The sequence below is a fragment of the Ovis canadensis genome, chromosome 12 (assembly GCF_042477335.2).
Source record: "Ovis canadensis isolate MfBH-ARS-UI-01 breed Bighorn chromosome 12, ARS-UI_OviCan_v2, whole genome shotgun sequence".
Taxonomy (NCBI): Eukaryota; Metazoa; Chordata; class Mammalia; order Artiodactyla; family Bovidae; genus Ovis; species Ovis canadensis.
Genome location: NC_091256.1, coordinates 88,234,754 through 88,306,842, shown reverse-complemented (window position 1 = coordinate 88,306,842; position 72,089 = coordinate 88,234,754). Strand labels below are relative to the sequence as shown.

General features: G+C 43.4%; 2 protein-coding genes across 2 annotated transcripts; both read left to right on the top strand.

Annotated features, from left to right (window-relative positions):
- The first annotated feature begins 28,540 nt into the window (after positions 1-28,540).
- On the top strand, positions 28,541-37,244 carry LOC138415785 (histone-lysine N-methyltransferase SETMAR-like). Its single transcript, XM_069544342.1, has 2 exons — positions 28,541-29,312; positions 36,170-37,244. Exons 1-2 carry the CDS (start codon positions 29,279-29,281, stop codon positions 36,496-36,498), a joined length of 363 nt encoding a protein of 120 aa, XP_069400443.1. The 5' UTR covers positions 28,541-29,278; the 3' UTR covers positions 36,499-37,244.
- On the top strand, positions 37,122-59,541 carry ATP6V1G3 (ATPase H+ transporting V1 subunit G3). The gene is made up of 3 exons (XM_069544343.1): positions 37,122-38,233; positions 50,552-50,652; positions 59,328-59,541. Exons 1-3 carry the CDS (start codon positions 38,152-38,154, stop codon positions 59,499-59,501), a joined length of 357 nt encoding a protein of 118 aa, XP_069400444.1. The 5' UTR covers positions 37,122-38,151; the 3' UTR covers positions 59,502-59,541.
- Positions 59,542-72,089: the final 12,548 nt, after the last annotated feature.

Below are 72,089 nucleotides of genomic sequence, written 5' to 3'. Positions count from 1 at the left end.
TAGTTTGGTACGGGTGGGTCTTTGGCAAGTTCCCTTCTCCAATCACATGAAATTGTTGAGAAGATTTAATAGACTGAGTGGTAAGTGCTCAATAAATGAAGACTGTTATATTTTTATGTTAAAGTGTGGTTGGTGGTGATGCAGGGGGCGGGGGGTGGTTCATAGCTCTGGTCGGATGCTAAAAGAGTCCCATGACTCAGAAAGGCAACAAGTCCTCTGATAACTGAAGCTGTGGAAACAGGTGAAAAGGCTAAGAGACAGTACGGAACCCTGGGGGGACATCTGAGCTTAACCGACAAGATGATTGAGAAGCAATACAGAGGGGAGGTGAAAGCAGGAAAAGCCAGAGTCACAGAAGCTAAAAGAGAAAATAATTTTTTAAAAAAGTGTTATCAAATACTGCAGCCCTGTGAAAGCAGCTCAGCTGTAAGACAGATCCACTGGACTTGATGAGTTTGTGTTGCCTTTTTTTTTTTTTTTTTTGAGATATAACTGACATAGAACATTCTATTTCTTTCAGGTGTACAATGTAATAATTTGATTGTCCATACTATGAAATGATTATCACAGTAAGTCTAGTTAGCGTTGACTCTTTTTTCTTGTTGTTTTGTTGCTTTGCAAGGTCATGTTAGTTTCTGCTGTGTGGCAGAATCTGCTGCTTGGTCATGTACATCCTCGTCGTCGCCACAGAGCCGAGCGGAGCTCTCTCTGCCATGCAGTGCGTTCTCACGGATACCTGCTTCACGCGCAGCACCGACAGCGAGCATCTGTCGACCCCAGTCTCCCGACCCATCTCACCCCTCCTCCCTCTGGGGCCCACCCATTTGTCCTCCACCTCCGGCTCTCTATTTCTGCTTTGCCAGTGGGTTCAGCTGTACCATTTTTCTAGATTCAGCATATATGCGTTGATGTACGATACTCGTTATCCTCTTTCTAACTTACTAACATTGACCTGTGAGAGAGCTGTTCCACCAGAGAGGCGGGAAAGCAGGCAGGTGGGAAAGGGGTTGTGAATGAATGCTTTGGAACTGTTGGCAGTTCATCCAGACAACTTTTTCAAGAACTTTAGAAATGAATTTAAACCAAAAAAAAAAAAAAAGGAGAAGAAGAAGGCTGTGACTGTAGGCGTTAGTAGGTCAGAGAGTTTCTCCCACACTGCTGGTCTAGGGCAAGAGTCGCCTTAGAGGGTGGGTATGTTGATGGGCGTGGCTATATTCTATTAAAAGTTTATTCCCGAAGACAGGCAATAGTAGTAGGCAGTATCTGATTCTGCCAGAGAGGATGAATTGGAGATAATAAGACAAAAACTGGGGTCTGATGTTTCAGGAAGATGGTTAGAAAAACTGAGCAGGTAAAGAATGCAGAGACTTGAAGGAAGCCCTTAGCACAGGCAACAGAGAGGAGGGAACCAAGTCTAAACAGATGTAGGAGATGAAAGCCACGGGTCTTGGCAGCCGACTGGATGGAGGCACAGATGAGGATGAAGGCCTGAAGCCTGGGTCTGGCTTGGGGGACAGTTGTTCCCGCTGACTAATGGGAAACCTCGCAGACACAGTCACAGCTGCAGAGAATGCAGTACTTAGGAAACCTCTGTGTTCTGGCCACAAACCACAGTGCTGACCAGAATTCTCACCTCCATCCAGGACTAGCTACACAATTTCCGGGACTCACTGCCAAGTAAGTGAACATGTGGGACTTCTTGTTCAAAATTGTTAAACATCTCAACAATACCCCAGAGCATTCAACCAAGGGGCCATTCTAAGTGCTGGACAAGGTGCGACCACACAGGTCAGAAGACCGTAAATCTGACTGTACCTCCACCTCCAGCCTGGCAGCTGGCAGGGGCAGGTTAGCTACTGGACTTCCGGAAGCTGGCTACATTTACACAAAATGGAACCTCTTTTGCTTCTTTTTTTTTTTTTTTTTTTTGACTAATGGTTTTCAACAGTGCTTTACCATATCAATAACCTAAGGAACTTCTTTTTACTGGGGTCCTAACTTTTTAGCATGCCTCAACAGCCCATTTTTCTCAGTCTCCCAATCTGTTACATAGAATAAATAGCTGTCCTTCTAAGATGTTTTCACTTTAACAGAGCTTTTTTTTTTTTTTTCTTTCCTCCAACTCACAGCTCAGACGACTGCAGTGTGTCAGGGTACATTCTCCAGGACGACTAGAAAAGCCCCTGGAAGGTGAGTTTCTCCAGTGCCTCAAGTTGACAAGTGCATTTTGGGAGCTGGTTTGAAAGTGAACACAAGTTCCAAAGCTTCAGGACCTGTGGATGCCTTAGCTGGCTAACCTGCTAAGAGAATTTTGTGTGGTCAGTGGGGGAGGTTTTCCTCTGACCAGGAGTCCAGAGCCACATCCTGTCTGTCCAGCTCACCACAGTTGTTTTCTGACCTTAATCGACTCACTTAACTTCACTTAATACCTCTGCCTCTGGTGACATAGGGCGTCTGGATCTTCAAGATCCAAAATTCACTTTTCTATTAATTTTGCTGTCATTCCACAAAGCTCCCTAGGCCCTAGCATGTCAGGATATTCAATAATGAACATTTCATAACAAAGAACAAATTAAAATTTCATCTTCATCAACTGCAGTGATTACATACACATATTTTTTGGATTTAGATTTTCATATATTTTTTAGTCATGACAACTATTATAACCAAATATCCGAACTGCTCTATCATAAAGGTTTTTGACAATTGTGAAGCATTTCCATATTTTTCATGTATGAAAATGTTCTTATACATCTCCTTTGTGAAACCAAAACAGCTTTGATATTTAACTTTACATATTAATAAGATTTCAGAGAAATTAAAATATTTTGGCTCATTCACAAATAAAATGTATTCTAAATTATTATTCACTTGCTCTTTACCTCAACTTTTTATTTTTTAATGTTTATTTGATTACATTTGAAAATGTATGTAGCTTATAAATAAATAACATTTAGAAATCAGAGGTAAATGCTGAAAATTTTCTATTGACTGCTGTGTTCTAAACTATATATATTGTGGTCTGCATAATTACCTATCATTGATAGTTGGGAGATATTCCAAAACTGGGTTGGTACTTTGTTCTAAATGAGCTCTAAGTTGTTCTTTTTTTTTCCCTTTATCTCTGAGTTTATTATTTTTAACAATTCATTGTTATCCCAGGTTATCCCAAGGAAATAAAGTTACTCTTTCTTTTAGAGAGGTAGGCGGTCTTCTGGTTTTGCAAAAAAAGAGTTTAATTTAGAGACCCAGGCCAGAACTAGTCTTAAACTGCTTTGTGCTTCAAAATTTAGTGAAATGTGGGTAACTCTTTATCTTTTCTTATAAAACATAGTTTAACAGAGCAATTTAATATTTAATTTAATCACTTCTAAGGCATTTCCCAGGTAGCTCAATGGGTAAAGAATCAGCCTGCAATGAGGCAGACCCAGGTTCGATCCCTGGGTTGGGAAGATCCCCTGGAGAAGGGCATGGCAACCCACTCCAGTATTCTTGCCTGGAGAATTCCATGGACAGAGGAGCCTGGCAGGCTACAGTCCATGGAGTCACAAAGAGTCAGACACAGCTTAGCAACTAGACACTTTCTACACTCCATCTGACAAGCTTATCTTTGAAGGTTCAGCTGACTTACAGCCTCTTTAGTGAAAACATTCGTGGTTAATCTGGAATATTTATGCACAACTATGCCACAGACTGTTATCCACAGGTTTAAAATCTTGTCTTCTCTGCTGGAATATGAGTTCTACACACAGTTTTGTTTTGTTTTTTAATTCACCTCCTCATGCCCAGTGCTTAGAACAGATCAGCTCGTTGTTGATAAATGTCTGAAAAATTCCAGAATGAATGAAAGAAAGAAAGGAAGAAAGAAGGAAGAGAAGAAAGAAAGAAGAAGGAAGGAAGGAAGGGAAAGCTTGATTAAATGAATGGATAAATACATGAACAAACGGTATTTAAAGGAGAAGTTGCTATTAGAGCTATTGGAAGAGAGCAACAGATTTCCCATTCAGTGTTCTCTGTTAGACAATCAGTAGACTCAGCCCTGGGCACTGGATGGAGAGGAAACTCAAACGTTTGTAGCTGGAGCCAAATGCAGCCGGTAGCAAAAAAAAAAAAAAAAAAAAAACAGTTAGCACTAAACCAGAGCTGGGCAGATACTTGAAACAGAGCTTCCAATTCAAAGAGCATAAACCTGAAGTCGGAATCCAAGTGAAACTCAAAGGAAGGAAGGAAGAAATGTAGAGCAATGGAAAGAGACGGAGGAACCAAGAGAAATCCCAAAGGAGAGGGAGCATCATGACCAGCATCCTTTATGTGCTCGTGATGTTGGACACGGCCGCAGCGACTTAGCGCACAGCACCACGTCCTCGGCATCCGCAGTGACTCAGAGTCGGACCCTGGAAGAGGCCGCCCGAGCTCCTGCGTTCTTTCTACTGCCCACCAGATGCCTTTCTCTGCTGCTGACACTTCTCTCATTTGCAAACCAGGGATGACAGGCTAGCTCCCTTGAAGGGCTGATGTGAGAAATTAACTAAAACGTGTCTGTAAAGCATCTAGCATCATTCCAACATATAATCAGTGATAAATGTTAGCTACTGTTATTAGGAGGCCCTGATTCACTTGGACAGATAACGTAAAGTAAGAGAATAAAACATCTATATGGGTCTTGGTGTCTCAGGCTGTAAAGAATCTGCCTGCAACATGGGAAACCCAAGTTTGATCCCTGGGTCGGGAAGATGCCCTGGAGAAGGGAATGGCAACCCACTCCAGGTATTCTTGCCTGGAGAATTCCATGGGCAAAGGCTACAATCGATGGGGTCTCAAAGAGTCGGACATGACTGAGAAACTAAGGCTTCCATGGGTGTTGGATGAGGTGACAGTATTTTTTTAAGCTTTTCATTTTATGTTGGAATATAGCTGATTAACAATGTGACAGGTGCACAGCAGAGAGGCTCAGCCACACACACACAGGTATCCACTCTCTCCCAAACTCCCCTCCCACCCAGGCTGCCAGATAACAGTGAGCAGAGTTCCCTCGCCATACAGTAGGACCTTGTAGGGTGACAGTATTTATCAGTTGCTTAGACCAGACCTCGTTATGCATGTCGTCTTGGTAACTAACATGTTCTTTCGCTAGCATAGATTGTCTCAGAACATAGTTAGCATATCCAAATCAGAAATAATTTTTGAAACACGAAATAAAAGATGCAAATTATAAAGAAAAATATGCTAAATCACACTGGGTCAACATTTTAAATTTCTGAACAGAAGACAAAAAAATGAAAAACTACGCTAGTAATCAAGAAAATACAGATAAAATACAATGGTGATTTTGCTTCTATAATAAGACAGAGGGGGTTATAGTGCAAAGCTCCCACAGGGACCAGGTAGAAAAGTCGGACACATTGTAAAGAGTTTAAATTAGACACAGTGGGAGGAGAGAGGGATAAATTAAGAGGTTGGGATTAACATATAAGCACTACTATATATAAAATAGATAATCAACAAGGATCTACTATATAGCACAGGAAAGTATACTCAATATTTAGTAATAATTTATCAGGGAAAGTAATCTGAAAATATGTATATATATAACTGAATCACTTTGTTGTACACTTGGAACTAATACAACATTGTAAATCAATTATACTTCAACTAAAAAAAAATTTAAAATCAGACCGGAGCTTCCTTGGTGATCTAGTGATTAAGACTCCGTACTCTCACCTCGGGGAGAGCTGGCTCAATCCCTGGCTGGGGAACTAAGATCTCAAGGCTGCCTGGTGCAGCCAAGAACTTTTTAAAAATTAGACAAAGTATGTCCTATTACAATGACAAGCTATAAATTAGTAGCAGAAAGATAACTAGAGAATACCTAGATGTTGAGAAATTAGACAATATTTTTCTAAATAACCGATGGCTCAAATAATTAAATAAAGTGTAGATGATATCAATGAGAATTAAAACATGGCTTATCAAAGCACTGAGAAATGTATAGCATTGATGAAAATATTAGAAAAGGAAAAAGTACATATAGTGAATGATTTTTATTGATCTAAGTACCCATTTTTTAGACACTTGAAAAAGAGCAAATTAAACCCAAAAAAAGTGAAAGAAAGGAAACACATATAAAAGCAAAAAGAAATGAAAGACAAACTATAGAACAAGTTAACAAGACCAAATGCCGTGGTCTTTAAATAGACTTATAAAAGTCATAAATCCGTGCTGACTGGCATTTTTTTCTGGTATTTTTTTAACAAAGATGAAAATAACTAATACCAGGAATAAAAATGAAGTCATCACTACAGATATTTATTCCAGATAGGCATTTACCCTTCAAGACCAAAGGAATTCACATTAATGGAATAAAGGAAAAACAATTATGTGATCGTTTCAATAAAAACAGAACAGGCATTTGATAGAGTTCAACATCTATTCAAAATTACTTTTCTAAACTAGGAATAAAAGGAAATTTCATTAAACATATTTTTTAAAAAAACAGCCAGCTTTATTTTCATGGAGAAATATTAAAAGCTTTCCTCCTTGGATCTTGAAGGAGGCAATGATGTTAAATCATTTTCTTAAACCAGAGTAGAAAAATCAGAATCACATTTAGGTTAAAATGCGATATGGATGGACCTAGAGATTGTCATACTGAGTGAAGTAAATCAGCGAAGACAAATCCCAAATGATATCATTTATACGTGGAATCTTTAAAAATGGTGGAAATGAACCTATTTACAAAATAGAAACAGACCCATAGGCATAGAAAACAAACCTTCAACCAGGAGAAGGGAGGTGGAGGAATGAATTGGGAGCTTGGGATACACATTACTGTAACTAATAAGGACCCACTATATAGCGCAAGGAACTCCACTCAGTACCCTGTAATGGTCTATATGGGAAACGAATCTAAAAAAGAGGGGATGTACGTGAATGTATAACTGATTCGCTTTGCTTACACCTGAAACACACCAATAAAAATAAATTCTAAAAATGGAAGCTAAAAATAACCCATCTTAAAAAAATTCAACTTATTCTTGAAAGAAAGTAGTCATTTTTTAAAATGCATGTCGATCCCTAGCATCTGAAGCGTCCTTTTTCTGGGAGGAGGAGGTGGGAGGAAGGGAGAAAAAGAAGATCACTGGCTCTCTCTCAACCAGTTTTCTTTTTTTTTTTTTTCTTTTTTCTTTTTTAATATGAAAAGGCATTTAAAAGACAGAAAATTGTAAGCAGTTCCAGAGGCTCACGTTAACACGTAGGTGCTACTGGTGTGAAAGAAAGGAGGATGTGGCAGAAAGCCAGACAAGCTGGGTGATTCATGGAGGTGCAGGGGAGAGGCGGGCAGGGCTGGGAAATGAAACACTTGCAGCCTCAGGAGTCCGGTTCTGAAAGTCCCTGTATTTTACATTTTGCTTCTGTTTTATTTTCTATTATGGTGTCATAAATGCTCCTAAATCCTGCTACAAATTGGATCATTTGCTTTTCACTGAGTCAGAAGCAGCTATTATCTCTTTCGACTAGGATGAGAAAGTATCTAACTGCAGAAATAAAATGGATTGAAATAAGTCGATGGGGGCTTCCCTGGCAGTCCAGTGGTTGGGACTTGGCCCTCCAACGAGGGCTTGGGAGGTGGTGGTGTTGCCGAGTTAGAGGTGTGTGCAGGTTCAATCCTTGGTCAGGGAACTAAGATCCCACATGCATCATGGCCAAAAAAAATAGAACGTGAACAACTCAATAAAGGCTTTAAAAAAAATGGTCCGCATCAAAAAAAATCTTTAAAAAGAATAAAATAAAATAATGGATAGTCCTGATTTCTTACAAAATCCTCCCAAAATTAAAGCCAACATTTCTCCCTGTTACCACTGTCACAAGAGGACAGTCAGCTGCAGCCTGGATTTAATAGAAATATATGAACGTAAATAAAAATAACTCAAGGCAGTAGGAAAAGCCCAACACTCAATGCCAAATTTAAATTTGCTATTTTGAGTTATCATGACCTGTCTTACAATGATCATTCATAAACTTTCTTATTCCAACTAAATGTAATATTTGGGCTTCAAGTAAGTGAGATGAATCCTACTCTACTGTGGAGGTTACAAGTTAACACACACATCCAATTTTTCCCAGTCGAATCTGTATAAAAGTCCTCACTTACCAGGGCATACACCACAACGAAAAATTCCACTCAGACATAAAGTCTATGCTCCCTCCTCCCTAAATGTGTTACACTGGTTGAAACGACAGAATTGTCACTGGGACTAAATACGTAGTATGTTGTCCTTTACTCGTGTCCTTGGTGGAATCTTATAGGCACAGCCAGAGAGTCTTGGCAAAATCGAGGGCTCCCAGCCGTAACAAGGTCAACAGTGTAGACTGTGCCATTCTGGATTCAATCACCCGTGGGCCATTAAAAGCTGACTTTATAAAATATAAATAAATAAAACCATGAATCTGTTGGCTGAGTTTTGCCAGCGCTTCTGGTACTGAACCTCCCCAGCCCGCTCTAATCAAGGCTGTAAACCGCCTGTGATTAAACTGTTTTTCCTGTGGGAAGCAAACAAAGATACATTGAAGCCAGGCAGGTAACAGCATCATTCTCCAGACTTCATGGAGCCAAATTTCGCGTCGCCAATCAATATGGAGCCGCAAGGTTGTTTTAAATGCCTTGCCACGGGAATTGGCTCGCAGCCACCAGAGCAGAGTGAGGGAGACAGAGCTGATATGGGGTGCAGGGAGGAGGAATGCTGTTTGCCTCCCTGGAGTCTGTGTATTTGTATACCTTGCTAACGATCAGCATGTTAAGAGAAAGCTATACATTTAGATTCCCCCAAGTCAGAACTCTTAGAATGTGGCTTGGATCTAGAGAGAACAATTCTGATATGAAGCTCTTGCTTGCAATCTTGAACCACCCCATGTGTACATCCTAAGCATAAAGGGTCAAGACCTGACGAGTGATTTATTAAATTTCATTATTTTTAATTTATTTTTTTGGCCACACCACACAGCACATGGGATGTCAATTCCCCAACCAGGGACCGAACCCATGTCTGCTGTATCCTCGCAAGGCAAGCATGGAGTCTCAACTACTGGACCTCCAGGGATGTCCTGATTTACTAAATTTGGAGTATTTGGCTTGCTGATTTTAAATTTTTTTGTATTATACACTTTTGGAATTCTGTACATTCTTGTAACTTGGAGGTATGTACGATGCTTCCTCCAGAGAGAAATCTGGCTTTCAGATATAAAAATCCAAGGAAACAAAAGACAGTTAAAACTAAGGCAAATATCAAAGGGAATTCAAGTATGTAGTTTCTGAGCTCTGCCTTGAGACTTCACTTTCTTGCAACATATTTGTATTTTTTGTCCTCACAAGAATGCACAGTATTCTTGCTATTTTATAATGATTTTCCAGCAAATAAATTGAAACAGGTTATTTAGACTATTTGGGTGATAGAAGGAAGTATTTCTCAAAAAGGCCATTATGAGTAACAATAGGAAGTAGAGAATTTATGTATGATTATTACATTTGCAGATAATTTTATAAAGCAGAAAGCTATAAATAATCTGCCATAAATAACAGTGTTTCCTTTTTCTGCTATATAAAATGCAAATCCCTCAGTGATACAATCAAAATGCGCACTGGTACTTCTCATATTGCCTTTTTTAGCCTTTCATTAAGACTTCAGCCTCTGGAAGGCTGAGCAGGTGTATCTGGGAGTCAAGTAACACGACACTTCATCTCCTCTACTTACTTACTTGTCCTCATTCCGGACATATTAGTGTTTATTAATTTTTTCCTCCTGAGAGAACGTTATGCCTTCCAAATACATGCAATAAGTGTCCAAACCATCCACAGGAAGTGCATTCATTGTTCAGATGAGGGGAGAGCAGAATGTAGTTACGTGTCAGGAGAGGCGGGAGGAGTTTCAATGTCTTAAAAGCATGTCCGGATGTTTTGAAGCTCTGGGAACTGCCCTGCTGCTCAGACAGAATGCGTTGGAAAGCTGGGTGGCTTGACTGAGTCGGTGCTTCTCATTCCCTCCGTGATGCACAGACAGCAACATGGCCAAGACCTGCCTTCAACCCACAAGCGGGAAAGGCTGTGTGGTCCAGGCCCTGCTTCTCAGATCAGGTCTACACATCCCTCTGCAGACAGCAAGGGGATACAGACAGGAGAGGCTGGGAAAAGGATGAGTCTGAAGACTTTTCTGGAGTGGCATACTTGAGGGAGGGAGAGAGGGAGAGTCAATGACATTAGAGTAAAAATTCCCATTCCTGGGCGTATATCTGGAGAAAGTTTGAAAAGACACATACACCCCCAGTGTTCACTGTGGCACTGCTCACAATAGCCAAGACGTGGAAACACCCTGAGTGTCCCATAGATGAATGGACAAAGACGCAGTAAATACGCGCAATGGAGTATTACTCGGCCAGAACACAGAGGGAAACAGGGCCATTTGCAGCAACGTGGATGGTCCCAGAGGTTATCATATTGAGTGAAGTAAGTCAGAAAGAGAAAGACAAACCCCATATGATATCTCTATGTGGAATCTTAAAAAACGATAAAAACAAACTTATCTGCAAAATAGGAACAGACACACAGGCATAGAAAAGAAGCATGGCTATCAAAGAAGAAACCTTGGGGAGGATTCAATTAGGCATTTGGGGTTAACAGATACACCCCACTATGCATAAAACAGATCACCAACAAGAACCTGCTGAATAGCACAGGAAACCCTACTCAGTAGTCTGTAATAACTTATATAGGAAGAGAATCTGAAAACAAATAGATACATGTATATGGATAACTGAATCATTTTGCTGTACCCCTGAAATTCACACAACATTATAAATAAAGTATATTCCAATGTAAGATAAAAAGTAAAAAATAAAGTGGTCAGTTATTTAAAGATAATATTGAAGCAATACACTAGATGAAGTAATACGCTAAATTCATATACATTTTAGGGTAATTCTAAGATAAACAAGTTTTAGAGGCTTCATAGACGTGTCCGGCTTTAGCAGGATGTGTCCAGGTACATTCAGCTCCCATAACGTCCAGAGCTGACAGCTTCTTCTGCTGTTAGGACTACTTGGTGGGAAAGTGTGAGAAGAAAGTCAGAGCAAGGGTCACACCAAGCTTCTGCTTTTCTCCCCTGTGAGTGGTATGAACCGGCCAAGTCCTACTCAAAATAGACTTAAGATGACCAAAATGCTGTCACCAACAAATATCACAGAGATTTGTAGAAAGAATCAAATATGATCATGTAGGTAGAAGTCCTTTGTGACTGGAAAGAAAGGCAGACTTTTTAAATGCATTTATGCTTATAGTTAGCAGACATCTATTGAGCGTTTACTATGTGACAAGCCTCCGCTAGGTATGGTTCTTTTGGGGGCTGCACCATGTGGCTGGTGGGATCGTAGCGCCCCAACCAGGCAGCAAGCCCACACCTGCAGCAGAAACGTGGAGCTCTAACCACTGGACGACCAGAGAAGTCCCTAGATATGTTTCTTATCTTCAAGGAGCCGCCAGGCTAATAAAGACAAACAAATGATTCGATCACTTCAGTTCAGTGCAAGGAGGCCAGTGATTGTCTTCTCTGAGTTTAGAGCTGACATTTAAGGGCAGGAATTTCTGACTGCAAAGGAATAAACTGCAGGAGACAACTCAGGAAAGAGATTTCTGAGCAAGGAGACACTCAGGGGCACAAAGAAAGAGCACAGCTTATTTATTAGAGGGATGTCAAGTTTGAGGAATAGCATCTTGCGGAGTCAGCTCGAGTACGTATTTATCTCCGGCAGCATTTCATGTGGAATAGAAGCAATAGAATCGATTTTTTTTTTTTTTGCAGTCAAGGCTTTACCAGGTGATTACAAAAAGGGATTTGAATGTATAAGCCAAAAAGTGATTTAATGGAAGGGTCAGAGAGTCAAAACCAGACGTGAGGGAATCATTGGAAGAAAGCGCATCCTAAAGTTGATGGATGGGTCTGCAGGAGGGTGGAGAATCCCCCGGGTGAGACGGTGAAGCGTCCGGAGCATATGAGGATTTGCTGCATAAAAACTGAGCGCAGGGACTTTCTTGGTGGTCCAGTGGTTAAGAATCCACCTGCCAGTGCAAGGGTCAGGGGTTCGATCCCTTGTCGGGAACTAAGATAGTGCACGGCGTGGGGAGTGGCAAGTGAAAACAAGTGCTAGGTAGGTATCAATCCAATTTTGTAAAACTAAATGCCTGGCAGGATACACGAGCAAATGTGAATAGTTCCTGCAGGGCGGCTTAGGAGTCAGTGTGATTTTTCCTGGATTCTATATTTTCCAAGATTTCTTCATTGAATATATATTGCTTATGTAATTCAGAGGAAATAAAAAGCAGATGTAGTGGTCTGGAAACATGAGAGTCAAACCAAAGAAGTAATTAAAAAGGATCATTCCCAGACCCAGGGAAATGGAGAGGGACCCTGGGCACCCAGGCTGAGCCGGGGTAGACAGACGTGCCACAGGGACTGGGCTTCCTGTGGTCTCCACCCTGCAGCCAGTCTCGGCTCGCTCACCCAGAAACACGCGGGAAAACTCACACACCAATGAGAAACTCACATGCCGGTGTGGGCACACACACACACACACATACATGCACACACTCCTGAACTTCCTTTTTCTTAAGATGACAGGAAGCCGGAAATACCGTTAACACAGGCAACCACACCCAGAGCATCTCTGCATGTTTCTGTGGGGATTGGGCTTGTTTCTTTTCTTTCTTTTTTTTTTTTTAATTAATTTTCACTGGAGTATATCTGCTTTACAATGTTGTGTTTCTAAAAGTGATTTAGCTATATGTATGAACAGACGGTCGGGCGCCATGGAAGGCAAGAGGGATGGAAGTGACTGCATGGTTGGTGGCCTTTGTGCTGGGAGCTGTGTGGAGCACCAACTCCTTGAAGCTTCACAGCAACTGGGTTAGGTGATGAGAACCCCATTTTTCGTTAAGAGAATTAGTGTTCAAATACTTAATTTTCTAAAGGTTGGATAGTTTAAATGCCCCTACAGGAATCTGGACACAGGCTATCTGAGTCAGTCGCTAAGTCGTGTCTGACCCTGGGATCCCATGGACTCTAGCCTGCCAATCTCCTCTGTCCATGGAGTTCTCCAGGCAAGAACACTGGAGTGGGTTGCCATTTCCTTCTCCAGGGGATCTTCCCGCCCCAGGAACTGAACCCAGGTCTCCTGCGTTGCAAGCAGATCCTTTGCTGTCTGAGCCATGGACAGCTACCCACTCCAGTATCCTTGGGGCTTCCCCTGTGACTCAGCTGGGAAAGACTCCGGCCACTCTTCAGCAGAAGCTGAACTTCCTGGGAATGACTAAGACCCACTCGGGGTGGATTCAGGCACCCATCTGGTTCTAGAATCAACCTGATCTTGTTGGGTGACAAAGAACTGTCTCTGTTCCTCACAAGCCAAACGCAATGGCACCTCCAGGATCACTCCCAGCCTGGAACAGAATCCCCAAAAAAGGAGGAGGAGGAGTGTGGGGAGCACGACAGGGAAGGGGAGAGGAGGGAGAGAAAGGGGAGCAAGGAGAAGGAGAAATAAGAGAAAGAAAATGGGACTAATTGGATCCTTAGAGAAGAGGCAAAAAAAAAAAAAAAATCACTCTGGGACTTCCCTGGAAATCCAGCAGTTAAGAATCTGCCTTCCAAAGCAGGGGACACAGGTTTGACTCCTGGTCAGGGAGTGACCCACATGCCTTGGGGAAATGAAGTTCACAGGCTGCAACTAGACAGCCTGAGCGCTCTAAAGCCCATGCTCTGCACCATGAAAAAGCCCCCAAGCCACATCGAGAGACATCCCCACGTGCAGCGCCCTGGAGGAAGCCCACGAGCTACAGCGAAGACCCAGGGCAGCCAAGACACTAAGAAGGCAAATTCAATTTTAAAATCCCTGCTACTACCCACCTTCTGGATCTCCGGTAACCCTCTCTTACACATGCAATGAAATCATTAACCCCTAGAGACACAGATCTCTCTGACAAAATAAAATCATTTCTACCACTTCGTGTAGACTTCAACTGGCTTCTGAAGGGATCAACTGTTCTCATTGACCCAAAAAATCAGCCTCTGCCTTTGACAATATATACTTTTTAGAGTAAATCCTCTCTCTTTTCTCTAAGTTATCATTTCTTTCTCCAACATTTCTTTTCCCCAAATTAAGAACAGATAGTCTCTGCCAGACAAGGTACCCTTCAGACATATCCCTCCAGATGGACTCATCTGAATAAGAAATCACGGAGGGACATCCAAATTAGTTAAGAGGATAATCACCTTGGCTTTGGATTTGCGACCTTTTCTGACTCACTGGTTTAGAGGATGCTGCGATTTCTTTGGGGATCTGGCTTTTGCACTGGAGCTCACTGCCTTTTCCATGTGACGAGAGGCATCAAGTGTCTCCATGTTCCCCTTGTCCTTACTGTAACCTCAGTGAATACATAGAAGAGGAAAAAGAAATTGAGGTCCCTCCTGGCAACAGACTCAGCAAGTAGTTGCGAAGGAACTGGGGTTGTGAAAACGAAACCTTTAATGTACATGCCAGTCCAGAAGTCTGCTTTCCGTTAACCAATATTTAACTTTCTTTAGTAAATCTGGGTTCTCGAAAGCCATAGTAGGTTACAGACAGAGCTAAGGGAAATGTTTCTGAGAGTTTCATTGCCAGATCTAATGCAAGTAATCTCAGGCAGAATAGTTGGAAGGTCTTTGGGCTCCGGTGGGCTTTTCAACACTGGAAGCTGAGGGTCAACGGGGAGAATTTGAAAGCAGGGACCCAGATCTGCAAGTCACTCTTGAGACCAAGCTGTTCTCATGAATCTTTCAACTGCACATTACAGGTGGACAGGTCACCCGCGTTACTAACATCCTGCATTAGGTGAGGCTTACTGTTCATCACAGCAGCCCCAGGACCGGCCTGCTGGGGATGGAACCCACGCCTCCTTGCAGAGGAAGCTCAGAGTCTTAAAACTGGATCACCAGGGAAGTCCCCACCTATAATATTCTTACCACGCGGAACAGCGTCTATCATGTAGTAACAGATACTTGCTGAATGAATTGCTGACATTATCAAAGACACTCAACTACTTTTTACACATCATTGCATTTCAATTACAAACTTGCAATTACCTTACAGGGCATTGGGTCTTACTCTCCTCATTTCACAGATAAGAAGATGAGCCTCAGAAAGGTTAAACAGATTGCCCAACCTAGAAAAAGAGCTGTTTGTTTCTAAAACTCCTGTAACAACACACCATCAACTTATCTCACCCTTAGTCTTGAAATCATTTATTAAGGAACTATTTATAACCATCCTAACGGCAACAAACCGGTTACCTCCAGTTATTCTAAATTAGCCTTTCAAGAAAATTAAGCGTTCCTGTGCTTATTCACGCGCTTAGGCAAGAGATCGGTCAGTGTCTACTGCTATGTGCCAAAGACATCACCAGGTTCTGGGAAAACGGACCAAGAAGACCTGAGTTCCTGTGCTTAGAGATCTGGAGAGACCCACACGAAAGTGGAAAACTAGAACACAGAAGGCAGAGAGGTACGGGGTGTTAGGGGATCTGAGCCCTGCTTCCCTCGAAAATGGCAGACACGTGAGAAGAGTTAAGAAGCGCAGGATGGGACTTCCCTGGCAGTCCAGTGGCTAAGACTCTCTGCTCCCGACGAAGGAGGCGCAGGTTTGATCCCTGGTCAGGGAGCTAAGGTCCTGCCTGCTGCACGGTGTGGCCAATTTTTTTTTTTTTTTAATAAAAAAGAAGCCCCAGGCTGAAAACACTGCTGGATTCTCATGCACTAAGACGGTCACAGGACAATGTCCACGTTCACCTGCTAGACTCATTTCCAGTTTTGGTAAATTGCCCGTCATCCTTCTCCTGGTTTAAAAGCTCTGTGGGCTTTCACTCTAAAGGGTTACAAACTCTGTGCTAACATGCTTTGTTTCCAGGCATTTCATTTGCTAATCCTCTCATCATTTGTTGCTGTTTTTCTCTGTATATCCATTACATTCATTGTAAATCATGGAGCCAAAAATTAGAATCAGCCCCCGCTAAAAAACACTGGAGCAATGATACATATCACATAAAAGAGAAGCCCTCCTGTGAGTCTACTCCTGTTTATATATCCCAGGGTGTGGGGGGTCGATTTCTATGTGTGCAAGCAATTCTTGAATGACATGTCATATTCTTGATGTCCGATCAAGTCCCTTAAATGACACTGACTGCAATCTTTCCATTTCCCCTTTTCCTTTTAATCACCCTCCTCCAATCCAACCGGAGCTTTCGGATTTTCCATCTTTAGAAGTGTCCACGTGTTATAGCTTTTAGGCTCACTTCTAAGCAAAGTAGTAGTTTAGGAGAAGAAACTAGCAAAAGAAAACACGCACATGAATAAGTCGCAGATTCTAATTAAACAACTCACTAACTCCGGTGTAGTTTTATTTTTATTGACAGTAAAAACCAAGAAACATTTGTCTGTTTATTACGATGCACGCCCTACCTGTGCGGCCCTGACTTGCGCATTTATGGTCGTTGCAGTTATAAAACAAGAAAACAGCTATGGGAGTTCACATTTTTAAAAGATTGTGAAGCAATTTTGAAAAATAATTGAAATATCACTATTACAGCTATCACCAAAATAATTCAGATGTTTCCATAGCTGCAACAAAAGTACGCTGCTGTTCAACTGGTTGCCTGGAAATACAGAAATGCATTTCTAGTCAACTGTTTTCTGTGGGTTAAGTGTCATATCTTTTTGTCTTTTCGTACTGTACCACAGAAAATGGTTGAATAGAAAGAGATCAAATCAGTCAGTCCTAAAGAAAATCAACCCTGAATATTCACTGGAAGGACTGATGCTGAAGCTGAAGCTCCAATACTTTGGCCACCTGATGGGAAGCGCCGACTCATTGGAAAAGATCTGGTGTTGGGAATGACTGAAGGCAGGAGGAGAAGGGGACGACAGAGGATGAGATGGTTGGATGGCATGACCTACTCGATGGATATGAGTTTGAGCAAAGCTCCAGGAGACAGTGAAGGACAGGGAGGCCTGGTTGCTGCAATCCATGGGGTTGCAAACAGTTGGACACAGCTGAGCAACTGAACAACACCATTTTCTGTGGGTTCACCTGTGATTTGCAACTGAAGCTCAAACTCTTTTACTGAAAGAAAGAAAGAAAGGGTGTAAGGAGGGAGGGAGGAAAGGAAGGAAGGCAGAGAAGAAAAAACTGTAATAGAAGCCCTTTGTAATATTGCTGCTTTTGCACTTCGCTCTGGTGCCGTACCTACATACACATGCTATCTGCTATAGCACATCTATCATAGCTCAATTTTCTAGGTCCCAGATATCTTTCGAAGTGCTTTTCAAACATCAAATCATTGTATCTTCATAACTCAGCTGCTTTATAGTTGAGGAATTGAAGGTACGGAGAAGTTAACTAACTTTCCCAAGGATGCGCAGCGTGTAAGTGGTGGGACTGGGTTCAAAAGCAGCACCGCCCAAAACAAACGCAATACGAGCCACGTCTGTAATTCTAAGCTTTCAAGCAGTCGCGTCAAAAGTGGTAGAGAGCCATTAAATGAATTCTCACACATTGTATTTCACCCAAAATATTGGATTGGCCAGAAAGTTTGTGTTTTATGAACTCTTTTGGTCAACCTAATATCATTTCAACATGCAGCTAATTTTAAAAAGAGATATTTTCCCATTCTTTTGTGCACACCACAAAGTCCAGTAGGTATTTGCATATATAGGGCATCTCCTTGTGAACCAGCCAGTCACACACGTGATCTCTGTGCATGAGTATAGCAAGTGGCAACTATTTTGTGCAAGACAGTTCTAGAGTTTGGGCATTTTGTTTTTCTTTTGATGTTTGACATTAATCAATAGCAGTGTCAAATGATGAATCTTGGAAAATGCAGAACATTTCCATTGGGTTAGTGGAATTAACTTATATGTATATAAGTCAGTTCTAGATAACAATACAAGTACTTGATGTCTGTCTGGACTTCAGAAGCTGCCTCGGGCCCACAGCTGAGTTGTAAATACCGCCTACCGCTTACAAGAATAGGAACCTACCTCATGCAGATGTTCCCACCCTCCCCCACATGTGCTCAGCTCCACTGCACAGCATCAGGTGTCCTCCCTCCTCCACCCCTCCCCCTCCCCACCCCTCCCCCTCTCCCCTCCCTGTCCTTCCCCTCCATCCCCTGCATCTGCCCATTTCCTCTGCTGGGTGTGCAGCTCTTTCTGCCCCAGGCTCCTCTTCCAAGGACCCTTCTTTCTTTGTGTGTGTTCCCAATGCAGAAGGTCTTCTTAAAGCTCCAAAGTGGTTTTTCGTTGTTTAGTTGCTAAATCATATCTAACTCTGTGTTTGCATATACACAGATCAGCACACCAGGCTTCCCTTTCTCTGTCTCCTGGAGTTTGCGCAAACTCATTTCCATCGAGTCGGTGACGCCACCCAACCATCTCATCATCTGTTACACCTTCAGTCTTTCCCAGCATCAGGGTCTTTTCCAATAAGTCACTTCTTCGCATCAGGTGGCCAAAGCATTGGAGTTTCAGCTTCAGCATCAGTCCTTCCAACGAATATTCAGGGTTGATTTCCTGTAGGATGGACTGGTTGGATCTCCTTGCAGTCCAAGGGACTCTCAAGGGTTTTCTCCAGCACCACAGTTCAAAAGCATCAAATCTTTGGCACTCAGCCTTCTTTATGGTCCAGCTCTCACATCCATACCTGACTACTGGAAAAACCATAGCTTCAACTATACAGACCTTTGTTGGAAAAGTGATGTCTCTGCTTTTTAATATGCTATCTCGGTTTGTCATAGCTTTGCTTCCAAGGAGGAAGCATCTTTTAATTTCATGGCTGCAGTCATGATCCGCAGTGACTTTGGAGCCCAAGAAAATAAAGTCTGTCACTATTTCCACTTTTTCCCCATCTATTTCCCATGAAGTGACAGGAAGTCCTCTGCTTGATGCTGTTTTCCATCTGCTGAGATCAGGTGCTTCTCTGGTCAAGAGGACACAGCGTCTGGGAGCCCAGCATCTGGGAGCGTCCAGGACCCGGACGGCACGTGGGGGGAGGACCTATTCAGGGGGAACGGCCGTGCCCGGTAACACTTCCTGTATGACTGCCACTGGGCACTTTTTTAAAAGCCATTTTAAAACATTGAGGTTTAATAATGTTAACCTTTATTTTAACATGATTGCTTGGCTTGAACTCCTATGGATTCCCATAAAATACCAGTTTGGCTTTGTCAGAGTTTCTTCTAGTAATAATTCCATTGTAAAAGGATTACCCCTGTGCACTTTATCCCCGATGGTTTGCCTGCTTCTACTGATGTTCCTGAACATTCTTCAGGATCACCAGTGGGTAGCTATGTGGGCATTCCTCACTTCCCTCTCCCATATGGAACTGGATCAAAGGAGCTCTTGCTGCTGCCGCTAAGTCACTTCAGTTGTATCTGATTCTGTGTGACCCCATAGACGGCAGCCCACCAGGCTCCTCCATTCATGGGATTCTCCAGGCAAGAATACTGGAGTGGGCTGCCATTTCCTTCTCTAATGCATGAAAGTGAAAAGTAAAAGTGAAAGTGAAGTCACTCAGTCGAGTCCGACTCTTCACCACCCCATTGACTACAGCCCCCCAGGCTCCTCCATTCATGGGATTTTCCAGGCAAGAGTACTGGAGTGGGGTGCCATTGCCTTCTCCAAAATGGGACACTATGTGGCCCTAAAAATTATTGATCGTGAACCTTGGTACATAACATCCCCCTCTTGATCAACATTTGGTGTTCTCAGGCAGTCCTAAAAGATAAAAACACTCATCTAAGAGCAGCGCAGTGGGGAAAGAGGAAGCCCACCCCCATCTGCCTCCCTGTGGAGAGTTCCTGGTGGGAGGTCGTGGGCAAATGACGGTGGGAAGTCTCAGCTCTCTACACAAGCTGGGAACACTCTCATCCCCCCAATCTTGTGATGTCCTAAGTCACCCAGGGGCAATTTCTGCCCAACAGAGACAACAGGGTCCCCAAGTACGGCCTCATCGGTTCCTTAACAACGGATTCCAGCCTGGGGAGGGGGAGTGTTATTGTTGTTATTGTTGCTAAACCAAGTCCGGCTCTGTACGGCCCCAGGGACTGTAGCCTGCTAGGCTCCTCTGTCCATGAGATTTCCCAGGCAAGAATACTGGAGTAGGTTGCCAGTTCCTCCTCCAAGGGATGTTCCCGAACCAGGGATCGAACCTGCATTGGCAGGCACATTCTTTGCCATGGAGCCATCCGTGAACCCTTAGCCCAGGGGAGGCTCAACTCCATTTTGACTGAAGGAACCGCCTCTGAGGCTCTGCATCTTCAGAGTCTGTCTCAAGCTCCTTCGCTGCTTCTTGAGAGGGAGGCAGGAGGCGTAGGGAGAAGACAGGTCCAGTGGCTGTCAACGATGAATGTCTACAAAATTTCATCTACCATGCCCACCTCCAACCACCTCGTGCTGAAGCAGGAGGGCAGGGCACAGGGCACACAAAGAATGACGTAGCTCAAGGGCACAGCACAAACTGGTTAGAACCAAATGGGCCCAAGACAGCAGACAAGTCAATGTGACTGTCCTTGGTCTTCAGTATACACTCATTATAACACAGAGCAAGCTAAATGACACACTCAGAGCTGTCTTGACAGTTCCCCGTTGGAACATTAAAGACCAAGCGGTCAGCAGCCTAACCCTGGAAATCCCTGCCCCTTCCCCTGAAATAGGTGGACTAATCCTCCCACTCATTAGCCTATGAAATCACCCAGCCCATAGTAGCTAACCACACAACATTTCAAGGCTGCCCTCACCCTCTGTGATGGCCCCACACTCTGTCTTTCTGAATAAATCCACTGCTTACCTATCACTTTGTCTCTCACTGAATTCTTTCTGTGATGAGACATCAAGAACCTGAGCTTCATTTGGTCCTGTAACCAGGTCTGTGATCTCAGTTGGAAGACCAAGGGTTTTGGCTGGGTTCAAATCCCGACCCCGTGGGTTCATGTCCTAATCTGAGATAAACGGTTTCAGTCCTGTGTACAAACAATCCAACTTGTCTGCAGAATAGCCAGTCTTTCCCATGCAAATTTATGCATGTTTTATTCCTAAACCTCTACGTGTAAGACAACAAATTAGGTAGAAAGAACAGGAAAAGTTGGAGTCAGTGTCAAATCCTGATCCTCACCTGACCTTTAAGGAGTCAGATAACGAGGACCAGCTGCCTGAGTTCCCTGTCTCTCAGTTTCTACATCCATAAAATGGGCAGAGTAGTGTGTACCCTGTTGACATGGGCATGGTAAGATTCAAAGAAGGCAATACAAATGTCACATGATTGTGGGTCTCCTTCTGCTGCAGAGACCAGTGCACTTGCCAGTAGTGAGAGAGGAGGGAAGGGGGCAGGTCACAGCCTTTAAAAGAATGAGATAGCCTGAGGACGTGACATAAAGTGACGTGAACTAAGCAGGTCCAAGATGGTGGGCAGTCGACCTCCGCTGAACCTTAAGCCTCAGTATACATTCATTGTAACACATCAGCTGGCTAACTGATACACCCACCAGCACCATGACCATTATGAGACCAACCATCAAAGATCAAAAAGTGGGTGGTGGCCCAGTTCCTGGAAATCCTTGCCCCTTCCCTAAAGTAACTGAAATAATCCTCCCACTCACTAGCCTATGAAATTACTCAGTGCATGAAAACTAACTGTGCCATATTTCAAGGACTATTCTTGTGTTCTGAGATGGACTATATATACTTTGTCTCCAAATAAATCCTGTTCTTACCTATCACTTTGTCTCTCACTGAATTCTTTCTGTGATGAAACATCAAGAACCTGGGTTTCGTTATGTCCTCGAAACCAGATGTGTAACCTCAGTTAAAAGACCAGTTTAAAAAGATTTGGGTTCAAATCCCAAATCTTGTCACATGGTTACATGGCTTCAGCAGCACCATGAAGTTTATGGAGTTCAAGTCAACTAGTTTGTATCACAAAATGTACAATGGAGGACTGATTGATTTTTCAAAACCTATAACCTCTAGACTGATTTCAGATCAGTTCAGTTTAGTTCAGTCACTCAGTCGTGTCCAAGTCTTTGTCACTCCATGAATTGCATCCTGCCAGGCCTCCCTGTCCATCACCAACTCCCGGAGTTCACTCAAACCCACATCCATTGAGTCAGTCATGCCATCCAGCCATCTCATCTTTTGTCGTCCACTTTTCCTCCCGCCCCCAATCCCTCCTAGCATCAGAGTCTTTTCCAATGAGTCAACTCTTTGGACGAGGTGGCTAAAGTACTGGAGTTTCAGCTTTAGCATCATTCCTTGCAAAGAACACCCAGGGCTGATCTCCTTTAGAATGGACTGGTTGGATCCCCTTGCAGCCCATGGGACTCTCAAGAGTCTTCTCCAACACCACAGTTCAAAAGCTTTAATTCTTCAGTGCTCAACTTTCTTCACAGTCCAACTATCACATCCATACATGACTACTGGAAAAACCATAGCCTTGACTAGATGCACCTTTGTTGGCAAAGTAATGTCTCTGCTTTTGAATATGCTATCCAGGTTGGTCATAACTTTCCTTCCAAGGAGTAAGCCTCTTTTAATTTCATGGCTGCAATTACCATCTGCAGTGATTTTGGAGCCCCCAAAAATAAAGTCTGACACTGTTTCCACTGTTTCCCCATCAATTTTCCATGTAGTGATGGGACCAGATGCTAGGATCTTAGTTTTCTGAATGTTGAACTTTAAGCCAACTTTTTCACTCTCCTCTTTCACTTTCATCAAGAGGCTTTTTAGTTCCTCTTCACTTTCTGCCATAAGGGTGGTGTCATCTGCATATCTGAGTATGTCAAATAAAAAACGCATTTATAGAATTTACTTTCCTTTGATAAAGAGGTACCTCTGGAAGATGAAGGGTGAAGTCTCAACACGAGTCTATTATATTGACGTTAAAATCTATCTCTGAGTGAATTTCTCCTCCATTATTTTGTTTAACCTTCACAAAACCAAGCATGTCTAATGGTATATGTTATGGTTATAGATTAATAGTAAGATAGAGTAGAGCCAATGTTTCAGCCAATTAGAAAGTCCCCAGTTGTCTAATCCACCCCACTCACCATTAAGCATTTGATATTTGTCTGAAAGCCGGAAAAACTGGAAAACCCAGATCTTCTTGTTACTGAAAGAGCATGTGGGATCAGGCTGCTCACTGCTCAAAAGCCAATAAACAGGCCAGGCTGGTGGAAAGGAAAGTCTACTTTCTTTCAGATGCTAGCAACTGGGCGGGCGTGCGGGCAGGTCACAGAAACCTGTCCAAAGGCCACTCCCCTTCCACCTGAGACCATGGGGCAAGAGCTCTCATAGAGAGAAAGCAGGGGAGGGGGGCGTGCGCGGGGAAGGGGGGATACGCAGAAACAGCGCAGTCATCTCTCACAGCCATCTTCAATTGGCCTTCAGTGGTCTGACCAGCATCGTCTTGGTTGTTTTAAGTACAGTTAATCTTCACTTCCAGGGTGCACTTATTCCCGCTTCTTTGCAGTCGATTCTTGGAATTGTGGCAGCTCGTGTCCCGGCTACAGTCTGATCATCGTGTGGTTAACTTCTCCACCTGGGGTTTTAGTGTCTATAAGGCAGCTCACAGGATATGGCTCAGAATATTATCTACAGCCCTTGAGAGAGAGCTAACAGTCCTCGACTCTGCTTAACGCCTACATTACTATTGTTTAGTCTCCTGACTGTTTTCCTCTGTTTCAGCATTTCTCACTTCTCTGATTAAACTTAGTCTTTGACTAAAGCTTCCCGCAGGCGTAAGGCAGGCAGCGGGCATGGTGCGGGGGCCTGGACCATAGGGTCCTGCTCCATTTAACTCCCTCCTTTCTTTCTTTCCTTCAGTCTAGGTCAGTGTTTCCCAAACTTTGAATTCAAGGAATTACGATGCACTGTCTTGTTTTGTTATCGTTACCGTTTTATTTTGTCTTGTGTGTGTGTGACTTTTGGTCCCACAGTGCACCATGGAGGATCTTAGCTCCCTGACAAAAGATCAAACCCACGCCCCCTGCCCTGGGAGCAGAGTTTTAACCACCAGGGAACCCACACAGTCGCTTTGTTGCTTTTGTTTCTCCTAAGCAAATTCAAGTAAATCAAACTTTACAGAACTTCAAAGGTGTTCATTCCTGTGTCTTGGCATGGGCGAGCCATAGACTTCAGGACCTAAAATGGCTTTAGAAACTGCAGATCGACCCCAGGACCCCCAGTAAGACCACCTGCTCTTGCCACTGCTGTTTCCTTCAGCTAAGCACTCCAACAGCTGAAACTGATAACTACAGTTACCAGGAACTGCCTCTATGCCAGTCATGACAATAGGCATCTTTTGTTGATTATCTCTGATCCATACCACAGAAAAAGATGGGTGTAACTATCACTATTTACAGAAGGAAAAACAGAGGTTTCAGCCAAGGAGAGCAACACCCTGAGGTCCCTTGGCTAGAGAGCAATGTGGTCAAAACTCAAGCCTGAGGTGTATCCCATGCAAATAGCTCTTTGTATTAGGATGTACCACAGTCGTGATGCCCAGTTCAGAATTCTGCTAGATAGACTTGCTGTGATAACCCAGGCCATGTAAAAGGCCATGTAAATACACATTATTTTTGATATGATCTCTGCTTTATCCAAAGGCTAAAAACAGTAACACTCAGGAAGCAGGCAGTGCTCACTCTTGATCCAATTTAGTTTTCAAGATATACTCACGACACAGGAACTGATTTATCTACGATGTTTCATGGATGAGGCTGAGTAACGTGCCCAAAATCACCCACCTTATCAGGGACAAGGGTGTAGCCCCAGTGTCTTGGGCTTTGGTTACCATTATGGAGCCAGCCTATACCCTAGGAAGCTAGGGCCCAGCTGCCAGGGGATCAGGCTTTGGGAGAAATGGCATCTGAAATACAGAAGTCTAATGATCATCTGGTTTCTGTTGTTCAAGGGTACTGACTTTCAGTTGCAAATTTGTTCAAAGAGATTCTGAAGCAAAAAGCATGAAGCATATCATTGTACAAAGAACTTCCCTGAAATCTACCCTTGGTATACACTTCAAATATTGAGGGCTAGGAAATAAAGCGTCTTGCTGATATAACAGCTGTGGAGCGAGCTAAACCTCTCTTTGAAAGGACTTGGATAGCAACACTGATGAGCTTGAGAAAACTCTGGGAGACAGAAAGGAACAGGGAAGCCTGGTGTGCTGCCGTCCATGGGGTCGCAAAGAGTCAGACACGACTTAGCAACTGAGCAACAACAGCAATCTCATCTTGAGGCTTCCCAGGTGGCTCAGGGCTAAGGAATCTGCCTGCCAGAGCTGGAGACGAAGGAGACTCAGGTTCAGTCCCGGGGTCAGGAAGATCCCCTGGAGGAGAAGATGGCAATCCTCTCCAGCACTCCTGCCTGGATGGATGAGGAGGCTGGTGGGCTACAGTCCACGGGGACACAAGTGAGCAACTGAGCATGCGTGCGTCTCATCTTGAAGATTATGACTTTGGAGGAACTAAACTAATTGGAAAGAATCAAAGTATGTGAAATTCCTTAAGAATTTATTGACTTAAATAATTTCACCTATGTTACACCTTAAAAAAAAAACTTTATATTTAGTGCAGGGAAAAGGAAGTATCTTGCTTTTCTTTCATCCCCTCTCTGGATTCCTGTTTAAGCCCTTTTACCTTATCCCTAAATTGTCCGATAGTGAGAATTCTCAGTAGCACAGTTCACCAATGTATTGTAGCTAATCCAAACCCTAACTTTCCTCTTTTCTTTTTAAATGATTTACTACTCTTATCGCTATTCTATTTGCATTTTTATTTTTTGGTCACAAGGCACATGGGATCTTAGTTCCTTGGCCAGGGAGGGAACCTACACTCCCCTCACTGGAAGGCGGAGCCTGGACTACAGGGAAGTTCCCAAACCCTAATTTCTCATAATTAGAAATCGATAGAGGCTCTAACAGAAAATTAGACAGAAAGAAAGGAGTTTTTATTATGTTAGAATAAGTCACAAAATGAAGCACTTTTTCTAAATCACTATGCCACAGACAATTCCTTTTAGCCATTGGAATTCGTCTTGAAAACAAAGTTTCTACTTGAAATAATAAATTTGATGAAAAAAATGAATGAAGTAGGACCTGTCAGGGTAGAGAAGTGAGTTCTCTTGGGCAGACAGAAAATCATACGGACGTGAGCTGTGAGGCTGATGAGATAACAGGAAAACATAAGGTTTCAAACACTTTTTATTTAATTATATTTTTCAAATGTGCCATTAACTTGTGCTAGACACTTTTCTAAGTGCTTTATAAATATTAGCTAGTTGACTCTCACAACACCCCTGTTAGGTAGGTACTGGTTTTAGCCCTCCTTCTCCAGGGTGCAGTGAAGGAAGGGCTGAGCTGGGACCCAGACTAAGCTCTCTGCTCCCCAGTCTGCTCTTGCCCAGCTCTGTGTTGTATTCCTGTGGCCATTCGTCCTAGGGTAACCAGATAACTAGACAGCAGATAACTAGGTAATTAGACAGCAAGGACATGGAAACTAAGACATATCCACCTAATACCTCAGCCAACAGTTTTGGAAAACACTGAACCTTCAGTCGTGTGCAACACTTTGTGACCCTATGAACTGTAGCCCACCAGGCTCCTCTGTCTATGCGATTTTCCAGGCAAGAATATTGGAGTGGGTTGTTGCTGCCTCCTCCAGGAGGTCTCCCTGACCCAGGGATTGAACTCATATCTCTGAAGTCTCCTGCATGGGCATGCAGGTTCTTTACCACTGGTGTCTTCTGGGAAGCATCAAAAAATAGAAAACTACTTGACTGGGAATCGAACCTAGGTCATGGTGGTGAAAGCACTGAATCCTAGCCACTAGACCACCAGGGAACTGTGCATACCGTACCGAGTCTAGACTACATCTAGCTGAATATCCTCTCAAGGAATAAACCCTGCTAATGCAAGTTTGTGCGCCCAACCCACAGTGAAGCTAAACAAACCGAAATGTCAGAGTTTGGAACAGAGAAAGGGTTAATGTGGGGCCACGCAAGGAGATGAGTGGCCATGCCCTAAAAATCCCCAAACTCCCCAAGCACTGAAAAAAAAAAAAATTACTTGTTTTTGGCTGTGCTGGTTCTTCGTTGCCACACACAGGCTTTCTCTAGTTACGGCGAGTGGGGGCTACTCCTCCTTTGGACGAGCAGACTTCTCACTGCGGTGGCTTCTCTTGTTGTGGACCGCAGCTCTGGAGCAAGGGCTTCAGGAGGTGCGGCTCATGGGCTGAGTTGCCAGTGGATTCTAGGGCAAAGCACTGCAGTCAGAGGGAAAGGGGAAGACAAGAGGTCAGAGGCAGCAGGTGGCCTCCCAGATAAGGAGGCCAGAATAGCTTGAAGGGCATCCACGGCGGACGCCTCCAGATGCCTTGGTAGAGGACCTGGTGTTTACCCTAATCGGCTGGGCAATCACCATGAGGCCCTCAACAGAGGAATAACATCGTTCTGGCTGTTTTAATAGGATAACTCTCGCTGCTGTACTGAAAACAGATTTAAGTAGAGCCAAAACAGGAAGAGAAGGGCAGTCAGTAGGGACTTCCTGGTTGGTCCAGGGATTAAGAATCCTCCTTGCAATTTAAAGGATGCAGGTTCATTCTCTGGGTGGGGAGCTAAGATCCCACATGCCAGGGAACAGCGAAGCTCATGTGCCATAACTGCTGAGTGTGCACACCATGACTAGAGAGACTGCGCACTGCAGCCATCCCACGCGCCACAGCTAAGACCCGACACAGCCAAATAAATGAATAAGACGCTGTTTAAAATAAAGAAGAGCAGTTCATAGAATAAGGCCAATCCACTACTCAAGCGGTGATGGTGGTTTTTACCAGGGTGGTATTAAGGAGCTGCTGAGAAATCACATTCTGAATTTATTTTGGAAAAAGGAAAAAAAAGTCAACGGCTTTGCTGAAGAACTTGATCTGGGTAAAGAAAGAAAGACTGACTCTGTCTTGATGAAATATGTGAGCGGAACAACCATCTTCTTCAACGAGGGGAAATATAGGAGAAGCAGGTTCACCAGGGTCCAGGAGCTCAGATTAGGACTTGCAAAAGGCAAGACGCCTTTTAGACAGCCAAGTGACTGTGTTGCTGCTGGTGCAAAGTACAGATTTCGTCTGTGAGTCATCAGCATGTAGATGGCATTTAGACCTGTGAGCCAGAATGAAATCATCCTGGGAGGGAATATAGACTAAAAAAGGAAATGGTCCAAAACCTGAAACTTGGGAAACTCCAAAACTTGTAAGAAAATGGGAGGAACCAGAGAAATAGACAGAAAGGGAGAAGCCAGAGATGTGAAAGGATTTGGGGTGTCCTTCCAGTAGAGGGTGGCTTTCAAGGGATTCAGCCAGGAGGGATGGCCAGAGATGGCCACACCTCCTTCAAAGCAGCCTGGGGTGTTGGGGGCTGGCTCCTCCGTCCTTCTGAATAGACACACACTTCAGGGACAGCAGTGAGCCGGCAGAACAGGGAGCCGAGGGGACAGTCGAGGACTATGCGATAATCTCAGGTCAAGTTCCTTGGACTAGAGCCATCAGATTGTCTACAGAACGTGCCCCTGAGACGGCAGCTTCACGGGGGATGGGGAAGCCATTAAATACTGTGAAGACACACAAAGACCAGAGGTGAGAGCTCTGCAAGCTTCTCACAGGAAATGGGGCTATTTGCTGTACTTCAGCTGAAAAGTGTCAATGTGAAGAAAGTATATATATATATATACAGAGAGGGAATTAAAAGTATATATATATATAGAGAGAGAGAGAGAAAACGCCAAAAAGGGCAAGGGAAGCTTGACAAATGTCCTCTGACAGGTCAGTGCAAAGTCTTACAAGGTGGAGAAGGGATCACTGGGGTCTTGGAAGATCAACAAGTTTGGTTCCTTCAAGCTGACATTGGAAATGGGCTTCACAGGCCTTGTTTTCCAGGCAAATATAAGAAAGCTCCTCCAGGCAAAAGGAAGCGCCTTTTTCTCTTTTAATTGGAGGATAATTGCTTCACAACGTTGTCTTGGTTTCTGCTGTCACTTCTGTCGCTCAGTCGAGTCCGACTCTTTGTGACCCCGTGGTGTGCAGCACGCCAGGCTTCCCTGTCCATCACCAACTCGTGGAGCTTGCTCAAACTCATGTCCATCGCGTCGGTTTCTGCTGTAGGACAACATGAAATCAGCTGTAGGACAACAGGAAATCAGCCGTAAGTGTGCATATATCCCCTCCCTCGTGAGCCTCCCTCCCCGCCCCCTCCCCCACTCTCTAGGTCATCACAGAGCGCTGAGCTGAGCTCCTTGTGTCGTGCAGTAGCCTCCCAGTAGCTATCTAGTTTACACATGTGCCGTGCAGTGCTTAGGCACTCAGTCACGCCTGACTATTCACAACCCCGTGGACTGTAGCCCGCCAGGCTCCTCTGTCCATGGGATCCTCCAGAAAAGAATACTGGAGTGGGTTGCCATGCCCTCCTCCAGGGGATCTTCCCGACCCAGGGACTGAACCCAGGTCTCCCGCATGGCAGGCCGATTCTTTATCAGCTGAGCCACCAGGGAAGCCCGATTTTGCACATGGGAGTGTAGATATCAATACTGCTTTCTCAATTCACCAGAAGGGAAAGGCTGAATAAAGACATGGAGCGATGTCTGTGGGGTGGAAGGGTTGATGAGCCGTGGGGTCAAAGAGGGAGAGGAAGAAGAGGGTCCGAGGAGGGGACAGGAGTCGGGAGGGCAGCTTCCCCGCCTGGCAAAGGGTGCACAAAGAGAGGACGGCCAGCCTGGACCCATCCATGCTCCATGTGCCATTGCTCAGCCGTCATGAAGAAGTGACGGGAATAATCATTCTGTGCTGCAGACCAAGCCTTAGCCTTTGGCCTAAAAATCGCAGTTCACAGTTTTGAAGCACCTAGAAGTTCCAGGCCTTCAGGGAACCAGAAATCCATCTATTTTTCACTATTGTTCAGACTCCAGGACTAAACCTACATGGGCAGAAGGAGGAAGGGTCACACAATTAGCAGAAATATGCAGGGGAGGGGATGGGACAGACAAGAAGAGGAAGTCTGAGCAAAAACGAAACTTCAAGCAAGAGAAACTACAAATTATAGACTAAACGTTTGCTAAACGTATAATTATAGCTATTCAAAACTTTCAGCGTTACGATGCCCTCAATTTAAGTACGAGGAGAGCCAAGAGGCATTGACTCCAATCCTTCAACAGTGAGATACTTCCAAAAAGCACAGAGTTTCTCTGTAAGGTTTTGCTATGTTTTGGTAATTTTTTTCATTTTTCACTAATGAAAAAGAAATATGAAAGTATTTAGAAAAGAGAATCAAAGAACAAAAATCTAAATCTATACTATGCCGATTCTTACACTTCCTTTTCACAAAGTTACAGTGAGTGATACGTGTTCTTTCTCTACCTCATCTGAGAATTCAAATCTCGCCTACTCTTTGGAATTTGTATATAAATACATAACTTAAATATTCAATTTATTGTTCAAAATAATAATAAATTAAAAAATTATATAATATACATAATAGCAATCAACAGTATCAGTAAATTGTGTGGCTTACATGGTTCCAAGTAAAAATCATCAACATTAACACAGAAACCAAACATGGTTCATGCCACTCAAAGAAAATTGTGTTATTTGGTTTAACTTCTAAATACAAAAGAAAAGGATAAAATAGAAATAGAATAAACAAGAAGATGAAAACAAATGATTCCAAATAAATTGAACAGGAAAAATTCTAGGGGTTTCCCTGGCAGTCCAGGGCTAAGATTTCTCCTTCCAAAGCAGAGGATGCATGTCTGACCCCTGCTCAGGGAGCTATGATCCCACAGGCCTCCCAGCCATAAAACCAAGACAAGAACAACAGCAGCAATATTGTAGCAAATTCAATAAAAACGAAAAATGGTTCACATTTTAAAAAATCTTTAAAGATTTGTATTTGCCTAAAATAAGCATCTCTGAGGAGGAAGTTTCAGTAATCGAGACCTAAGTTAAGCCAAATCTCACTTTGCTTTGTTTTTTTTTCTAATTGATCACCTAGCATTTTATTTGATCCATATTTTAACTGTGTTTTATGCAGAGGGAAAAGCCAATTGATATTGCTTGTTTTCCCTGTCACCTTTTTCATGAGGAAAAGAGAAATATGGAAGGAAAGAGAGAGATTTCTGAGAAGAAAGATGATTTGGGTTGGGGAGAGGGAAGGACTTGGTTGACCTTGAGATCAGCTCAGTTCTTCCACTCAGGAGCCCCTGACCTCGGGGCTACCCCTCAGGTTTTCTGAGACGCAGTTTCCTGAGACTGGTCTTGCTTATTTTATACACACTCTACCGTCTGTGCTGATGAAATCGGTATGTCATGTGACAACAATACCCATTCCCAGGGCTGCTGTGAGAATCTGATGGGTGAGTGTGCGGAAATACGCATCGTAGTCATGGAGTATCAGAGGCAGTTCTGTTGGCATTTTGTTAGCAAACAGAAAAAGAGATTCTCGTCGATTAACACCTCCACAATACAAAATATTTGAGAAACAAACTCAAAACCTGGGTTATTAACATATAACATTTTTTAAACTTTTTATTTTATAATAGAAAATAGCCAATTAACAATGCTGTGATAGCTTTAAGGTCGCCGGAGATGGATGGATCGTGGTGGAGAGTTCTGACAAAACGTGGTCCACTGGGGAAGGGAATGGCAAACCACTTCAGTACTCTTGCCTTGAGAACCCCATGAACAGTGTGAAAAGGCAAAAGGATAGGACACTGACAGATGACCTCCCCAGGTCAGTAGGGGCCCAAAATGCTACTGGAGAAGAGCGGAGAAAAAACTCCACAAAGAATGAGACAGAGCCGAAGTGAAAACAACACCCTGTTGTGGATGTGCCTGGTGATGGCAGTAAATTCCGATGCTGTAAAGAGCAACACTGCATAGGAACCTGGAATACTAGGTCCATGAATCAAAGTAAACTGGCAGTGGTCAAACAGGAGATGGCAAGAGTGAACATCGACATTCTAGCAATCAGTGAGCTAAAATGGACCGGAATGGGTGAATTTTATTCAGATGCCCATTATATCTACTTTTGTGGGCAAGAATCCCTTAGAAGAAATGGAGTAGCCATCATAGTCAGCAAAAGTCCAAAATGCAGAACTTGGGTGCAATCTCAAAAATGACAGAATGATCTCTGTTCGTTTCCAAGGCAAACCATTTAATATCACAATAATCCAACTCTGTGTCCCAACCACTAATGCTGAAGAAGCTGAAGTTGAAGGGTTCTGTGAAGACCTACAAGACCTTCTAGAACTAACACCAAAAATAGATGTCCTTTTCATCATAGGGGACTGGAATGCAAAAATAGGAAGTCAAGAGATACCTGGAGTAACAGGCAAGTTTGGCCTTGGAGTACAGAATGAAACAGGGCAAAGGCTAATAGAGTTTTGCCAAGAGAACACACTGGTCATAGCGAACACCCTCTTCCAACAACACAAGAGACAACTCTACACATGGATCTCACTAGACAGTCAACACCAAAATCAGATCGATTCTATTCTTTGAAGCCAAAGATGGAGAATCTCTACACAGTCAGCAAAAACAAGACTGGGAGCTGACTGTGGCTCAGATCATGAACTCTTTATTGCCAAATTCAGACTTAAATTGAAAAAAGTAGGGAAACCACTAGACCATTCAGGTAAGACCTAAATTGAATCCCTTACAATTTTTCAGTGGGAGTGAGAAATAGATTCAAGGGAGTAGATCTGATAGACAGAGTGCCTGACGAACTATGGATGGAGGTTCATGACATTTTATAGAAGGTAGTGATCAAGACCATCCCCAAGAAAAAGAAATGCAAAAAGCAAAACGATTGTCTAAGGAGGCCTTACAATAGTTGAGAAAAGAAGAGACGCTAAAGGCAAAGGAGAAAAGGAAAGATATAAGCATCTGAATGCAGAGTTCCAAAGAATAGCAAGGAGAGATAAGAAAGCCTTTCTCAGTGATCAATGCAAAGAAAGAGAGGAAAACAATAGAATGGGAAAGACTAGAGATCTCTTCAAGAAAATTAGACATACCAAGGGAGAATTTCATGCGAAGATGGGAACAGTAAAGGACAGAAATGGTATGGACCTAACAGAAGCAGAAGATATTAAGAAGAGGTAGCAAGAATACACAGAAGAACTGTACAAAAAAGACCTTCATGATGCAGATGGTGTGATCACTCACCTAGAACCAGACATCCTGGAATGTGAAGTCAAGTGGGCCTTAGAAAGCATCACTACAAACAAAGCTAGCGGAGGTGATGGAATTCTAGTGGAGCTATTTCAAATCCTAAAAGAAGATGCTATGAAAGTGCTGCACTCAATATGCCAGCACATTTGGAAAACTCAGCAGTGGCCGCAGGACTGGAAAAGAAAGAGAGTTCCAGAAAAAATCTCCTTCTGCTTTATTGACCATGCCAAAGCCTCTGACTGTGTGGATCACAACAAACTGTGGAAAATTCTGAGAGATGGGAATATCAGACCACCTGCCCTGTCTCCTGAGAAATCTGTACGTAGGTTAAGAAGCAACAGTTAGAACCGGTCATGGAACTACAGACTGGTTTCAAATCAGGAAAGGAGTATGTCAAGGCTATATATTGTCATCATGATTATTTAACTTCCATGCAGAGTTTATCATGAGAAAGGCTGGGCTGGCTGAAGCACAAACTGGAATCAAGATTTCCAGGAGAAATATCAATAACCTCAGATATGCAGATGACAGCACTTTTATGGCAGAAAGCAAAGAAGAACTAAAGAGCCTCCTGATGAAAGTGAAAGAGGAGAGTGAAAAAGTTGGCTTAAAACACAACATTCAAAAAACAAAACTCATGACATTGCCATCACTTCATGGCAAATAGATGGGGAAACAGTGGAAACAGTAAGAGACTTTATTTTGGGGGGCTCCAAAATCACTGCAGATGGTGACTGCAGCCATGAAATTAAAATATGCTTGCTCTTTGGAAGAAAACCTATGACCAACCTAGACAGCATATTCAAAAGCAGAGACGTTACTTTGCCAACAAAGGTCCGTCTAGTCAAAGCTATGGTTTTTCCAGTGGTCATGTATGGATGTGAGAGTTGGACTATAAAGAAAGCTGAGTGCTGAAGAATTGATGCTTTTGAACTGTGGTGTTGGAGAAGACTCTTGAGAGTCCTTTGGACTGCCAGCAGATCAAACCAGTCAACGTTAAAGGGAATCAGTCCTGAATATTCATTGGAAGGACTGATGCTGAAGCTGATGTTTCAATCCTTTGGCCGCCTGATGCAAAGAACTGACTCATTAGAAAAGACTCTGATGCTGGTCAAGATTGAAGGCAGGAGGAGAAGTTGATGACAGAGGATGAGATGGTTGGAGGGTTTCACCGACTCAATGAACATGAGTTCAAACAAGCTCTGGGAGTTGGTGATGGACAGGGAAGCCTGGTGTGCTGCAGTCCATGGGGTCACAAAGAGTTGGACATGACTGAGCGACTGAACTGATTTTATAATGGAATATAGCCAATTGACAATGTTGTGATAGTTTCAAGTGGACAGCAAAGGGACTCAGCCCTATATACATGTATCCATTCTCCCCCAAACTCCTCTCCCATCTAGGCTGCCACATTACATTGAGCCAGTTCCCTGTGCTATAGAGCAGGACCTTGTTGCTTACCCATTTTAAATATCACAGTGTGTACATATACATCCCAAACTCCCTACCTAAAATTTTCAATGTTTTATTATTCTCAAAATATTAGCTTTGATTTTAAAAGGGCCTTAACTCAGTTACAGTAAGTAACCTTTCGAAAAAAGCGAACCATTAGTTGCTCAGTCATGTCCGACTCTTTGTGACTCTATGGAATGTAGTCTGCCAGGCTCCTCTGTCCATGGAGTTCTCCAGGCAAGAGGGCTGGAGTGAGTAGCCATTCCTTTCTCCAGGGGATCTTCTGAACCCAAGGATCGAATTCAGGTCTTCCATATTGTGGGCAGGTTCTCTATCGTCTGAGCCACGAGGGAAGCCCAAGTGGCCCTTGGAGTGGTCGAAACAAGCCCCTCCTCCTATGATACAGTTCAGATTCCCCCCAGGCTCCTGGCCCCAGCCACTTCCTCACTGCCCACCTCCCCTGGACTTGACCTTCCCATTTGTTTGCAGTTTAGATTGTCAACTCCAGACCAGGGTGGTTTTGTCTCTACAGAAGATCCTGTGAATACACTTTCCAACTCTCCCATGGGTAGGCCTATAGTTATTTTTTTCCTCCCAGAGCCCTGGCTGAGAGGAGATTTTTCTCTACTTTTGGGTGGGTTTTTCTATCCCTCCTAATTACTAGGAAGGTGACTCTTCAAGAGTCAGGTGAAGACAAGACTGAACCAGTCTAACTTCCTACTTTGAGTTATGCTCAAAGCCCTTTTCTGTGTGAGTGGACACCTCTCCCAACATTCCACTTTGCATCTTTTGTCAAGAAGGGTCATGCAACATCCCATGGGTATTTTTGGCCCTGGAAAAGACTCCTCTACTAATTAAATAAAGAGAAGGCAAAGTTCTGTCATAAAATTTGAAATTATGTGTGAGATACTAAAGGAAATTGATTACAATTTTCTGTAATTGACATGTTCACTGCAAACTATGGATATTTTGAAGTTGCCTGACAATATTATTGTGCCAGCAGCAACTAAGAGTGGATTTTCCTCTGTTCTGATTTAACATCTAGGTATCAAAAATTGTCATTGCTGTATGGACTTCCTTGGTGGTCCAGGAATTAAGATTTAGCCTTCCAGTTCTTGGGGTGTGGGTTCGAACCCCCGTCAGAGAGCTAAGTTCCCACGTGCCTCACAGCCAAAAACTCAAAACATTAAACAGAAGCTATATTGCATGAGATCGGTGCAAAAGTAATCATGGTTTTGCCTTGTTGAACTTTGCCATTTGATATTGGAATACTTTCTTAAATAACTGTGGTTATACTTCATTTCAATGCACACATCTCACTTTGCCTTTTTTTTTTTTTTTTTGCCAATGACCTATTACTTGTTGCTTATTTTCTATTTATTTCAGACTATAAAATGATGTTAGACAAAAAGCGAAGTCAAGCAATTTTCTTATTCAAGTTCAAAATGGGTCAGAAAGCAGCAGAGACAACTCTTATCAGCAGCAACACACTTGGCCCAGGAACTGCTAAGGAACGGACTGTGCAGCGGTGGCTCAAGGAGTTTTGCAAAAGAGATGAGCGCCTTGAAGATGCGGAGCGCAGCGGCTGGCCGTCGGAAGACGATAGTGACCGACAGAGAGGATCATCAAAGCTGATCCTCCTACAACCATATGAGAAGGTGCCCAGGAGCTCAGCGTCAACCATCCCACGGTCATTCAGCATTGGCAGCAAATAGGAAAGGTGCAAAAGCTCACTAAGTGGGTGTCTCAAGAGCTGACCACAAATCAGAAAAATTGCCATTTTGAAGCGTCATCTTCTCTTATTCTACGCAACAATGAACCATTTCTGGATCGGATTGGGCTGTGAGACAAAAGCTGGGGTTTTATATGAGATCATGGTCAGTCTTAGGTGCTCTGCTGCCAGTCTGACCCACCGCAGCTTTCTGAATCCTGGGAAAACCATTACAGCTAAGGAGGATACTCACCAAACGCATAAAATGCACCAAAAACTGCAACGCCTGCAGCCGGCATTGGGCAACAGAAAGGGCCCAGTTCACAACAACGCCCAGCTGCACGTCACACCACCAATGCTTCAGAAGTTGAGCACATTGGACTAAGATGTTTTGCCTCATTCCCCACATCCACCTGACCTCTCGCCAACCAACTACCAGCTGTTCAAACATCTCGAAGACTTTTTGCAGGGAAAATGGCTTCCACAACCAGCAGGAGCTAGAAAATGCTTCCCAAGAGGCTGTTGAATCCCAAAGCATGGATTTTTATGCTACAGGAATAAACAACCTTATTTCTCATTGGCAAAAATGTGTTGATTGTAATGGTTCCTATTTTGATTAATAAAGATGCATTTGAACCTAGCTAGAATGATTTAAAATTCATGGTCTGAAACCATGATTACATCTGTACCAACCTAATAACAAATTCAATGAAGACTTTAAAAATGGTCCACATCAAAAGAAAAAAAAAATCTTAAAGGAAAAGAAGTTGTTGTTACTACAAAATGCAGTTGCCATATGGTCCAACAATCCCACTCCTGGACATATATCCAGACAGAACTATAATTCAAAAGGTACATTCACCCCTATGTTTAGAGAAGCAGTATGTACAACGTCCAAGACCTAGAAGTAACCTAAATCCATCAACGGAGGAATGAATGAAAAAGCTGCGATATATGTATACAGTGGAATATTACTCAGCCATAACACAGAATGGAATCATGCCATTTGCAGCAACATGAATAGATCTAGAGCTTATCACACTAAGTCAGAAAGAGAAAGACAAACTGTATGTAATCCCTTCCACATGGAATCTAAAATATGACACAATGAACTTATCTATGAAATAGAAACAGACATAGAGAACAGATTTGTGGTTGCTGGAGACTGAGGGAAAGCAGGATGAATTTGTCCCAAGCAGATAATTGAACCATTAGAAACAAATAAAGGGAAAGACCTAAAACTGGAACCACAGGGACAAAGAACAAAGGAAAATCTGGTTTAAACTTAAGTTGGAAGAAAAATGCCACAAATAAGTCGATATTCCTTGGAAGGAGAGGGACGCTGATCTCCCTACAGATATCTTATTCATTCTTTGTAAGCGAACACAGCACCCCCTTAAAAGTGTTCTTAATTCACAGAAAAGAGCTAAAGTTGACAAAACTAGGTCCTCAGCTGCCTTAACTTGTTTTTCTGGATTCCACCCTTGGGCTCTCCTTGGAGTCCAGTAGCCCACACCTCAGGACGCTTTGGGAGCAGCAGCTGTGCTTGAAGCTCACTGTTGACACAACAGTATGAGCTCTGGGCTGATTGCTCTAAAGACAGACAGAGCCGCCCCTTCCCACAGCTGCAGAAGCTGCCTGACCTAGAGCCACGGCCATGGCCAGCCAGTCGCAAGGCATCCACCAGCTCCTCCAGGCAGAGAAGAGGGCCAAGGACAAGCTCGAGGAAGCCAAGAGGAGTAAGTCTCTTCCGTCCCATCTGATATGTCCGGGGCATGAGGCAAGAGTTCGATCCCTGGGTCGGGAAGATCCCTGGGAGTAAGATACAGCAACCCACTCCAGTATTCTCAGCTGGAGAATCCCGTGGACAGAGGAGCCTGGTGGGCTCCAGTCCACGGGGTCGCAGAGAGTTAGACACGACTGAGCACGCGCCTTCTGTCACAAAACGGGATGAGGGGAGTGCAGCAGGGTGGGTGTGCACAGATGTCGGGGGTGGGGGAGATGCCAATGAAATCCTGGTCCCACCACGCTCCCTGGCAGAGGCTGGCCACTTCCCAGAAACCACCCACGTGTCTGTGTCCCATCACTGTAGTGGGGATGGGCTTCTCGGCTCAGATCTGTAGGACTGGTCAAGGGCTAAGGGAGACGGTTAAGGGCACTGAAGTCACGGAGCCTTAAGCTTTGCCTCTGAGCTTCCTCCATGGCGCTACAGCTCAGAATCTCAAAACTGTGCCATGGTTCCGAGACGGACAACCGGGAACCCCCTGGCCGCCCCGGGGCCCAGTCCTTGGTTGGGGAACTAAGATCTCATGAGTTCTGGAGCGTGGCCAAGAAGAAAAAAAAACAAGGATGACTTCCAGACTGAATCTACTTAATAGGGAGTGAATTTCCGCAAGTGACTTATCTTCTGTAAGCTTCGGTTTCTGTTCCTGTAAAATTGTGATCGTAACAGCTCATGGCTCATTCTCCTCCCTCTCTGGATGGCTTTTCATTTCCAATGTTCAAAATTTTTCATTTGCTGTTTAGTTGCTTCAGTCATGTCTGACTCTGTGCGACCCCATGGACCGTAGGCCACCAGGCTCCCCTGTCCATGGGATTCTCCAGGCAAGAACACTGCAGTGGGCTGCCGTTTCTCTCTCCTGGGGGTCTTCCCGACCCAGGGATCAAACCTGCACTGGGTCTCTGGGGCTTTCGCTTCTCCTGCATTGTCAGGTGGAGTCTTTACCACTGAGACATCTTTAAAAATATTTCCATTTAATTCTCATTTGCGAACGTTCTTGCTATTCAGTCATGCATCTACTTAATTACATGTAGGATATCCTCATTAAACCGGCATCTCCTTCCTCTTCTCTTTGCTAGTCACAACAACCATATGAATGAGGTGTTACTATTATTTCCCCTTCATGTACGTGGAAACTGAGTCCATAATTTGCCATAATATTTTTTAAAAACTAGAAAAATTCATCCAGGTACTATGACCAAAGCATACCTCGTTTACTCCTCACACCAACCTATTTTGCAAAAAGGGGAACATGACTCTTAGAGAAATCACGCCGGTTGCCCAAGGTCGCACAGAGGATACATCGTAGAGACAGACTTGGATGGGGTCTGAGTCCCCAGGCACAGTCTGCCCTGTACAGACGTACTTGATTTTTATGTGAATGAACTAACACTGAAGGTCTCTGACCCTCTCAGGCTCCCTGAGCCAAGATCTCTTTTTCGCACTCCCCCATTTCCTATCATATCGCCACTTAATCCGTCACAGAGAGGGTCATCACCTTCCTCCTAACTACACGCTCTGTCCCTGCGGCAATCAGAGTCTAAGCCCTGCAGATTAGGATAGTGTCTTAAAACCATTGTTTATCAGTTCAGTCAGTTCAGCCGCTCAGTCGTGTCCGACTCTTTGCGACCCCATGAATCGCAGCACACCAGGCCTCCCTGTCCATCACCATCTCCTGGAGTTCACCCAAACTCACGTCCATCGAGTCGGTGATGCCATCCAGCCATCTCACCCTCTGTTGTCCCCTTCTCCTCCGGCCCCCAATCCCTCCCAGCATCAGGGTCTTTTCCAATGAGTCAACGCTTTATACGAGGTGGCCAAAGTACTGGAGTTTCAGCTTTAGCATCAGTCCTTCCAAAGAACACCCAGGGCTCATCTCCTTTACAATGGACTGATTGGATCTGCTTGCAGTCCAAGGGACTCTCAAGAGTCTTCTCCAACACCACAGTTCAAAAGCATCAATTCTTCGGTGCTCAGCTTTCTTCACAGTCCAACTCTCACATCCATACACGACCACTGGAAAAACCATAGCCTTGACTAGACGGACATCTGTTGGCAAAGTAATGTCTCTGCTTTTGAATATGCTATCTAGGTTGGTCATAACTTTCCTTCCAAGGAGTGAGCGTCTTTTAATTTCATGGCTGCAGTCACCATCTGCAGTGATTTGGGAGCCCCCCAAAATAAAGTCTGACACTGTTTCCACTGTTTCCCCATCTATTTCCCATGAAGTGATGGGACCAGATGCCATGATCTTCGTTTTCTGTATGGTGGGTCCTGCTTTAATATGCTGACTAAAGACAGGCACAGGGCCCTGCAATGAGAGAGAGACAGAGACAGAGATGGAGAGAGAGAGACAGAGATGGAGAGAAAGGGAGGGAGGGAGACAGAGAGAGACAGAGATGGAGAGAAAGAGAGAGAGAGGGAGACAGAGAGAGAGAGATGGAGAGAGAGAGACAGAGATGGAGAGAGACAGAGATGGAGAGAGAGAGACAGAGATGGAGAGAGAGACAGAGATGGAGAGAGAGAGACAGAGATGGAGAGAGAGACAGAGATGGAGAGAGAGAGACAGAGATGGAGAGAGAGACAGAGATGGAGAGAGAGAGACAGAGAGAGACAGACAGAGAGAGAGATGGAGAGAGAGAGACAGAGAGAGACAGACAGAGATGGAGAGAGAGAGACAGAGATGGAGAGAGACAGAGATGGAGAGAGAGACAGAGAGAGACAGACAGAGAGAGAGATGGAGAGAGACAGAGAGAGACAGACAGAGATGGAGAGAGAGAGACAGAGATGGAGAGAGACAGAGATGGAGAGAGAGACAGAGAGAGAGACAGAGATGTAGAGAAAGAGAGAGAGAAGGAGACAGAGAGAGAGAGATGGAGAGAGAGAGACAGAGATGGAGAGAGACAGAGATGGAGAGAGAGAGACAGAGATGGAGAGAGAGACAGAGACAGAGATGGAGAGAGAGAGACACAGAGAGAGAGACAGAGATGGAGAGAGAGAGACAGAGATGGAGAGAAAGGGAGGGAGACAGAGAGGGAGGCAGGGTCAGGCACCCCTCAGTCCCTGGGGGTTTTCTACTGCAGGTAAAATCATTTTCTTTTCTTAAGATAAGTTGATTACCTGAGCACTCAGCCATGTGGGCACCAACAACAAAAAGAGAAAGAGCCCCGTGGAGGAGCTGGGAGAGGAAAGGAGGGTGAGAGCGAGCGAGGCCAGCCCGGCCCGCCTCCGCCCGCCTCTGCGGGAGCCCAGCCTGGACTGGCCTGCTGGCGCGTGGTTAGGGCACCACACTTCCAGTGCAGGGGGCGTGGGTTCCATCTTTGGTCAGGGAACTAAACATAAAATTCTTTAAAAAAATTTTTAATTAAAAATAAAATTTTAAAAACCATGGCCAAGGATAGCAAAATGGTATAAATGCAGAGCAACTGTAGAGAAAACAAAGTTGCCCAGGACCTGCTGGCTGAAACAGTGTAGACAATCTGCTTATCTTTTATTCAAATTTCTTTACCACATTTAAACTTTCCAGAACAGAAGACAAGCTGACTTAAGACTTAATAATTATGTTACCTTTGCTTTCCCTTATAGAAGAAACAAAACAATAATAAAATACACAAACAATATTATCAATAAACAATAAGGTCCTACTGTGTGGCACAGAAAACTATATTCAGTACCCTATAATAAACTATAATGGAAAAGAGTATTTTTTAAAAAATGTATATGTGTGTATAACTGAATCACTTTCCTATACAGCAGAAATCAATACAACATTGTAAATCAACTATACTTCAATTAAAAAAAAATGACAAATCAAAAAAGAAAATAAAATAAAGACTATCATCGTAAGGTCCAAATGTTTTTTACCAATTATTTCTCATTTTTCAATGTCATCAGAGCAGCCTAATGAGTCATGCAAGTTGTTGGGAGGTGGAACCCTCTACAGGATCTAACCTCGGATCCTAATAAAGATAAAAGCCAAACCTCTGTTCCTTTCCTCTAGTAAACATGCTGCCTTTGGGCAATCATCCCTCAGAAGTCAGTACTGGAAAATCCATACCGAGTTTTTCTTATGCAAAATGTTAATTTTGTTTACCAGTCACTGAAAGTATTTGTGTACTTTTTTTTTCTTCGTCTTTGTTCAGAAGTAGTCAAGCAAATATCAGTCAGTAATAGTAAATACTCTGACCTTAAAAACCATTTTGGAGAATATGTTTGTGAATGTTATTTCAACCAATAACCTCTGCCGTCTGCACACACACAACTTTTTTTTAATTTACTTATTTTTTGATTGAAGGATAAATGCTTTGCAGAATTTTGTTGTTTTCTGCCAAAGCTCAGCCTGCATCAGCCACAGGTGTACGTAATATCCCCTCCCTTTTGAACCTCCCTCCCCTCTCCTGCCCCACCCCTCTAGGCTGATACAGAGGCCCTGTTTGTGCACTCAGTTTTTTAAGCAAATATTTGTTTCTTTGTTTGGCTGCAGCAGGGGTTGCCCGTGGCACATGGGACCTCCCACGTTCATGGCAGTGCATCGGCTCCAGCGCCCTGACCAGGGATCGAAGCTGGGCCCCTGCATTGAGAGCACAGAGTATTGGCCCCTGGATCACCAGGGAAGTCCCTGCCCCCCACTTTATACAGGGTGTCTGTCTTTTTCCTCAAAAAGCGTGGGCCCTGAGGACCCGTTTTCACTGGATAAGCCCGGTTTTCTTACTCAGCTATAGCTGAGCATCGTACTCCCTTCACAGGCAGGCCGAGGTATCCTGGGTAGCTTCCCTTGTATTTCACTGTTCTTTTCTTTCACTCACTTATTTATTCAGTTCAATTGCATCTTTGATCAGAATTAGAATAAAAAATTCAAGGTACTATTATCAACAGGAGGAATAAGGACTTGTGTCTTTGGAAATACGATTTTTTTACTTTAAGCTTGACGTTTTATAAGAGCACCATTTATCTCACTTACACTCATTGCAGACTTGGAGATGGAGACACCTGTAAGGATGGTAACCAGACAGTGTGGGCTGAGCCTTGGGCTGGTGGGATGGTGTTGGGCAGGTCCATGTTCCATGAAGTCCCACTGAATTACACTTTGCGAGTATGTGATTGCTCAGTCGTGTCTGACTCTTAGAGATCCCGTGGACTGTAGCCCACCAAGCTCCTCTATCCACGGGATTCTCCAGACAAGAATACTGGAGTGGGTTGTGATGCCCTCCTCCAGGGGAATGATACTTTTGCGAAATAAATGATTTAAATATTTCTACTTCTTACTTAGATAACACATCAGTGAGTACAATGATATAGACTTGTTCAGATGGCTTGCCATGAGTTTTTTTGTAATTGCTTATTTGTTTTCCCAATATACAGATATTCCAAATTTATTTCAACAAGCATCTTGACTTATTCATTTTTTTCATGATGCAAGTGAGTGTTCTGATTCAGGGAGACATGAATTCTACTTAACTAATAAAACAAAAAATGTGGCAGTAGAAATTCATGGCCCTGTTTGGCATGTTTTGTAAGCTTGTAAATGCTTCCTTTTACTTTATAGTCCACAGACTAATGGGGTATTTGTAGGTATACTGGGCTTTGATATCTTCGAGTGGGTCGTGTTAAAATAATAACCATACAACATTGTCGTCTATTAAAAACAGTTGGTTATATTCAACCGAGGATCTACATAAAACTACATATAATGTAAATATATATATATATATATATATATATATATATATATATAGTAACAAGGAAAGAACAAGTAAAAGGAAAACTAAAGGAATTACAAGCAGGCAGAGGAATGAGAGGAGACGCGAGGACCAGCAGAGAAGCCGCACTCTAGCAGTCAAGGCCCCGGTGGAGAAATGCTGCTTTGCTTTCCGGGTTATTTACTACTGTTTGTGGTAGGTGAGCAGGATGAGGGTGCATGGTTATATCATAATATTAACAACGCTCTCAAAGCCAGGAGAGATTTTTTTTTTTTCCTCTCCTTCTATGTAGTAGAGCTTCCCAGGTGACACAGTGGTAAAGAATCTGCCTGCCAATGCAGGTTTGATCCCTGAGAGAAGGGAATGGCAACCCACCCCCAGTATTCTTGCCTGGGAAAGCAATGGACAGAGGAACCTGGTGGGCTACAGCCCATGGGATCACACACACACACACACACACACACACACACACACACATGTGGTAAAACAGAATAAAAATGTTATTAGTAACAGACAGAATCTCCAAACACTCCCAAAGTGCCCTTTCTGTTTATACCAAATCAAGGTGACCCCTGCTCTGTTTATGCCTTTTTTTCCTTTTTCCATTTGGATACTTACTCTTTCTACCACACCCAACTACCTGACTTTGCTTCCACTGCTCAACAAACGTTGTTTCTTTGAGCCTTAGCTTCTTCCCAAGACTCCTGTAACCAGGCACCCCACACAGGGTGGCTGGCAGCAACAGAAAGGTGTTAGCCTCCAGGTCTGGCGGCCAGAGTCCAGACACAAGCTGCTGGGGGTGGGGGCGGCCCTTCCTCAAGGGTCTCGGGGAGGACCTTTGCCCTGCTTGTCTCCCAGCTCCTGCTGATGGTCAGCAGCCCTTGCCTTCCCTTGGCCGGGAGCCGCGTCTTTCTAACATGCCTCTGCAGTCAGGCGGCTGTCGCTGTGTGTCTGCTCTGTGCCCCTGTGCCTCCGTGTCCAAACTCCATCTCCTTTCTTGCTTTCCAGGTTTTGTTTTTGATGTGAGTCCTTTTTAAGTCTTTACTGAGTTTGTTACAACATGATTTCTGTTGGGTTTTTTTTTGGGGGGGGGGGGTGGTTGCAGCACGAGGCGTGTGAGATCTGAGCGCCCCAACTAGGGATCGAACCTGCACCCCCTGCATTGGAAGGCACAGTCCTAACCATTGGACCACCAAGGAAGTCTCTCCCTCTCCTTTTAAGGATGCCAGTCCTCAGGTAGAGGGCCCGTCTTAATCCAGCATGACCTCATCTCAACTTGATTACATCTACAAAACCCTTCTTTCCAAGAGAGGTGACATTCGCAGGTACCAAATGTAGACAGACTTTCGAGATGTGTAAACACAATCTAACATCTGCTGGTTGTCAAATTCACTGATAGTCCTGTGTCCTTATAGTCTTTGTCTGTTTTTGTATGCCTTGAACTTCTGTATGCCTTGAGTCTACATTTTAAAAATCCCCTTTGCTCCAGAAACTCTAATCAGAACTTTGTCCCTCCAGCTCCATCAACGTTCCCTCTTGTCAAGACCAGCAAAGTTGCTAAACCCAACTAATGAACAATCTCAGTCACAACTGAATTCTTCTTTCATCTTTGAAACCCTCCCTTTACTGGCCTCTGCAACCCTGCTCTCAGGCTTGAATTTCTGTCATTTTGCCAGTCTTTAGAGTGAGGGCCCCACCTGGGACGTGTCCTCTTCCCTATCCACAGACGCTTCCTAAGAGATTGCATCTAATTCTGTGACTTTAAACCTTGGCTCCGTGCTGATAATTCTCAAACTTTACGTCTCCAGCTTGGCCTGTTTCCCTGATCTCCAGATTCATATAAACATCAGCCTTCTCACGATCTCCACTAGATGTTTACTGGGCATCACAATTACACTGCCCTCTTGACTTTGCTCCAGAATAAAATGTTGGAGCCAGCATGGGCTCACGTGTCCCTCCTATTTATCCTTCAACTCTCTTCAAAGGATATGTAACTCCTTGCTAATTAATTCCATGGCTGCTTTGCTATTTCCGCTCATCATAAACATTTGTCTGAACCATTGCAGTAAGTTTCAGACCCAGCTTCCTGCTTCTCCCTTGCCCCTACAATCTGTTTTCATCACACCAGCTGAAGAAATTCGTGTAAAGCACAAGTAGCAGAACGCCACATCTTGGCTAAAAACCCTTCACGGCTTTAGCATCTCAAGGACCCAAATCTTTACCCTCCTCGTGAGCTCTCTGTGCCCTGGCTTCTGCGGCCTCTCTGACGTCACCTAACGCTCAGCCATTCTGCTCTCTCTGACCTGGGACCCACCATGAGGATGCCTTTACTGTTCCTTCAACAGGTCAAGTAGCGTTCCCGCTCAGGGGCTTCGTGTCTACGGTTCCCTCTGCCTGGAATGCTCTTCCCATTCAGGTGTTTGCATGGGCAATAGTATTTCTTGAGGTCCCTGCTCATGTGTCTCATCCTCTGAGAGGCTTGCCCTGTGTGTTAGCGCCTGCCCCTCTCTCTGACCCTTAGGCGCCTTTGTTCTCCTGCATGGTACTCATCATCTTTGCTGTGTTATATCCTCACTGTCTCTTTTCTATTTCTGCCTCCCCCTATTACATTACACAGATCTGCTTGTGGCTTTTGCAGCTGTATCAACAGGACCCAGAAGAGTGGGCGACGCAGTAGACAGACAGTAGTACTGGTGGGCTAAATGTCTCTTATTTCCACTCCAGGGAACGTGTGTTGGCCACCTTGTTGGTTTGGGGTTTGTTTTTTGTTTTTTTTTTCATTTTTATTTTATATTGGAGTATAGTTGATTAACAACGCTGTGCTAGCTTCAGTATACAGCAAAGCGATTCAAGCATACCTCTGCAAGCATCCATTCTTTTTCAAATTCTTTTCCCATTTAGATTATTACGGAATACTTTTTTTTAACTTTTTACTTTTTAATTGGGGTATAGCAATTTAACAACGCAATAGTTCCCAAGTGAACGGTGAAGAGACTCAGCCATCCATATGCATGTACCCATCCTCCTCAACTCCCCGCCCGTGCAGGCTGCCACAGGACACTGAGCAGAGCTCCCCATGCTTACAGTAGTCCTGTGTCCTTATAGTCCTTGTTGGTATCATTTCAAATATAGCAGTGTGGACATGTCCAGCCCCCTCTCCCAATCTCTTCCTCCCACGCTTTGCTCCTGGTAACCCTAAACTAGTTCTCTAAGTCTGTGAGTGTTCCTGTTTTGTACATAAGTTCACTGGGATCATTTTTTCAGATTCTGCATTTATGCAATATCTTCGGCTGTTTGTCTTTCTGAAGGTGGTGTAATTTTAAAATTGGGAAACCTCCTGCACAGAGACCCCAGCAAGAGGTTAACAGGAGCAGATCTGAGGCACTCATTCTGCTTCGCCTCCGATGAGACAGCCGGCCTGAGGCTCCCCGCTTCTTGCCCTGGATGCAATCGGGCGGAACATATGCAGGCCCTCCCGGCAGCAGCTGCCCAGTCCTTCCAGAAAACTGCTGTGCAAGCAGCCATCTCCCCGCGGCTCTCCTCTTTAATTGAATGAGAACCAGCAGGTGACCGGTGCCACACGGGGGAATCAGACACACTCTCAGCTTGTCGCTGTGGGATGGAGCTAGTGTGCGGCCTCTTAAGTGGAGTCCTGGATGCTTCTGGGGGCAGGGCACTTGGAGAGCTTCTTACTAGCATTATTTCTATGTGCTAGAATCATGACTCCGAGACCAGTATTTTTACCTAAGATGCAGTTAAGATGGAGAGTCATGACATTTCATGTGCTCGACTGGATAAAACCAGATCCTGCAACCCATCATTATGTATCCTACAATCTATCCTAAGAAAATGTTGCTACATCTTAAATACATTTTTCTCCTAATGTCAGTCATGAGCAGTGATAAGAAAGTGGGCTGGGGATCCCAGAAGAGGGTACCTTGCCCACATATCATCTATTTGTTCTATGGATGATCCATGTCCAATTCCCACCAAATGGCTAGAACTATAAAGAATTGAAAAAGTGTGTAGATGCAAAATGGGGAGAAGTGTTAATTAAGTAGGAAAAAGGCGAGCATTGGTGTGAATGTTCCACTAAGTCTCAAGCCTTAGAAGAGCAGTCATGTTCACGAGACCTTGGCTTTTACAGAGAATTTAGCGGAAAGTATCTGTTCTGAAGGAGGTCTGCTCAGTCCCACTCAAGTGAAATAGTCAAACACATTTCAGTTTATAACTCAGAGACTCTCTTTATTCCATCTGTATTCAGTGACTACCAAAGCATCTTGTATATCATGGGAAGAGAAATTTACAAACCATTTACACTCAAATACACCAAAGGTACATAAAGCCAAGTAAAGCATGTACCTAGATGAGAGGTAAGAGTTTACGGTAACATTTTCTTTTAATAAAACGTTTGAAAAATAAACTAACATAAAAAATCTTTTATGCTACTTAATGAGAACTTACTTCTTAACTTACTTCTGTTGAAGTATCATTGACTTACAATGTTGTGTTCGCTTCAGTATATACATATATGTGTATACATACATATACATACATATACACACACATATGTAGGTATGCATGTGTACACATGGGTTTCCCTGGTGGCTCAGGTGGTAAAGAATCCGCCTGCAGTGCGGGAGACCCGGGTTCAATCCCTGGGTTGGGAAGATCCCCTGGAGAAGGGAAAGGCTACCCACTCCATATTCTGGCCTGGAGAATTCCTTGGGCTATACAGTCCATGGGGTCGAAAAGAATCGTACATGACTGAGCAACTTTGACAATCAAAATATATACACACACATATATATCTGTGTAAACACAGATCTATATCCATATATATATTCTTTTTCAGATGATTTTCCCTGATATGTTATTAGAAAATATTGAATATAGTTTCTTGTGCTATGCAGCCCCTGTTGTTTATATTAATATATTTATGTATTTGTATATTTATATATGTTGTTGTTGTTTAGTTCTGATTTGTGTCTGACTCTGCAACCCCGTGGACTGTAACCCGGCAGGCTCTGCTGTCCCTGGGATTCTCCAGGCAAGAATATAGAGTGGGTTGCCATTTCCTTCTCCAGGGGATCTTCCCCACCCAGAGATCAAACCCATGTCTCCTGCATTGCAGGCGGGTTCTTTACCACCAAGCCGCCTGAGAAGCCCAGATCTCTATTTAGTAGTGCGTGTATGTTAGTCCCAAACTCCTAACTTATCCCTCTCCCCGACTGGCCCCTTTGGGAACCATAAGTTTGTTTTCTATGTCTGAGAAAATGCTTACTTAGTTCAAAGTCCACCCCATAGAGGCTTCCCGGGTGGCGCTAGTCGTAAAGAACCGGCCAGTGCAGGAGGTGTGAGAGGCACGGGCTCCATCCCTGGGCACGGAAGATCCCCTGGAGGAGGATTCCACCCCAGTATCCTTGCCCAGAAAAATCCATGGACAGAGGATCCTGGCAGGCTTACAGTCCACACGGTCACAAAGAGTCAGATACGACCGGAGCGATTTCCCAGGCACGCACTACCCCGTAAAACAAACCCTTGACAAAAACCATCAACAAAAGCTTAAGAGACATTACCAGAGAAAAGGAAATATGCTGTTAGATGGGCAAAAGGATAAAGGTATGTAACTAAAATAGGCAACAGATTTGGGGAAAAATTAATTTTCATACAGTTCAGGATTTCTTCAAAGTTTTATTTCTTTTTATTTTTATTTTTTTTAGGATTTCTTCAAAGTTTTAAAGCTCACGAAGCATGAGTATCTGAAGGCGGTGGGTGGCGAGTGACCAGCAGAGATAACTGTTTCTCTGCAACCCCCAGACTTCCTCTGGCTGTCAAACAAAGTCACGGGCTTACCTAATGATCTCCACAGCTCGGTGCTTGTCTGAAACTTTGATCTTCATTGCTGTCTGCTGGCTTAAGGCTTACACCTTTGCTCTTAATAAAAGAAAAGAGAGCTACTTAACTAAATCTCCTCACCATTAAAAACAATTGGTTTTACAATCACTTTCAAGTCCCCCTCAGAGAAAGCTGCTACAAAAAAAATCTACTTTGATGTGTTGTGGGGCTTAATCAGACTTTCTAGAGTCAACAAACGGGAAGAGAAAAAATCCAATAAAATACTTTTAAAAAATTGTGAGTCGGTTTGATAGAGTCTGAGTAGCATGTTTGTGCACTTGGATATCTGCCAATATTAAATAGAATCCAGTTGGTATGGACTGAAGGATTCCTGGCAGCAAATCAGGACAGAAAATCTGACCAAATAATGTCTGCTTGAGTCAGTGACAACTAAAATCTGTTCCCTGGCTGGTCCTGTGAGTAAATTGGCGGGTATCTACTGAAACATGGGCCTGTGAAAGAACGTTGTCATGTCCATGTTCAAAAGAATCCAACTGAAAAAACTCAGGGATTTTTCAATATCTATCATTTTTTTACCAAAGGTGTCATCCTAGAAAGAAAAAGAAAAAAAAACCTTAAAGAAAATGTAAGACCACATCCACATTTTTAAAAGTTAAGTTGAAAATTCCAGATGTGTTGAAAAGAAATATCACTCCTTCTGTGCCCCTGTTAATTTTCAGGAAAAGTCAAGCGACTGCGCCAAGCCAAGGAGGAAGCGATGGTAGAAACCGATCAGTACAGGATGCAGAGAGATGAGGAGTTTCGACAGAAACAGGCGAAGGTGAGTAAGAGAGTCAGCACCGAGTGTTTTGCAGCATAGACTCTAAGGCATGAATATATTCATTAATAATAAGGTATTGATCCTCCTAAGCGTCACGCACAATGTTGTTGTCGTTTAGTTGCTAAGCCATGTCTGACTCTCTGCCACCCTAGGGACTGTAGCCCTGCAGGCTCCTCTGTCCATGGGATTTTCCCAGGCAAGAACACTGGAGTGGGTTGCCATTTCCTCCTCCAGGGGATCTTCCCCACCCAGGGATCGAACCTGCGTCTCCTGCATTGGCAAGTGGGTTTGTCACTGCTGAGCCACCAGGGAGGTCCATCATGATACCAGGAGAGAAAAATACACGGGACGCAGCAAATAGAGTTCGGCCTAGGCTAAATATGGGGCTTCCCTGGTAGCTCAGCTGGTAAAGAATCTGCCTGCAATGCAGGAAACCCTGGTTTGATGCTTGGGTTGGGAAGATCTGCTGGAGAAGGGATAGACTACCCACACCAGTATTCTTGGGCTTCCCTGGTGGCTCAGCTGGTAAAGAATCTGCCTGCAATGTGGGAGACCTGGGTTAGAAAGATCCCCTGGAAAAGGGAAATGCCACCCACTCCAGTATTCTGGCCTGGAGAATCCCATGGACATGGAATGAGTTGCAAAGAGTTGGACACAACTGATCAACTTTCACTTCACTTCAAGGCTGAATATCAATTAAAATCACCTTTTTTTTTTTTTTAAGACTTTTTGATATGGATGGGCCATTTTTAAAGTCTTTATTGAATTTGTTACAATATTACTTCTGTTTGATGTTTTGGGCTTTTGGCCCTGAGGCATGTAGAATCTTAGCTCCCCAACCAGGGATCAAACCCATACCCCCTGCATTGGAAGAATGCAGAATCCTAATCCTTGATCTCCAGGAAAGCCCCTCAAACAAATGTTACGAAATTCCTGATTTTACATTTTCACTTCCAAGGCGCTTTGTCAGAGAAAGTATCAATCAGTAGTTATTATCTAACACAGTATAGGTTAAAAATCATGTTCTCAAATATACAAGTGAATGGAATTGGTTAAAGTATCATTCCTGCTATAGATTATTGACTAATACGTTTAAATAAGAAAAAATCTCAGAGAACATTTCTTTTTCTTGCTGCTGTCTATTAGCATTTCCTAGTAGAATCAATAAAAACTGCTGCACAGTGTTTACGATGAGCTTGCTAGGCCAAATTTCCTTTGGTGAACTTGAGATTTGCAAATGATCCATGTAGCTGCTGTAAATTGCTGAAAAGTCTTCTGGGTTTTCCTTATGATTTCCTTTTCAACTGGCTGACTTCATTCAACAAATCTTTTATTAAAAAATTAAGAAGTGCTTTTTCTTACAGTAGTATTTTTAAAATATCTGCAGTTTACAGTAGAAAAATATAAGTGCATGAATTTTTCTGAGCCGACTGCAGCACAGACTAAAAGAAGCGATGAAGTTCCGCGTGCCATAACCAAAGTTTGTACGTTCTCTTTTTGCCTCAGCAAAATTATAAATAAAGCTCTGCGTAGAAGCTGGCCGTTGCAAGATGAACTACGAGCAGTTTGTAAATCTCTCTGTTTACAACTTTGATTTTAGTGGCAGTTGGTATGGAACTCGTGTAGGATTAGGTACATTAGATCCCACAGTAGGAAAGACTTTTCCAAGGGGCTATTTCTTAAAATAAAATGTCCTTCCTAGAATAAACTGGGCAACTTAGCAAAAGCAACTCCTTCTTATCAATATTTGGAAAAATAACTCATAAGATTCCAAGAACATACATGCATATATGCCCTCCCCGACTGGCCCCGGGGAATCTTCCCAGCGTCAGCTCTGAAAACGGCATGCACTTACTTTTTACTCTGGACTGCAGATAGTCGTCAAATGCTAGGGTAGGAAACAGCATTGCTTTATATTTTTATGAAGGATTTATGGAGTGAAGCCAGCTAGTTGAAAAGGAAATCAGGGAAACACCAGAAGGCTTGTTAGCAATAGACAACAATATCTACTTTGGCCATTTGTAACTTTTTTTGTCTCCGCTTGCCCTGTTCTAGCCATATGTCTCCTCATTTTTCCCCAGAAGAACTAAGTAGGCAGCTGCCACCGGGCCTTTGCATACGCTCTGTCCATTCTGTGGTTCTTCTTTAACACACATTCACCTCTCCTTGGTCTCTGTTTAGGTGTTAGCTCTTCTTACTGATCACCTTGTCTATAATAACGTCTCTGGTTAAAAAAAAAAAATCCATTATAGCCAGAGCATTTATCACTACTGGATATATTATATATTAAAAAAAAAATTTTTTTTTGCTTATTGTTTATCTTTCCTTCTGGACTGTGAGCACCAAAGTGATGGTTCTTTGTTTTGTTCTCTGTTGCTTTTGATATTGGAATAGCGTCTGCGCCTCCATAAGTATCCAGTAAGTATTCACTGTACGAATAAGTAACTAAGCATCTCTTCCATGGGCATCTTTTTCTTTTTGAGTTCTGTCGTGTGTCCGTATATGCTCAGTCATATCTGACTCTCTGCAGCTTCATGAACTGTGGCCCACCAGGCTCCTCTGTCAATGGAACATCCCCAGCAAGAATACTGCAGTGGGTTGCCGTTTCCCTCTCCAAGGGATCTTCCTGACCCAGAGATTGAATCTGCACCTCCTGTACTGGCTGGCAGATTCTTTACCTCTGTGCCACCTGGGAAGCCCGTGACATATTAGGACCCCCCCCCACCCAGAAAAAAAATAACCATTCTTGATACCAATCAGCTTTTCTGATCCTGTGTAGGACATTTCTAACATACACATTACTATTTTTTTTTAAGTAATTACAAAACTGACCATCGTTTTAGAAAGTAACTGGGTTTACTCCCTTGAAATATTGTTTCTCCAGAAGAATCTCCTACAGTGTAAATCTGGTTCAGGATATTTATTCTCTGCATCAGAGAGTCATTAAAACTCCTCATGGCTCTCATAAGTAGAGCTCCAAGCCAATTTTACAGCTAGTTGATCAAAAGCTCACATAGAAAGGTCAGCATGTTTAGACCTCTGTTACCTCAAGTATATTGGAAACCACCAGCACGGATCTTCTCTCCTTGCATGACCCCCATATGTCAGACAGAGAGCTAGTCCACGAAAGCTCATCATTGTTAACCCAGGGCACATAGGAGGTCTGGGAGGAGACCCAAGAAACCAGCTCTCTGCCTGCTGCTGGAGTTGCACCTTGCTGCTCCTTTTGGGGGTTGTTTTTTAGCTCTTGTTAATGTATTTTCCAATTCCCCTGACTCATCAAGAGAAACAAGTACTCCTGCGTGGGCTGTATATCAATGAATAGTACTCTTGCCTAGAAAATCCCATGAACGGAGGAGCCTGGTAGGCAGCAGTCTGCGGGGTCGCCAAGAGTCGGACACGACTGAGCGACTTCACTTTCACTTTTCACTTTCATGCATTGGAGAAGGAAATGGCAACCCACTCCAGTGTTCTTGCCTGGAGAATCCCAGGGATGGCGGAGCCTGGTGGGCTGCTGTCTATGGGGTCACACAGAGTCGGATATGACTGAAGTGACTTAGCAGCAGCAGCAATAAAGAATCCACCTGTAATGCGGGAGACCTGGATTCGATCCCTGGGTTAGGAAAATGCTCTGGAGGAGGGCATGACAACACACTCCAGTGTTCTTGCCTGGAGAATCCCAGGGACAGGGAGCCTGGTGGGCTGCTGCCCAAGGGGTCGCACAGAGTCAGACACGCCTGAAGCGACTTAGCAGCAGCAGCATCTATTTTCTTATTCTTTGACTTTATCGCTTGCTAAAATTTCATACCACTCAGCAAGGAGAAGGACCAAACTAGTAAAACATGCAACAGCCTGGATCATTCTAGAAAGATGCTACATTGAGTGAGAGAAGGGAAGATGAACATCGCTCGGTTGTGTCCGTCTCTTTGTGATCCCATGGACTGTAGCCCACCAGGCTCCTCTCCTCTCCAGGCCAGAATGTTGGAGTGGGTAGCCCTTCCTGTCTCCAGGGGATCTTCCCAATCCAGGGACTGTACCCAGGTCTCCTGCATTGCAGGTGGATTCTTTACCAGCTGAGCCACCAGGGAAGCCCTCTGAGCCACAAGGGAGTGAGAGAAGGCCATCATTTATACTGTGTGATTCCATTTATATGGACACAAAATATATACTCTATTCCCTTTATACGATGTACTCAAAAGACAAATCTCTAGTGATACAGTTACTTCAACCATCCTGCAGGACCTTGGAAAAGCTCTACAAATAGCATCTTCTGATGAGGAAAACAGTAGATTGCTACCATGGAAATATTAAATACTGTTAATGCCAATAAAAGGTGGACTGACCGGGCATCTATACAAAAGACCTAAAAATGAGTGCTCTGGTCATCTTGAAGATTTTTATATCTTTAATATTCCTAGATTCACATTATGAAAGCATTTTTGTTTCCTTGAAGCAGCTACAAATTGAGAATGCAAAACTGTGGACAGGAACTGAGCCTCTGTTAGCCTCAAACTGAAATACAACTTACAAAGAAAAGTATTTAATGTTGAAAGATTTCACCAGCACTGTTGGTCATTAAATTGTAAAGCTATACACATCAGTCTCAACACTGAAGGTTTGCAAATTCACATGAAGAGGTCCTTCAATGGTAGCCTCTGACCCAATGCACTGCTACGTATCACATGGTTACCCACTTCTATTTTACGTAGTGTCCCAAGCATCCAAACAGCAGGCTTTGGCCGACAAGAGCGATTGAGCACAAGTAATAAGTCCTCTGTAACGCCTGGTGATCCACGCACTGTCTCCTGTTCAACCTACATATTGAGCACCTATTATGTGCCTGACAGTGTTAGAGGCGCTTCAGCTCATCAGTGGCTGAGATAACCCTTACCCTGGTCCTTGAAGAGCTTACATTCTTTCATGTAACTCCTGTGTGGCTTAAATCAGCACTGTCTTCAGATACAAATGGAATTCTTCCCAAAGAAGACCATTTAAAACGGTATATGGGAACTTCCCTGGCGGCCCAGTGGCTGAGACCTTCCAATGCAGGGGGATCAGGTACAATCTCTGGTTGGGGATCTAAGATCCCACATGCCTCATGGCAAAATAAAATAAAATAAAATAAGACAGAAGCAATACTGTAATAAGTCAATAAAGACTTTTTAAATTGTCCACATTTAATTCATGTTGATGTATAGCAGAAACCATCACAATACTGTAAAGTAATTATCCTCCAATTAAAAATAAAATTTAAAAAACTATAAAAAAATCTATTAAAAATAAAAGAAAGTGGTCTGTAGTGAGTCAAGGTATGATATTGTCCAGGAAATACTGCAAAAACTCAAATTATTGTGGATCAAATAAACTTAGAAACAATATGCTTATTTATACAGGATGGAATACAAGAGTTTGGGTTATTAAAAGGGTATTCCAAAATTTCTGAAAGTTTAAGATGGATTATACACATTTTAAAGTGCAAGCAACACAGTGATACATCATAATAATTATTACTAGCATTTACTGTCCATCCTAAAGGAAGTCAGACCTGGGTGTTCATGGAAGGACTGATGCTGAAGCTGAAACTCCAATTCTTTGGCCTCCTGATGTAAAGAGCTGACTCACTGGAAAAGACCCTGATGCTGGGAAAGATTGAGGGCAGAAGGAGAAGGGGACAACAGAGGATGAGATGGTTGGATAGCATCACCGACTCAATGGACATGGGTTTGGGTGGACTCCGGGAGTTGGTGATGGACAGGGAGGCCTGGCGTGCTGCAGTTCATGGGGTCACAAAGAGCTGGACACGACTAAGTGACTGAACTGACTGATTGATTACTTGCTCAGTGCTAAGCTTCTGTGCTAAACACCACCTTCATAATAGACATCTTCAGGAAATTATCCTGCTGTCTTAACCAAGCACATCAGGAATGCACACCTAATGCTGGTACCTGTCACCTGTTGTCCTGCACCTACGCTGTCAAAGATGGCCATTCTCGTGTGGCTTCCAAGCACTTGAAGTGCAGCCCGTCCAGATGAAGATGCTCTATAAATAAAACACACGCCAGGTAACAGGAACTTGCTCTTCAATCCTCAGTCGTGTCCGACTCTCTGCGACCTCATGGACTGCAGCACCTCAGTCTTCCCTGCCCTTCACTATCTCCCAAAGTTTGCTGAAATTTGGGGCCATCGAGTCGGTGATGCCGTCTCTCTCATCCTCTGTCGCCCTCTCCTCCTGCCTTCAATCTTTCCCAGCATCGGGGTCTTTCCCAGTAAGTCAGTTCTTCTCATCAGGTGGCCAAAGGCTTGGAGCTGCAGCTTCAGCATCAGTCCTTCCAATGAATATTCAGGACTGATTTCCTCTAGGATTAACTGGTTGGATCTCCTTGCTGTCCAACAAACTCTCAAGAGTCTTCTCCAGCCCCACAATTCGAAAGCACGAATTCTTTGGCACTCGGCCTTCTTTATGGTCCAGCTCTCACATCCATGCATGACTACTGGAAAAACCACAGCTTTGACTAGATGGACCTTTGTCAGCAAAGTGATGGCTTTGCTTTTTAATACATTGCCTAGGTTTGTCATGACAAACAATAATGCAATAATTTTACATTAAAATAATAGCATGGCTATATTGGGCTAAATACAAATATTGTTCAAACTAATTTTTCCAATTTTTTAAATACAATTCTAGAAAAGTCTACATTACATTTATGGCTCACTTTGAGGCTATTACAATTCTGCATGCTTTGCATTCATAAATCTGGTTGACTTTTTACAATAAACCCATCAAATAGGTGATGTTACCCTCATTTAAAAAATAAAGATCTTAAGGCTGAGATGAAAATTTCCAAAGTCCAATGGGACAGCTGCAGTAATCCAGCCTAATAATAACTGTTTTTAATACTTCTCCAAAGAAAAGTAGGTAATATTATATTTTCATAACAGTGTGTCTTTTAAATTTTTCGCTATTTAAGACATTGAATTTAGTAACGGTAATTTTTTTTTTAATTTGGTATAAAATCCAATATTAGATGTAGAGGAAATTTTTAATTTTGGTAGAACTACTTTGGTAAGTAGTTTTCTATTATTTTTCAGCATCTTTGTAGCAAGGAAAATTTCATCCACATGTCTGTGCTTCTCATGTACTCATCAAAATGTTATTTTATAAAAGCTATTTGATGTCTTAGAAGCTATATCACTCCAAAATGATTTTGTTTGAACTAGAAAGACCCAGTTGCCTGAACTATAAACAGACAAGAACTTGAACCTGATGCCTCAGTGACATTTGATTTCAAGTCTGGGACCCAGAAAGATCATTCGGATTCTAGAATTTAGAACAGTCTAACATCCTTGAAGTAGAAGTCAATCATTAGTGGAGTCTCCTGGTAAATTAAATGCACGCTTTCCCCAAACACTCAGGGAAGAGAAAAACAAACAAACAAAAACCAGCTGTATTGCCTTCACAATTCCCTGTTCAAGAAAGGCTGGGTTTACAGAGGAGACCAATTAGGAGGTGACTGTTTGCTTTAGCAAAGGATAATCTTACAGAGGGTTTCACCGCAGAATTTCTTTAAATTGGTAACTCCGCTGGTAAAATTATCTTTCTGCTTTTTCATACTGTTCATGGAAATTATATTTCAATCATATCATTACTTGACAGAGAAGCTAAGAGAGAGAGGAGACGATAGGAAATACTGGTGATCACTGTTAATGAGAAAACAATCAGAAAGATAAGCGACACTGAGTCTAAGGCTGAAATGGGACTAAATCGACAACTGCAGGTCTTCTCCAACTTGCACTGGGGTTAATTTCTGTTAAACACACGGCAGGTTGAAACTACCGAAGTCAAAAATGTATTGAATATACCCAACCTACCCATGGGCTTCCCAGGTGGCTCACTGTTAAAAAAAAAACCTGACATCAATGCGGGAGACATGGGTTCAGTCTCTGCGTCGGGAAGATCTCCTGGAGGAGGAAATGGCAACCAACTCCAGTATCCTTGTTAGGAGAATCCCATGAACTGAAGAATCTCGTAGGGTACGGTCCATAGCGTCGCAGAGAGTTGGACACGACTAAGTGTCTGAACACACACAATAAATGATATATCTGGGCTTCTGAAGGTATCTTATGGGGCATATTGTGGCTGTATATTCCTAAAAAGACAGATTTAAAGAGTCCAGATAATTTATTTTAAAAATTCACAAACCAGTTATTTTCTCTTTCAAGACCAGCAATAATGGGTTTAATGATGTCTTTCAACTTTATTTGCCAGACTTTTAATTCAGAAAGTAAGACACAGGAACTCTGTGGAAACTATCATAAATACATGAAAAAAACTTCTGAGCATGGTATTAATATAATGATTGTGAACTTGCCCTCAATTTGTACTGTGTGAAGGTCAACTTAGAAGTCACCTGCTGTGGCCAGCTTCCTTTTTTTTTTAATAGTTGATTTACAACATAGCTTCAGTCGTACAGCATAGTGATTCAGCTTTGATCTTTTTTGCAGATATATATTTTTTAGAAAAGTTTATCCATCCCACTCACAGTATTGGTGACCTTATCCATTTTCTGGAAAAATAATGCATGATGCAAATGATAATCCAAACTGAATTTAACTTACAAAACAAGGAAATTTTAATATGATGTACAGTGTAGTGAATTCTGTTTTAATTTTGGTAGATAATGGGCTCTCAGAGTAATGTCTTAGAAGAAATCGAAGTGCAAACCCTAGGGAAGATAAAAGAACTAAATGCAAGCTACAGCGCGTCCATGGAAAGTGTGATCAATGAGCTTTTAAGCATCGTCTGTGACGTCAAACCAGAAATCCATGTGAACTACAGAATCACCAACTAAATGTGCATCTGATTGTTCAATAAATAGTGTTTTCATGCCCCCCGGTTGTTTATGGCTTCATGTTTGTATTAAGAGATTTGAAATGTTACATCTTGAACTCACTACACATCTACAGATTTTCATGTGATATAATTCACACATGAATACTGAATTTAAAAGCACACCAACAAAACAGTCGTCATACGTCTCCTTCTCTTCTAATTTGGCGTAAGCCAAGAATGCAGAGTTAACATATTTTTTACACATGAGCAAAAGCATGGATGGGGCCACTTTTAGTGGGAGTGGGTTGTTTTCTTCCTAATTTCTTCCCCTCTTTATCAGTTTAGAAAATGTGTTCTTAGTTGTGGTTGTTGAAAGGTCATTTTAAGGGAGATAGAATCATGACTCTGATATTGGTATAAAATTATTATATGTTAAGGATTTTATGTAACTCATTAATCAACGAGGAAACCAGTAAGATGTTATCACTAGTTCAAAGAATAAGACCTTCAAAGATAGAAAGAGAGATGATAGATAGGCACACACACACACACACACATACATGTATACATACAGGAAGAGAAATGGGCTATATAACTATCCTCTCTGCCTAATCTCAACTGGGCAAACATTCTTCTCTTTCAAGCAGAAAAAAAATTTTTTTTAAATGACAGATGAGTTGCTAGCACACATGTTTAGGCTGAAAACAAGCAAACGAACAAAATCAAACAACAACAACAGCAACAATAAAAGCTTAAAGGAGAAATAGCAGGTTAGGGTGTATGATGGCCTGAATGCTTGTATTCCCCACCCCCAAATGCATATGCAGAAATCTAATCCCCAATGTCATGGTGTTTGGAGGTAGAACCTTGGGGGAGCATCAAGTTCTGAGGGCGGCACTCGTGTGAAAGGGACGAGTGGCGTTACTAAAAGAGACCGGGACTTCCTTGGTGGTTCAGTGGGTGAGAATCCACCAGCCAGTGCAGGGAACAAGGCTCGATCCCTGGTCTGGGCAGATCCCACATGAGGCAGAGCATCTGAGCCTGCTCGCTGCAGCCCCTGACCCTGTGAACCCAAAGCCTGTGCTCCTCGACGAGAGAAGCCGCCACAGGGAGAAGCGCTTGCACCGCAACACAGCAACACAGATGCAGCCCAGCCCAAACTGATGGAATAAAAGGGGCCAGGAGGCTGCCACCCTCTTTCTGCCATGTAAGGCTACAAGCAGCCCTCTGCCTGCAGCTGGGAAGAGGACCCTCGCGGAACCTGGTCATGCTGCCCGCCCTTCATCTGAGACTTCCAGTCTTCAGGACTGTGGAAAGTAAGTTTCTGTTATCCATAAGCCACCCGGCCTATGGTAGTTTGTAATAGGAGCCCCCACTCCCACCCTCAAGGGACTAAGTGTGCCATTTAGCCCAGTTGCCCACAGAGTCATAGCTAACTTCTTAAGTTGTTGATGTTGTTCGGCACTAAGTCATGTCCGACTCTTTGCAACCCCGTGGATTGCAGCATGTCAGGCTCCCCTGTCCTCCACTATCTCCCGGAGTTTGCTCAAATTCATGTCATCGAGTCACGGATGCCAACCAACCCTCTCATCCTCTGTCACTCCCTTCTCCTGCCCTCAATCTTTTCCAGCATCAGCGTCTCTCTAATGAGCTTTCTCTTCCCATCAGGTGGCCAAAATATTGGAGCTTCAGCATCAGTCCTGCCAATGAATATTCAAGGTTGATTTCCTTTAGAACTGACTGGTTTGATCTCCTAGTTAAGGGACTCCCTAAGTCTAAGGGAGTCTCAAGAGTCTTAAGTACCAGGTACTTTGAGTGCCTTGTATCAATTATCTTGATTCTGTTGCGGTGTGTATTATTAGCATCCCCATTGAACACGATAGGAAATAAGATCAAGAAATTTGCCTAGAGTTGCGTGAGAACTATGGACAATTCGAGGCTTCAGTCTAGAAATACAACTCCAGTGTCTTCATGCTTCCATACTTACTCTGCTGCCTCCCTGAAAAGTCTCTATATTTTTACCAGTAAGGTCCAAGGCACTCTGATTCTCCAACAATTTGTGTTGCTGATGTTCAGTTGCAAAGTCATGTCCAAATCTCTGCAACCCCATGGCCTATGGCATGCCACGCCTCCCTGTCCCTCACCATCTCCTGGAGTTTGCCTAAGTTCATGTCCACTGGATTGGTGATGCCATTTATAGAAGGACAAACTTTAATTCTAATCCAAACAAAATTTAATTAGGAAATTTTCATTTCTACCAAACTATGCATATACTTAATTCCAAACACAAACTGAAATGATTCTTGTTTTTAGACTCCCTTGTAGAATGCTGGTAAAGAATCTGCCTGCAGTGCAGGAGACCCTGATTCAATTCCTGGGTTGGGAAGATCCCCCGGAGAAAGGATATGCTACCCACTTCAGTATTCCTGGGCTTCCCTGGTGGCTCAGCTGGTAAAGAATCTACCTGCAATGTGGGAGACCTGGGTTCAATCCCTGCATTGAGAAGATCCCTTGGAGAAGGGAAGAGCTACCCACTCCAGTATTCGGGCCTGGAGAATTCCATGGAAAGTATAGTCCATGGGGTCACAGAGAGTTGGACAGGACTGAGCGACCTTCAGTTAGATTACCAGCCCCGCTGTCTCCTTTTAGCAGACAAAGGTTAAAATTTTATCAGTTTCAGATCTCATACATGCAACTTTACATTCACATTAGGTAAACAGAAGACACTGAATTCCATTTGTTTCTCTATTTTCCCAACTTTGGAAGCAATGAAAACTAAACAGATTTGTTTACTGGTTTTACGGTGTAAATTTCTCCATTTACCAGAAAGACAACTGATTCCCCAATTAATGATCAGAAAGGTATCAACTTTCCTAGGACACTGTCCCTCATTTTTTCAGAGGGAGGAAAGGGCTGTAGGAGAAGCTGAAGACATCAAACAAAGGCATCTCCATAAAACGAGGGCAGGATTTCCATCTCAACGCAGATTTGGAGAATTCATTACTCTCTCCTACAGCTCAAGACATGTCAAACAATGTGTAAAACAACACATGTGAAAAGTCATCACGTGAGAAGATCACTTGGGAAAACACGGCCTTGTGATTTGTCTTGAGTATCTAATCTCATGAAAAATATCTGAAATAACTTATCCCATGAAAACCATCAAGCTGTCAATTTTCTGGATGTAAAAAGCTCAGATAGAGTGTCCGGAACACCCAACCTGATAAATCCCTGAGCTTGCAGAGGAGATAGGGTGACTATTTTAAGCCTTAAGCACTATGGAAACACACTAAAAGCAGCACAGGATTTTTCTCGGCAGGAATCAGCTCCCACGTCCAGAAGGCAGCCGTGAAGACTGCGTCTGGTCCCAGTATTGCCTCAAGCTCTCTGTGTCCTGCTGGTAACTCAGTCTCTCTGGGCCTCAGATTCTTTTTTTTTTTTTTTAACTTTTTATTTTATACTGAAGCACAGCCAATTAACAATGTTGTGGTCATTTCAGGAGGACAGAAAGAGGACTCAGCCATACATATACATGTAACCATTCACCACCCCAAACTCCCCTCCCATCCAAGCTGCCATATAACACTGAGCAGAGTTTCCTGTGCTATCCAGTAGGTCCTTGTTCGTTATCCATTTTAAACTGAGCAGTGTGTACATGTCTGTCCCAAGCCCCCTAACTATCCCTTCCCCCCCTCCTTCCGCCTGGCAATCATAAGTACATTCTCAAGTTGGATTCTTTCTTTAAAGCCTTAATTGACAACATGGTGTTGAACTAAATGATCCTTACAGGTCTTCACTCCTTCATGGATCACAGCCTTGATGTTGCAAAGAGCCTTGCATGACTCAGTGAACCTCTGAGCCTCACCCTGCAGGGCCACCCAAGACAGCCGGGTTATAGTGGAGAGACCCACCAAAGCATGGTCCACTGGAGGAGGGAATGGCAGACCACGCCGGCATTCCTGCTGTGATGCCCCATAAACGGTATGAAGAGGCAAAAAGATGTGGCCCCAGAAGGTGAGACTCCCAGGTCAGCAGGTGTCCAGTATGCTAGTGGGGAGAAGTGGAGGGCGGCTACTAACAGCTCCAGAAAGAATGAAGCCGCTGGACCAAAGTGGAAACGATGCTCAGTTGTAGATGTGTCTGGTGGTGAAAGCAAAGTCTGAAGCTGATAAGGCTCCAATACTTTAGCCACCTGATGCAAAGAGCTCACTCACTGGAAAAGATTCTGATGCTGGGAAAGACTGAAGGCAAAAGGAGAAAGGGGTGGCAGAGGATGCAATGGTTAGATAGCATCACTGAACCAATGGACATGAATTGAGCAAACTCCTGGAGAGAGTGAAGGACACGGAAGCGTGGTGTGTTGCAGTCCATGGGGTCACAGAGAGTCAGATACAACTTAGCTACTGAATAACAACAACAGCAGGCCTTCCACATTTAGTCCTACCAACTAAATCAAGTCAGTTGCAGAGAGTGGCTCCCACTATGAGCCCTTTTCTCATCCACTTGTGTAGCATCTGTTCATTTTTCCATGACCCCACAACTACCCTAAACACTGTGTTAGCAGGAGTACATGCTGACACCCAGCATTCTGGATTCTCTGTAACTCACATAGTTGTACTATTCAAATTTGGTTTCATCTCTTTGCTTAACTGAATGAGTCATTTCCCAAGAACTCTTACACTGTCACAGATGGCAGAGTCACCAGAGTTTACTCTATTTACATACGAGGAGGTTTTACATATTTCAGAGAACACTCATTTATTTCTTCCAGCTTCCCCAGTCACAAAAAAAAGTTGACCTTTCTGCACGTGTCCTCACCCTGCAGGCTTCATCTGTCCCCACAGGTCTTCACACAGAAGGGTGCTTAGAATCCTCCTCTATTTTTATTCTTTCTAACATGAACAATGACTCTATTAAGTTTTTAATCATTTCCAATCTATGAAAACAAAACCATGCCATTTGCAGAAGTGGGGAGGGACAAAAAGATTTCATACTTTTTTGCCTCTATACTAGTGTGCATACACACACACACACACACACACACACACACACACACAATCAATAATTGTCACCAGAAAATCAACCCTATTAACGTTCCAAATAGACTGACCTGGAATAGAGCTGGCCAGAGTGTGTCAAGATGCCAATATTGAAATATTGCAGCTAAACATGGAACAACAGACTGGTTCCAAATAGGAAAAGGAGTGCGTCAAGGCTGTATATTGTCACTCTGCTTATTTAACTTCTATGCACAGTACATCATGAGAAATGCTGGGCTGGAAGAAGCACAAGCTGGAATCAAGATTGCCGGGAGAAATATCAATAACCTCAGATATGCAGATGACACCACCCTTATGGCAGAAAGTGAAGAGGAACTAAAAAGCCTCTTGATGAAAGTGAAAGAGGAGAGCGAAAAAGTTGGCTTAAATCTCAACATTCAGAAAACGAAGATCATGGCATCTGGTCCCATCACTTTATGGGAAATAGATGGGGAAACAGTGGAAATAGTGTCAGACTTTATTTTTCTGGGCTCCAAAATCACTGCATATGGTGACTGCAGCCATGAAATTAAAAGACACTTACTCCTTGGAAGAAAAGTTATGACCAACCTAGATAACATATTCAAAAGCAGAGACATTACTTTGCCAACAAAGGTCCGTCTAGTCAAGGTTATGGTTTTTCCAGTAGTCATGTATGGATGTGAGAGTTGGACTGTGAAGAAAGCTTAGTGCTGAAGAACTGATGCTTTTGAACTGTGGTGTTGGGGAAGACTCTTGAGAGTCCCTTGGACTGCAAGGAGATCCAACCGGTCCATCCTAAAGGAGATCAGCCCTGGGTGTTCTTTGGAAGGAATGATGCTAAAGCTGAAACTCCAGTACTTTGGCCACCTCATGTGAAGAGCTGACTCATTGGAAAAGACTCTGATGCTGGGAGGGACTGGGGGCAGGAGGAGAAGGATACAGCAGAGGATGAGATGGCTGGATGGCATCACTGACTCAATGGACATGAGTCTGAGTGAACTCCAGGAGTTGGTGATGGACAGGGAGGCCTGGCATGATGCAATGCATGGGGTCGCAAAGAGTAAGACACGACTGAGCTGAACTGAAAGCTATTCTAGAACCAAGGTTATCACAGCATGTAAGAACCCAGCCTAGACCAGCAGAACCATGTTACTTGCAGTTGACCATCACACTTGAGTGAGAAAAGAAGAGACCATACAAACCACCCACCCCTTCGTGGACCACAGCCGTGTCCTGGTGAAGGGGCTTGCATAACCCAGTGAAGCTGTGAGCCATGGCATTCAGAGCCACCAAAGATGAACATGGCCCACTGGAGGGGGGGATGGCAAACCGCTTCAATATCTTTGTCCCGAGAACCCCATGAACAGTATGAAAAGGCAAAAAGATAAGACACCGGGAGATGAGCCTCCAGGTCAGAAGGTGTCTGATATGCTACTAGGGAAGAGCAGAGGGCAATTACCAAGAGCTCCATACAGGATGAAGCAACTGGACCAAAGTGGAAATAATGGTCAGCTGTAGATGTGTCTGGTGGTGAAAGTAAAGTGTGATGCTGAAAAGAACAGTATTGCCTAGGAACCTGGAATGTTAGGTCCATGAATCAAGGGAATTTAGATGTGGTCAAACAGGAGATGACAAGAGTGAACATGGACATCTTAGGAATCGGTGAACTAAAATGGATAGGAATAGGTGAATTTAATTCAGACGAATTAATTTAATTTAATTCATTGTACCTACCACTGTGGACAAGAATCCCTTGGAAGAAATGGAGTAGCCTTGATAGATAGTCAACAAAAGAGTACAAAATGCGGTGCTTGGGTGCAATATCAAAAATGACAGAATGATCTCAGTTCATTTCCACTGCAAACCATTCAGCATCAGAGTAATCCAAATCTATGCGCCAAACACTGATCCCAAAGAAGATGAAGTTGACCAGTTCTAGGAAGACCTACAAGATCTTCTAGAAGTAACACCAGTAAAAGATGTCTTTTACATAACAGGGGATCGGAATGCAAAAGTAGGAAGTCAAGAGATACTTGTAGCAACAGGCAGGTTTGGCCTTGGAGTACAGAATGAAGCAGGACAAAGGCTGAAAAAATTTTGTCATGAAGACACACTGGTCATAGCAAACACCCTTTTCCAACAACATAAAAGATGACTTTACATGTGGACATCACCAAAAGGTCAATAGTGAAATCAGATTGATTATAGTCTTTGCAGCTAAAGATGGAGAAGCTCTATACAGTCAGCAAAAACAAGACCTGGAACTGACTATGGTCCAGATCATCCATCAGCTCCTTATTGTAAACTTCAGGCTTAAATTAAAGAAAGTAGTGAAAACCATTAGGCCATCCAAGTATGACCTAAATCAAATCCCTTATGATTATACAATGGAGGGGAGAAATAGATTCAAGGGATTAGATCTGGTAAACAGAATGCCTGAAGAACTATGGACAGAGGTTTGTAACACTGAACAGGAGGCAGTGATCAAAACCATTCCCAAGAAAAAGAAATGCAAGCAAGTAAAATGGTTGTCCAAAGAGGCTTTAAAAATAGCTGACAAAAGTAGAGAAGACAAAAACAAGGGAGAAAGGGAAAGGTATCCAATGGAATGCAGAGTTCCAGAGAACAGCAAGAAGAGATAAGAAAACCTTCTTAAATGAACAATGCAAAGAAGCAGAGGAAACCAATAGAATGGGAAAGACTAGGGATCTCTTCAAGAAAACTGGAGATATCAAGGGAACATTTCAAACAAAGATGGGCACAATAAAGGTGAGAAATGGTAAGGACCTAAAAGAAGCAGAATATATTAAGAAGAGGCGGCAAGAATACACCAAAGAACTGTACAAAAAACGTCTTAATGACTGGGATAACCATGATGGTGTGATCACTCACCTAGAGCCAGACATCCTGGAGGGTGAAGTCAAGGGGGCCTTAGGAAGCATTACTACAAAGCTAGTGGAGGTGATGGAATTCAAGCTGAGCTATTTCAAATCCTAAAAGATGATGCTGTTAAGTGTGGCACTCAATATGTCAGCAAATTTGGAAAACTCAGCAGGGGCCAAAGGACTGGAAAAAGTCAGTTTTCATTCCAATGCCAAAGAATGTTCAAACTACCATACAATTGCATTCAACTTGGATGCTAGTAAGGTTATGCTCAAAATCCTTCAATCTAGGCTTCAGCAGTATGTCAACCAAGAACTTTCAGATATACAAGCTGGGTTTAGAAAAGGCAGAGGAAGCAGAGACCAAATTGCCAACATTTCTTGGATCATAGAGAAATAAACAGAATTCCAGAAAAACATCTTCTTCTGCTTCATGAACTACACTAAAGCATTTGACTGTGTGGATCACAAGAAACTGTGGAAAATTCTTGAAGAGATGGGAATACCAGACCACCTTGTCTCCTTAGAAACCTGTATGCAGGTCAAGAAGCAACAGTTAGGACTTATACATGGAACAACAGACTGGTTCCAAATCAGGAAAGGAGTACGTCAAGGCTGTATATTGTCACCCTGCTTATTTAACTTATATGCAGAGCACATCATGCAAAATGTTGGGCTGGATGAATCACAAGCTGGAATCAAGATTGCTGGGAGAAATATCAACAGCCTCAGATATGCAGATGGTACCATTCTAATGGCAGAAAGTGAAGAGGAACTAGAGAGCCTTTTGATGAGGGTGGAAGAGGAGAGTAAAAAAGCTGTCTTAAAACTCAGCATTATAAAAACCAAGATCATGGCATCCAGTCCCATCACTTCATGGCAAACAGATAGGGAAATAGTGGAAGCAAGGACAAACTGTATTTTCTTGGGCTCCAGAATCATGGCTGCAGTGACAAAATTAAAAGGCACTTGCTCCTTGGAAGAAAAGCTGTGACAGACCTAGACAGTGTATTAAAAAGCAGAGATATTACTTTGCCAACAAAGATCTGTATAGTCAAAGCCACACAATCAAAGCTATACAAGGTTTTTCCAGTAGTCATGTATGGATGTGAGAGTTGGACCATAAGGGATGTTGAAGGCTGAAAAATTGATGCTTTTGAACTGTGGTATTGGAGAAGACTCTTGAGAGTCCCTTGGACCACAAGGAGATCAAGGCAGTCAGTCTTCAACAACAACAACTGAGATTCCACTAAAGAAGCGAAGATTGCAATGCAGAGTACAAGGAAACTTACAGAAGCCATATCCCTGTGGGGAAAAGAAGCATAGGATTCTCATTATAACAGGAGTTGACCTTCGATAAAAGTAGGGCCTCTTGTATGAACTGGAAGATAACAGTGGTATCGACGTGCAAGTGGGCAGGTAGATTTAGTGCTCAGATGACAAATTTCAGGTCTCATTTACTGCTGTTGTTATTTGTGTCTTAATGAATAGGAGGAAAATGATTAGCTGAGTGAGAAATCTTAGGAGACTTGTTAAGACAAAACAAGGGGAGAAATGGTCATTTTAGGAAGTAAGAAGATGGCTATGCTAGGGACGTGTGATAGGATTACCAAGCAGTGTTGAGTGTCAAAATGAGACGCACTGTCATCCTTTTAGAATGAGATGATGCCAGCAGTGTATTTTCCTCTGGTGATGGTGGGATTCAGGAGTGGGCAGGGGGTGAGCAGGTGGTCTGGTTCCACCTCAAGACTCATCGTCCAAGACCTGAGATCTGCTCTCCTGCCCTGCTTCCTTCAGCTCAGAAGTTGCCCTGAGATAATTCTCCTCGAAATGGCTCTCATGGCCCTGAAAGCGAAAGTGAGAGTCGTTCAGCTGTGTCTGAGTCTCTGCGACCATCTCTATACAGTCCACAGAATTCTCCAGGCCAGAATGCTGGAGTGGGTAAGCTTTCCTTTCTCCAGGGGATCTTCCCAACCCAGGGATGGAACCCAGGTCTCCCACATTGTAGGCAGACGCTTTACCAGCTGAGCCACAAGGGAAGCCCAAGAATACTGGAGTGGGTAGCCTATCCCTTCTCCAGCGGATCTTCCCGACCCAAGAATCAAACCGGTGTCTCCTGCATTGCAGGCGGATTCTTTACCAACTGAGTTTTCAGGGAAGCCCCGACTGGACCACCAGGAAATTCTCTAAAGCTAGGAATCCAGAGGTTGTTGAAAACATTACGGCTCTATTTTATCAGTGAGAGAGCTGTTTCTAACTGGTGGTCCTGCTTCCTGTTCTCCATCCTCCCGGGTCGACGTGATGCTGGCCTTTCGAAGAGTCACTGGCACAGAGAGTTGCTTCACTCACCTCCCGGGGCAGCCGGAGGGAGTCACTCACCAGCGACATAACTGCACATCTTACGTCCTGTGTGGTAGTCCTTATTCATCCACCCATTCATTCATTCAACCGAGACTGCTGAATCCTGTTGAATCACCATTTGAGACGGGAAACACAGACTCAGGCTCGAGGGTAACTGCCACGCCCATGTTCCTGCTCCTCCTGCCTCAGTGTGAGAGGGGATGTTTTGCAGGCATGGGGCTCTCTATGTCCTGAAATCAATGAAACTCCTGTTATGACTCTGGGAAGAGAAGCATGTTGACTATCACCCTGGCTAAAGAGTTCATGTCACACCAGCCCTGCAGTGAGACTGTCTGGACTCCTGGCCAGCACCATCAGTGACTGACTGTGACTTTGAACATGTTACTCTCCTCTCTGTGTTATAGCTCCGTCATCCCTAGAACAAGAGCGATGCTGTTACTACAAAGAGTTAGGATGAATATTAAATAACTAGATTCCCAGAAAACTCTCGGAATGTTACCAGGCACATTATGTGTGATATATGAGCTTCTAATAATAATGACAATTATTATCATTATTATAGCTGAAAAAGAACTAAGCCAAAGACACTGATTTAAGAGAGAAATAAGTGTAGTAGGGGATGGTGAGGTGGGGAATGGCAGAAAACCAGTGTGATTTACGTTTGCAGCCAGTTTAAACAGACCATTATGAAATTACCTCATTTTTAAAGTAAACTGTTTATGTTTGGAGAAGTGAAATCTAACAGAACAGAAGTTTAACAGAGCCTGCTTTATCATGCTATCACTTCCATTGAAAAAGCATCTACCAGTATTAACTTATCATTCTTATTAATGCACAGTCAGTTAATAAGAACATATATGTTCCACAGACCAACCCCAAATATTTAAATAGAGCTTACAGTGAATGTGACAACCTTGCCAATATTCTAAAGACCTGTTTGCTAGTGAATTCACAGTTCACAGTCATGGTTCAGATTCTTTCCTAAGCAAAAATGTAAGTATGCCCAAACACCTTGAATAAAACCACCAGCCCCAAATGTGAGGTCCATATGTCTGCACAAGAGGCAAGAAGTTCCCCCTGGTGACTATTGGCATCAGCAAAGTTTGAAAGAGCTGTAATGTTGCTGATGGAACGCTGGACAGCCCACCAGTCTTGAAAGGACTTTCAAAATTGCCGTGACCACACCGAAGGGAAGGCGAAACTCTCAGGCAACAAATACCCACCAACACAGTACCCATCCCCACCCCAGCTGTGAAATGAGTAATTGACTTTTGTCAAAACAACTAATGGGGATTCCCAGGTGGCTCAGCAGTAAAGAATCCATCTGCCAGTACAGCAGACGCCAGAGACACAGGTTCGATCCCTGGGTCAGGAAGATCCTCTAGGGAAAGGAATGACAACCCACTCCAGTATTCTCACCTGGGAAATCCCATGGACAGAGGAACCTGGTGGGCTGCAGTCCACGGGGTCGCAAAAGGTTGGACAGGACCAAGTGTGCACGCACATAGTACATAAAATAACTAATGCCACTCTCTTTCATCCGAGTTAAGGACTTGCTAATGGCGAGAAAGCCACAACAACAGTCTCTGAAGTAGTATCAGCAAGTGAAAAATATTAAGGTCAGTCATAGTAGCTTGCCATTCTCTTTGCCTGCAGTTTCTGTATCTGGCACATTTTACTGGTTCTTCAAGGTAGAGATGCCAAAAGCTGGACCTCTCCAGACTGGAGTAGAAGCAAATCTCAGAGACAGACTTTAGGGTGAAGCAGAAAAGAGCAACAGTTCAAGGCTGGGCTTGCTGATAAGATTAGGGTGTGTGCAGGGCCTGTATGCGTGCTAAGTCGCTTCACTCATGTCCGAGTCAGGCAGGCTCCTCTGTCCATGGGGTTCTCCAGGCAGAAATTACTGGAGTGGGTTGTCATGCCCTGCTCCAGTGGTTCTTCCCGACTCAGGGATCAAACCAGCATCTCTTATGTCGTCTGCATTGGCAGGCGGGTTCTTTACACTAGCAACACCTGGGAAGCGCCTAGTTCCCTGAACAGGAGTTGAACCCAGGTCCCCGGCATAGGAGCACAGAGCCTTAGCCACTTGACCACCAGGGAAGTCTCTCAGTTAACCTTTTTGGTGAGCGTTTCCAATACTTTAAATCTTGCCTCAGGCGGTCTCTTGGCTGCCCCTCTCTTGATTAGCAACTGTTTGGACTCAGGGAAGGTCCTGGAGGCTGGGGGCCATTCCCTATAACAAGAAAAAGGGGGACAGAAAGGCCTCTGTGCCCAGGAGCCCCACAGGGTTCTGGTCTGTTTCACTGGGGTTAATGGTTTATCTCATTTGTGAAGTCTAACCTG

What these genes read in the sequence shown, in the direction of transcription:
- ATP6V1G3 (XM_069544343.1), top strand. Translation starts at nt 38,152, where the DNA reads ATGGCCAGCCAGTCGCAAGGCATCCACCAGCTCCTCCAGGCAGAGAAG. An exon ending in GCTCGAGGAAGCCAAGAGGA is followed by an intron (nt 38,234 to 50,551) that starts GTAAGTCTCTTC and finishes GTTAATTTTCAG; the next exon opens with GAAAAGTCAAGCGACTGCGC. An exon ending in TTCGACAGAAACAGGCGAAG is followed by an intron (nt 50,653 to 59,327) that starts GTGAGTAAGAGA and finishes TAATTTTGGTAG; the next exon opens with ATAATGGGCTCTCAGAGTAA.
- LOC138415785 (XM_069544342.1), top strand. Translation starts at nt 29,279, where the DNA reads ATGAAATCAGCTGTAGGACAACAGGAAATCAGCC. An exon ending in AGGACAACAGGAAATCAGCC is followed by an intron (nt 29,313 to 36,169) that starts GTAAGTGTGCAT and finishes TATTTATTTCAG; the next exon opens with ACTATAAAATGATGTTAGAC.